The sequence below is a fragment of the Bubalus kerabau genome, chromosome 5 (genome assembly GCF_029407905.1).
Source record: "Bubalus kerabau isolate K-KA32 ecotype Philippines breed swamp buffalo chromosome 5, PCC_UOA_SB_1v2, whole genome shotgun sequence".
Taxonomy (NCBI): Eukaryota; Metazoa; Chordata; class Mammalia; order Artiodactyla; family Bovidae; genus Bubalus; species Bubalus kerabau.
In genome coordinates, this window is record NC_073628.1 from 59,111,783 (window position 1) to 59,183,871 (window position 72,089).

Below are 72,089 nucleotides of genomic sequence, written 5' to 3' on the forward strand. Positions count from 1 at the left end.
GTTTGTAACATTGTACAGGAGGAAGTGATCAAAACCATCCCCAAGAAAAAAAAAATGCAGAAAGGCAAAATGTTTGTCTGAGGAGGCTTTACAAATAGCTGAGAAAAGAAGAGAAGCAAAAGGCAAAGGAGAAAAGGAAAGATATATCCATCTAAATACAGACTGCTAAAGAATAATACGGAAAGATAAGAAAGCTGTCCAAAATCAACAATGAAAAGAAATAGAGACAAATAATAGAATGGGAAAGACTAGAGATTTCTTAAAAAAAAAAACAAAAAACAAAAAACAAAAAACATTAGAGATACCAAGGGAACATTTCATGCAAAGATGGGCTCAATAAAAGACAGAAATGTATGGACCTAACAGAAGCAGAAGATATTTAAAAAGAGGTGGCAAGAACACACAGAAGAGCTATACAAAAAAGATCTTAATGACCCAGATAATGATAATGGTATTATCATGTCCCTAGAGCCAGATGTCTTGCAGTCTGAAGTCAAGTGGGCCTTAGAAAGCATCACTATGAACAAAGCTAGTGGAGATGATGGAATTCCAGTTGAGTTATTTCAAATTCTAAAAGATGGTGCTGTTAAGTGCTGCAGTCAATATGGCATCAAATTTGGAAAACTCAGCGGTGGCTACAGGACTGCCAAAGGTCAGTTTTAAATTCCAATCCCAAAGAAAGGCAATGCCAAAGAATGTTCAAATTTCTGCACAATTGCACTCATTTTACATACTAGCAAAATAATGCTCAAAATTCTCCATGCTAGGCTTCAACAGTACATGAATCCTGAACTTTCAGATGTTCAAGCTGGATAAAGAAAAGGCAGAGGAACCAGAAATCAAATTGCAAAAATCTGTTGGGTCATAGAAAAAAAACAAAAGGATTCCATAAAAACATCTGCTTCACGGACTATGCTAAAGCCTTTGACTTTGTGGATCACAGCACACTGTGGAAAATTCTTAAAGAAATGGGAATACCAGACCACCTGACCTGCCTCCTGAGAAATGTGTATGCAGGTCAAGAAGCAATACTTAGAACTGGACATGGAACAATAGACTGGTTCCAAATTGGCAAAGGAGTATGTCAAGGCTGTATATTGTCACCCTGCTTATTTAACTTCTATGCAGAGTACATCATGAGAAATGCTGGACTGGATGAAGCACAAGCTTGAATCAAGATTGCTGGGAGAAATATCAATAACCTCAGATATTCAGATGACACCACCCTTATGGCAGAAATTGAAGAGAAACTAAAGAGCCTCTTGATGAAAGTGAAAGAGGAGAGTGAAAAAGCTGGCTTCAAGCTCAACATTCAAAAAAACTACGATCATGGCATCTGGTCCCATCATTTCATGGTAAATAGATTGGGGGAAGAAAAGGAAACAATGATAGACTTTATTTTCTTGGTCTCCAAAATCAAAATAGATGGTGACTGCAGTCATAAAATTAAAAGATGCTTGCTCTTTTGAAGAAAAGCTATGATCAACCTAGAGAGAGTATTAAAAAGCAGAGACATTGCTTTGCTGACAAAGGTCCATATAGTCAAAGCTATGATTTTTCCAGTAGACATGTATGGATGTGAGAGTTGGACTATAAAGAAAGCCGATCATCGAAGAATTGATGCTTTTGAACTGTGGTGTTGGCGAAGACTCTTGAGAGTCCCTTGGTTTTCAAGGAGATCTAACCAGTCCATCCTGAAGGAAATCAATCCTGAATATTCATTGGAACGACTGATGCTGAAGTTGAAGATCCAATACTTTGGCCACCTGATGCGAAGATCCGATTCATTAGAAAAGACCCTGATGGTAGAACTATTGAAGGCAGGAGAAGCAAGGAATGACAGAGGATGACATCACTGACTCAGTGATGCCTGGTGTGCTGCAGTCCATGGGGTTGCAAAGAGTCAGGCACGACTGAGTGACTAAACAACAACATGTATATACACAATGACTTTTGATTTATAATGATGAAAATTGAATATTCATGTTTATTTTTACTCTTTCTCAAAATGCCACTAAAGTGACAAGAAAGGAATTTTTTTACAAGTTAGAAAAACACAAAAGATTCACAATGGGTTAGCAGAGGCACACAGGTGTCCCAATAGTAACTGATTTAGCTGAGAGTAGGAACCTAACTCCCTTCTGAGGGAGAAGCCAGTATGTTTACGAAGAACCTTAGAAAAGCTGAGAACTGGAGGCACCAAGAACCTCTCAACTCATGGGAGTGAGTGCTTGGACTGAAAACAGAGAGTATGTTCCAAACATATATGAATTATACATGGATTCTTTTTATATCCAGAGTATACAGGTGACTTATCTTGTCAGTAGGAAGTGGATATTAAGTGGAAAAATTAACTCACAGTAATTTTCTACTTTAAGATACTACAAAGTGAAAGAAGAGGAGTAGGAAAGGCAAATATTAAGATCCCAGGATATTAGTAGCTAGGCTTATGCCTCTCTGTTCCATCCAGGCAAGGCTTTGGAGGATTTCTTTCCAGAGAAACAAATGGACCTGCAAGAAATTATTTTCAGACAATAACATATGAAGCTACTTCCTCCACACAATAACCCTACAGTCAAGCCATCCATTTAGGAAATCAACCAGGACCACAAACACACACACACACACACACACACACACACACACAGAAAATTATACCAACTTTTTGGAGTCTTACTCTTTGATATTAAAGGAAAATTACAAGTTATAAGAGAGTTGAGAAAAGACTCAAGCATAAGAAACAGAGGCCAAAACTAAAAAAGCAGAAAGGAAAAAAAAAAAAAACACACACAAAAAAATAGAACTCAGAAGACACATGCAGACAATGCAAATAGCAGAATACTTACCCACCATCAAACCAAAAGAAAATTTACATAATTAATATATCTATGAAATTAGAAAAGGATGCTGGTAAAGGCAAAAAAATATCCAGAGAATAATTAAGAGATGATGGTAATTGAAAAGCCATAGCAGTAATACAAGTTCAATAGAAGAACTAAATGATATAACTAAGGACATCTTTAAGAAAATATAACAAAAAGAAAAGAGATAAAAGATAAAAAGTTTAGAGAACTAACAGGAATCTCAGGACAAATGATCTAACTAATGGAAGTTCAAGAAAGAGAATACAGAAAAAAAAGTTATCAAAATAATAATGTGAGAATACTTCCCAAAACTGGAGGACATGAGTTTCTAGGTTGACCTGTCCAGCAGAGCGAATGAAAAAGTATAATACGAGGCATATTGAGATAAAATTTCGGAGATCCAAGCTCAAAGAAAAGAAAATATAACTTTATAGAGAATAAAACTGGATCGGACATAAAGAGTTTGGGGTCAGAATGATATCTAAATTCTGGAAGTTAGTAATCCTGAAAATAGAGATGCCTTTCAAAATTCTAAGGGAAAGAAATTTCAATTTAGATTTAAAAAACGTAGACAAACTTTCTGTCAAGCTTGTAGGTAAAACCAAGAACTTCTCAGACATTAAAAAATTAAGAAAAAAACTATGTTCTATCCCCTCCTCCTTGTCCCCCATTTCAGGAAGTTAGCAAAATGAGGAGAAACACAAGACAAGAAGACACAGGTACAGGAAGAAGGAAATCCAATAACAATAATAACATAAGAGACAGAGTTAATTCTCTCTTCTGGCAAAAGGAAGTCTCAAGAGGACAGAAGTACAGATTGGCAGAAAATAATGAAGGACTACAAAAGTTTGTACTCCAAGAGGAAGAAAAAGTGGAACCCATAGTTTTATTTAATGTCTGACCATATTTTAGGGAGTTTTATACTCAGATGCTCAGGCATGTCTGACTCTTTGTAACCCCATGAACTGAAGCCCACCAGGCTCCTCTGTCTATGGGATTGTCTAGAAAAGGATACTGGAATGGGTTTCCATTTCCTTCTCCATGGGACTTTTACGGTACTGTGCAGTTAGTGAAAGGTACATAGGAAAACTGAGCAAACAGCCGAATGAGACAATTACCACCGGAAAGAAATATTTTAAAAATTAATGCATGCAGGGAGCTGCCCGCGAGAACGGGGTCCTTTGTCCGAAGGACACAGCTCTGGGAGCTTCTTCAGTCCTTGAGGGTTTGCTTGCAAACATAGCTCTCTGTCCCGCCACCCCAGAGATTAGGCGCTTATTTACTGCAGGCACCTGGAGTTCTGTGCAAACTTCTCATGCACAGAGAAATGTTATCTGGTGTAAGAAATAATAACAGGGTGCCATTCCCATGCTCTCAAGATTTCTTGTGACTGTTTGTAAGATGTATAGGTCAACCAAGAAAAAATGTTAACTGTCTTGTCTTTCTCACGCTCTTATGTATAAATATAAGATGCTGAATAAAGTTGGGGTCAGACTGCGTCCCTTCGTGGAGACGTGTCTGAACCTCTCGACCCCATCTTTGTTGTAGATTTCTCTTGCTTTAGTTTCCTTTCTCAGCCCCGCCATGCACGTTCTCGGGACCTGATCGACTTTGCCGGCTGGCACCGGCAAATGCAAAAATTAATAATGTACTATATACTAATCTGTTAATGTTATAGTAATAATATATAAATATTGAATATTAATTCAAGTAAAGATGATTATATAACTATATTGAGAGGCTGAGGGAGAGAAAAGAAGTAAGTATGGGAGGTTGGGGTGTAAGAGACTTAAATTCTAATCTTCCATAATAGGAAGTCAACAGATAAGGTCTAAAATTGATAAAGAAATAGTAAGACATGAACAATAGAGTACAGAGGTATATACCAGAAGATATATTAAAGACGTTGAAAATTGTTACCTTTTAGAGGGACAATGGGTCAGGTGACTACTGTTTCATATCCTTAAGAAGTACTGTTTGGATTTTTCAATTGCATGCACACACTCATAACCTAAAACTTGAATAAAAAGTCACATATGAAGCAATGTAGGAGAGAAGATTTATTGTGACTATTTAATAAAATAATGTTATAGCATATATAGACTGTTGATACATATAGATTATTAATAAATTCCTAAGGTTTACTAGTTGCTAATATAAAGATTGTCTCATTATCAGAAAAATCAGCAAATACATGAACATTTTTACTCTTCATTCCCTAGTAAAACATTTTTTACTAAGAGTTGTGGATGATAAGAAATATGAAATATACTCCTTACACTAAACTAACAGCCATGACAGCTAATATTTAATTGGTGTAAAATGTATACCAAGCATTATTCCAAGTACTTTAAATTATCTCACTTAATTCTATGAGATAGATACTATTATTATCTCCATTTTGTAGATGAGGCTCAGTAAAACGAAGTAACTTCTCCAGGCCATAGGCTTGTAAGAGATGGGGTCAGGATTCAAACCCAAGCAGAAGGCTTGAGAGCCAGTGATATTACCCACTGTGTCACGCTGCTGCTTTATAACCTAGTTGAGGAAGAGAGCAAACAGAACTAAACAACCTTATAAGATCTAAAAGAGTTCAACATAATGTTGGAAGAGATGTCTCAAATGCATGCAAGCATACTTTCGGGAAAATAAGTGTATTACTGTAGGATTCAGAAGAGATGGAGAATTCTTCCGGCTGATGGTCAAGGAAGACTTTTCTTGGACCAACCTGGGCAGGGAGGGCATTCTTTGAGAGAAAGTCAGGATGTGGAGGTAGGAACTGGATGCCAGAGGTCAGCAAGGAAAGAAGTTTCACCAGGGCATTGCAAATTTTGTTCATTCATACATGAGACTGATGAGAACAAGGCAAGGAGGACCTAATGTCAAATTACAAAGGGACTTGTTGGTGTCAGGCTAAGAAGACTGGACTTGATCCTCTGCAAATGGGAAGTCATTGTTAAGCAGATGACAGTTTAATCTGGACACGGTACCCATAAGTAATGAAGAGGAGGTGACAAAAACAGGGAAGGGTTTATTGGGACAGTCTGGATGAGAGTTTTCGAGATCAGACAGTTGTTAATGAGAGTGCAAATAAAGGGCTGCATCCTGGATGGGAAGAATTTGACTTGCCAAAAAATGTTGGATTTTGTTTTTTCTACCAAGGAGAAATTTTTTCAAACTAGAAAGGATGCAACTGATATGATGAAAATGGAATTAAATTGCAAGAAGTTCAAGTAGAATGAATTCAAATCACTAGAGTCAAACAAGTTACAACCGAGAGCGATCCAATCAAATACTGAGCAATTATGATCTTGAATCAGATGATAGGATTTCTTTTAAACTAAGAGAAAATTTTATAGAATTAACAGTAATGAATGCTCATAGAGAAAATAAAAACAGAAAGAAGAAAAAATCAGTAAGCTTACTCCACAGGTATATACTTAGATGACATTTGGGTTACTTTTTTCTTTTATTTATAACTTTTTTTCATGTTGATAAATAGTCGAATGGATGATGCTATTATATATAGAACTTATCATTTTTATCTTGCTCGAATAACATTGTAATAAAACATTCCATATTCTGTTACAAATTTATTTGTATATATAATTCTTAATCATTATATAATGTTCAGTAAGGTAGGTATACATACTAAAATATATTTAACCAAATATAGTTGGATATTTAAACACTTTCTAAAAAAATTTCTTTTTATATAAGTGTAGTATCCTTTCACTTAGTCTTTTCTGAATTGTGAACTGTGTCCATAGACTACTATTCCAGATAAAGCTTTTTGGAAAAAACAGGAGAGTATGAAAAGAGCAGCCAGTTTAAACACAATTTCTATATAGTCAGGGATGAAACAGTTAAACTGCAAAACCTTAGCGAGACAACAAAATGACCGTTTGTTTTAACCACACTGCTGCCCCTGAAGGACGACTGATAAAGACACATGGGAAATAGCATGTAGAAAACATCCACGGAGGCACAACTAGGGTTTGATAATTAACTGCAGAAGCACACTCTAGTTAGGTCTATATTTGTGTGTTTTTATATTGCATTTACATTTATTTATATGTATTTGAGGGTTTCTTGGACTGCAAGGAGATCCAATCAGTCCATCCTAAAGGAAATCAGTCCTAGATATTCCTGGGAAGGACTGATGCTGAAGCTGAAACTCCAAAACTTTGGCCGCATGATGAGAAGAACTGACTCACTCGAAAAGACCCTGATGCTGGGAAAGATTGAAAGCAGGAGGAGAAGGGGGCGGCAGAGGATTAGATGATTGGATGGCATCACTGACTTGATGGACATGATTTTGAGCAAGGTCTGGGAGTTGGTGATGGACAGGGAAGCCTGGCATGCTGCAGTCCATGGGGTTGCAAAGAGTCGGACATGAACGACTAAACTGAACTGATATATATTGGTTAAGTTAACTGAGAAGAAGGACATAGTACATTCTTAAGTATGGGTACAGTTATCCCCCAATTCATCCTCAGTTCAGTTCAGTTCAGTCACTCAGTCCTGTATGACTCTTTGCGACCCCATGAATCGCAGTACGCCAGGCCTCCCTGTCCATCACCAACTCCCCGAGTTCACTCAGACTCATGTCCATCACTTGGTGATGCCATCCAGCCATCTCATCCTCTGTTGTCCCCTTCTCCTCCTGCCGCCAATCCCTCCCAGCATCAGAGTCTTTTCCAATGAGTCAACTCTTCGCATGAGGTGGCTAAAGTACTGGAGTTTCAGCTTTAGCATCATTCCTTCCAAAGAACACCCAGGACTGATCTCCTTTAGAATGGACTGGCCAATTCATCCTATTGTTGTTTAAAAACCCCGAGTTCATGGAAATGGTAAAGTTTATGGAAAAGTGATATCTGAGCCAGTTCATAAACGAGTGAAAACAGCGTGTTTAGAGTGAGCAGACCAAATATACAGCACTCTGTGGTGTCTGCAGTTGTTTCATTTTGCAAGACTGTATATTGTGACGTGTGAGTGGTGTGATGGATCATGTGCAAAATCTTTAGTACACTTGATGGATCAAGTGCAAGATCTGGTCATCATTTTTGTATAACTTTGCGCTGGTTAGGTAATCCTTGAAATTCACTTAGGGGAGGATTATAACACTTTTGTCAAGGAGTGGATGGAAGATTAACTGAGATATCGGTGATGAACACCCCAGAGCATCTGAATTACCTCCATATCATGCTAGCACAAGATTTAGTGGGAACTCATAGGATAGGTCATTGGAGGACAGCCAGAAATCCTCCTCACTAACTCTGAGAAAACATTACTAGCTCCTCAGATGGAGCAGTGAGAATAAGTTGGGGTCAAAATTGTATGGATGATGGAATCCCCTAGGTTTTCACTTAATGGGAAGTCACACTTGGAAGTTCCCATAGATGTACTGGTAATAATGAGCCCTCTGATTTGACCATGTGCCTCTCAGAATATAGTAAACAACAAGGGTTATACTGTCCAAATCAAAAGGTTTATCCAACGTGCTTATAAGTGTCTGTCATGTTGTCAGTTTTCTCACATATATAAAACACAGTTTTTTGGAAGTCAGCAAAGGTCACTACTGTTGTTCCTTATAGGCGAAGATTACTGGACAGGCTGAAATTATAGCACAAGTAAGGTTAACACCATTTAATTAAATCTGATCTATTAGATAAGGGGGCAAAAAGGAAAAAGATACTTTTGATTGTAGGACTTCTATGGTGGCTCAGCAGTAAAGAACCTGCCTGCAATACAGGAGACTCAGGTTTGATCCCTGGGTCAGGAAGATCCCCTGGAGAAGAAAATGGCAACCCACTCCAGTATTCTGCCTGGGAAATCCCATGGACAGAAGAGCCTGGCAGGCTACAGTGCATGGAGTCACAAAAGAGCCAGACACACTTTGAGACTAAACAACAACACATTTGATTGTGCTGTTCTTGATATAATGACTTATTTGGTTCTTTGTTGCTAAAGCCCACCAACTCCAGAGCTGAAAACTCTGATCTCATTTTTTATCAACTTTATGGGGGTGCTATTTACATAAGCCAAATGGCATCATTTACAGTATTCAGTGTGATGAATTTTGACAAATGCATACACACAAAACCACCACCCCAATGGATGTTATACAAAGCTTTTTTTGTCGCCCTCAGAATTTCCCTGTCGCCCTTTTGCAATCAGTCCTCTTACCTCTTTGGCGTGCCCACTTTAGATGGTCATTAATTATATTTTTATCATAGTAAATATTTTGCTTGTTCTAGAATCTCACACAAACGAAATCATATAGTATGTACTCTTATGTGTCTAGGTTCCCTTGGCCAAGCATGTTTTTCAGATTCATCCATACTGTTGACGGTAATCACTGCTGTGGTGCTGCTGCTGCTTAAGTCACTTCAGTCGTGTCCGACTCTGTGTGACCCCATAGACGGCAGCCCACCAGGCTCCACCGTCCCTGGGATTGTCCAGGCAAGACACTGGAGTGGGTTGCCATTTCCTTCTCTAGTGTATGAAAATGAAAAGTGAAAGTGAAGTCACTCAGTCGTGTCCGACTCTTTGCGACCCCATGGACTTCAGCCTACCAGGCTCCTCCGTCCATGGGATTTTCCAGGCAAGAGTATTGGACTGGGTTGCCATTGCCTTCTCCCATGGTATCACTAATCTGTTCCTTTTGAATAGTGAGCGCATATGAAAGTACCAGTGTATGCATGCACTATGGTTTTTTTAATCCATTCAGCTGTTGATGGACATTTGAAGTGTTTCCATGTGTGGCTATGATGAATAAAGCTGCTAGGAGCATTTATGTGCAAGTCTTTTGTAGATATGTTTTCCTTTTCCCTGGGTCAATACTTAGAATTGGAATTGTTAGGTCATGGGGTCACAAAGAGTGATTAACATACAAGGTATCCATTTAACTTTTTAAGAAGTGACCAAAGTGTTTCCCAAAGTGGTTGTACTATTATACATTCTCACTAGCAATGTACAAGAATTCCAGGTGTTCTTATTCTCACTAATAAAAGGTCTTTTAAAACTTGAGTCTCTCTAGTGGGGAGTTAGTAGTAACCTACTGCTTTTGATTTTCATTTCCTTGATGAATAATGATGTTGAACTCCACCCCCCCCCCCCACATCATGCTTGTTTTGGCAATTTGAATATTTTTTTTTCCATAAAATGCCTTCAAGTAATAGGAGCAAGAGATGGGGAGGTACCTAGATCTGAATGGATAATGATACCATTCTTTGAATAAAGCAGATTTGAAGTAGAGAGAAGGGTGGCCGAAAGTTAAAAGAAGCTCACTTTCATGTATTTCTCAAATAAATTCAAAATCATCTTATCTTTTACCCTGGAAAATTCTTTACTCTCTTTTCTACCTATTGGGGTTCTAATCAGATACAGAGTCATGGAAGATTTATCTAAATTATGGATTATGAGAGAGAAATGGCCAAAGTTGAAATAATGCTTTCAGTCCTTATCTTAGTAAATCTGCTCTGTTTATTAAACAAGTCAATAAATTCTAGGGTCATAAGGAAGATAGACTGGTAAATATAACAACCATTTACTCAATACTTCCTCTGTGCATGAAATTGCACTAGGGAATAAAAGACAAAATGATAAATTAGATCTTGTAATCACCATAAAGAAGTTCAAACCTTCTTGCAATTTAGAGTTATCCTTCTGTGAGCCCATATGTGGCAGAATGTACTAAAAAAGAATCAGCAAGGAGAGGCAAAGGGCTTTGAAGCACAAGGATTAATATGTAGGAGGAAGAAGAAAGGATACTACAGAAGTCTTAGAGGAGGTGGTAAAAAATGGAGACTTTGAGGAAAGAGCATTTTCACCAGTGATTGCAGTCAATGTTTGTTTGAATCACCTTCTTTATAGCAGACTACTTGGGTTTATATGAAAAAGTATAATTTATTCCAGGGAAATGCTCATCTTTAGGTAATTGGCTTTTATTTGACAACTAAAAGTGAAGTAGTAAGAAAATATTTACCCACTAATGAATCCTTCTGAGAAATATCAAGGAACAGTTATCTTTAATTATGTATCAACAAATATAAAGTAATGTGTAGTGGACAGAGCACAATTTTAAAGCTACTGAGACCTGGATTCAAATCTTGGTTTTGCTATATGTATCTCTTGATCCAATCATTTTCTCCTTTGAGCATTTGTTTTATGTGAAAATGGATGTAGTAGTCGTTTGCTTGTGGCATTGCCATGATGGCTAAGCAGTGAGGTTAGTCCTCAAACTAAGAGTAGCATATGTGATGTGATCCTTAAGCACACATTTCTTTTTTCTCTCCTTACCCTTGTGCAATTCTAATGAGCTCAGATTGTAATTTTGCTTTTTAATTTGCAAGATCATAAATCAAGGCAAACAAAATGCAGATGGGATAACAGGGGAAGTAGGGAGGGGGACAATATTAAACAAATCTGAATCTTTGTAAATGACCTAATTTTGCCAATGGTGAATTTCTACTGGGTAAGGAAAGAATAAGGCAAATAGTGGAATGGTCTCAACACTATTAGCATCTCCTTGATATTTCTGTTATAGATTTTTCAGATTCTTGGTCATGATTTTTTTTTAAATACATTACAGGAAAAGTGGGCATGTCCTGGTATATGAAGTGCTCACTCATGCCTGTCATTGTCATCAATTGTTGGTAATAGTCATTGAGTATTTACTGTGAGTCACACAAAGTGCCAAGTGTTTTACATACATTACCTCACTTATCTTTCACAAAAACCCTATGAGGTAGGCAACATTATCACATCTGAGTTGTAAATAAGTGATTTGTGTCACAGTGGTTGGCTACCATGCCACATAGAAAGTGAGGGAGCAATAGAGTCAGTATGTGAAATTAAGACAATATGACTCCCAAACTTCCCACTCAGCCTTTGTGCTATGTTGCTTACCATCACACACTCACACATATACACTAATACACATATACTCACACACACACATGAACATACATATGCACGCATACACACACATACATGTTCACATACATTCAGAAGCACAGCCACACACACATTAATACACATACACACATGTATATAGACACAGACTCAAACACACAGATACATACACACACATACCACACAACTTTCTGGTTCCTGCCACCACCTCTACTTTGGCAAAAATTCACTGTCGTCTTACAAAATCAGGGCTTGGCTAGAAACATTTGCTCATGTGAGTCAAGCATCATGTTTCCATTTGGCCTCTGAGCCTCTCCTCACACACAAGGAAGCCAGAGGCAGGGCAGGATGCCACCATGCCAAGTGCAAACATCACATGGTATTAAGTCATTTTTATGGGGTACTGCTAAACCTGCCCCTAGTGGAAAAAAAAAAGCTAAATTTGATGTAGTACACTGATACCTTGATTAGTGAATTCCTGAAGAATAAACTCCCCTTAAAAGAAGCAGGAGTCTGCTCTTCAGTTTTCATTTACTTTTTACAAATACGCTTATTCTGTGCAGCACAGCTGCCCTGGTTTGCAACTGTGTGACAAAATATCTCAGAAAAAAGTTTTGATTTTCATTGGCGACTTTAAGATTGATAGGATAATTCTAGGCTGAGTTATGAATGCAAATATGAAATAGACTGATTTAGAATTGAGGAACTGAAAGATACTGAAAGGTGGTGGTCCTTTGGTACTGGGTCTGACTTTGTGAGCAGGGGGTTTTGCAGAGGGGATGATGCTGAGCAGTGTAACAAAGGGGTTAAGGTCCTAAGCCCCAGCTCCACCCTTCACTGCAAAGTGATCTGGAGGCACTTAACCTCTGTAAACACGAACTGCCTCCCTGACAGATAGAGTGATAATATCTGGCTTAAGGTTTTGTGTCTCTAGGCTTTCAGGAAATGGCACTTCTTTTCTTTCCACCGTTCCCTCCTTCCCCTTTATTATTTGTACTGTATTGTGGAGGCAAGGGATTGATGGGGCAAGGCTCACACCTCAGGCCTCTTCGAGTTTCTGTCTACATTCTCTCCCTTGGTTACCATGCCTTCAGCCATATCATCCAAGCTCCAGCTCAGTTCTTATCTACATTTTCATCTTATGCTATAGACCTCCATGTGGACACCCTGCCAAGGCATTTTACTTTCAATAAGTGCACCAAATTTTTATTTCTTCCCTAAATTACCTCTTGACTTTGAAACAGTTCTTTCAAATAGGACCTCTAGGCTCAAACACCAAGGCGCTGAGTCAGCTTTAACACTTCCCCCACCTTGTTTCCTTATCTTTGAGTCACCAAATTGTAAGTTCTTCCATTGAAACATGTTTGGTAAGAGCAATCATAAAAACTCAAATGACTATAATAATCATGTCAAGGGATTTTTAGAGTAACAAGATTGTTTTCTTAACATACATTTATGAATCTAAAATTAAAGACATTTCTGTTCTCCAATCTTAAGTGGCTAAACCATTGCACAGTTAGCTGTAAAATTGAGTCTTTGTTCAGTCACCCCATTGCAACATCCTGCACACAACTGTGAAATTCTCTCAACTTCCTGCTTAAAATCCTCAACAGTCCTCCAGTGCTTCTGAGCAGCACTAAATGTGGAAAAGCCTTGCATTTAAGGTTCCCTCAAATCTACTGCCAGTCTAGGTTTCAACCTTTTATTGCTCCAATTCAGTTCTACAAGCTCTCCTTAAATGAAACTCCTTACTCCTCTTGGAATAAACTGTGCTTTTCCTGACCCCAAATCTCTGCTCATACCATTATCTATTTTCGTATTTTCCCTATTACATTGATATTCATTTGTCATATTTAGTTGAATCACTAGGATGTCAGCCTCCTCTGCGCCCAACAGCCATGTTCCTTTCTGTCTTCTCTGAACCCTCATAGCACATTGATTGTGGCATGCTCATGGCATTTATCACATAAAAACTCTCTCTTAGGTTACAGATTCTGGAACACAAGTATCACCACTTTCTTAGTGTGCTTCTGAGTACTAAGTGGCCCTCAGTGTATTGAAAACCTTTGATGTAGTCATTGGATGGTGCCTGGGACAGTGGTGGAAGCCATGTTTTCTAACCTCTGAGAAAATCGTAGAGCTATTTTCTATTTTGTTAAACATTTTTCAACCTAATTATATAAACATTGCTTTGGAATTGCAAAGCTCTGTAGAGCCTATTTTTGTCCCAAATCTTTCTTGATCAGTGGGTACCTGAGTCCCTGAGAATACACAGGTGGTTTTTATGGATCAAGTATGAAGGCTCAGGTCCGCTGCTGTCATCAGATGCAGCTGGGTCTCTAATCATCTCCCCAAATTGCCTAATTCAGAGTCCTTCACATAGAAGGAAACTTTGCTGATTAATTCCAACAAAAAGAATATAGTGTGGAAGAGTAGGATAGATAAGTAGAGGTTTGGGAATAAGACAAACTGGATTTAGATTCTGGCCTGGTCACTTACTAGCTGCACAGATTTGGGTAAATTGCTTACCTTCTCAGCTTGCTTCCTCATCTATAAAACATGGACAGTTATCTCCACTTTAAGAAGTTGTCATGGCAAAACGGTGTATAATGTCTATAATGGAACACAACAAATTGAGGCCAAAATAATCTTCAGTAAATTACAAATTTGAATATTTAATTTTTCTTAATCATGCATAGATTTTTATCAAAGAGCCTTTTTCTAAGTTGAATAAGTGGAAATTTTTTTTTCAACATTCTGAGGAAATGTTGAAATTTTGGGAGTGCTGTTACTGAAAGTATCACTAGATTCCACTGTTACTTCTCATAAAAGTCCTTTAAAAAAAGATGAATAATCAACTAAGTAGTTTGGAAGGTAAATGCTTAGAGCATTTAGTGTGGTTAAGCTGGGTGATAGACATTTTTTTTTCCTACATTTGCAGACTTCAATGTTTTCTTTGAATAAAAAGTTATTATATTCACTTAAACAGTTCTAACAGGCCTCATAGTTAAGTCTTCTAGCAACTCCGTAACTGGCCTTGATCTCCAACTATTTTTTATGATGTCACCTCGCCTTTCACACCACTTCTATGAGCTCAAGCAGGAATGTACACTACCTGCCTATGATGGTTAGCAAAAGGGAGTGGTAGTTCAAGTCAAGGGAGGCTCTTTGGAAAAATAAATGAAGATCTGGTATAACTTCTAAAACACTCTGAGCCCTTATACACTTTGTGATTTTATGCCAAATATGGAAGTAAAAATAAGGTATTTTGATATCAAGGATGAGTATCACATCACTTGGTTTTAAAAGCACTCTCCTCCCCTTCTAAACTCTAAGGTGTTTTAATACTAATTGGCTTCAATGAAAGCCTATAGGAGTTCCTTTCCTGGAATGGTCCTAGCACTGGGTGACACAGAGTTCTGTTCAGTACAGTAAGCATGAGTCAGAGAAAATACTGTTGTTGAAACTGTTGTTTTCCTCCTTATAAAGCTCACACTAACCAATACAGAGTGATCCGAAAGCATTTAGGAAAGGATAAGAGGCATGGACTCCACAGCTGGTCGGTGGACCAAGGCATAATTTCAAGTTGGGGATTTCATTTAATCAGGTAAAGTGTCTGGGGGGATAGGAAACCCAGGCTAGGACTCTGCTAACCAGCTCAGTTAAACTATTGATGGGAAATGTGCTCTGAGTTGTTCCCAGGAAGATGAATAACTGACCCTTTCGTCAATGTCCTTTGGTGTTTTTGACCAGCACTGTCATAGCTCTGTGGTTCTCAACCTGGCTGCAAAGTAGAATTACGCAGAGCGCTTTAAACAATCCTGATGGCCTCCCGGTCCCATCTCCAGGGATTTTAACTTCAGGTGTAACTTGAACATTTGGATTTTAAAAACATCCCCATGTCATTTTAAGGTGTGGCCACTCTGGCAAACCCCTGGCATATACTTAAGGTTTTTCTAACAAAGTTTCCTCTTAAAATCCACCCTCTTACTATTTAGTTTTCTAGCGCTCCGTTTTTGTTTTTACAACTTTCTCCCAGCCGACACATGCTTACAGCACAGGACGGTGACTTTCTACTTGCAGTCACACTACAGCAGTCCCTAAGTAGAATCCAAGAGGTGTCCTTCGTTTATAAGGAATACCCCTGGCGATGAAAGCGATTCTCATGCAGACAGGCTAAGAACACTGTTCAGTCCCTGCTGTTTCTCGACCTGTTTTCTCGGATGGTTTCCCGTTTGCTGTTTTCAGATTACAGAATGTTCAAGGAGACAGCACGCGGTGGTTCTTCCCTCTCATCTTCTTGTTGCCACTTGACAGACCTCCAAGTTGAAGACGCCAGGTCCCTGGGTGGGTCCTGTTTCTCAGCTCCCGGGGAAAACTCCAAGCCTGCCGCACCTACCGCTCAGCTTTGCAGCACTCAAAGGCGCTTCATTTCCACTTAAACTAATCCAGATTCCGGGAGGAGGAACGCCTACCTACGCCGCTTAACCATTCCTCTGGCCTCCTTTCCCCCCATTGTTTTGTTTACGTAAGAAAGCAGATATTTACATTTCCACTCGGCGGCTCATAGCAGGCCCCACCCTAGCAAAGAGAAAGCAAGGGTCCCAGCGTCCGGCGCCGACGAGCTGCTTTCCCTGCCCGGGGCCCCTCTTTTCCCTCTTTTTCGGATCCCAAGGGCCCGTGAAGATGGGGCTCCCGCCCTTACTCCGCCCAGCACCTGGTGTGAGAAAAGCCCTCGCCCACTCATCGCGTTCTCAGTCCTTTGGTGAGTCAGAGCCCCGGCCCCGCCCAGGGCGCTAATCTAACTGTTATTGCTTAACTTCAGAGCGCTGCCCCGACTTCAGCTCGGGTTTTCAGCCCGCTGTGTCTTCACCGCGGAGGCCCACGCCGGGTCCCCGTCCCCGCGCGCCATGAGTCCCGTGCGCCCGCGCGCCCGCGCGGTGCTGAGCCTCCTGGGCGGGCTGGGCCCGCAGCTCCTGCTGCTACTCCTGCGTCCTCCGGCTGCGTCGGGTGAGTGGGGGTCCGGGGCCGAAGCCCACCCCTGCGGCTCAACCTTCGGGCAGGGTGGAAGGGGTGGAGGTCGTCGGCACGACAGCCGAGGAGTCCGCGGAACGCGGCGGGTGAGCCACGTGGGCATCCCTAATCGTTCCCGGAATCCTCCACCTGTAAGGGTCAGCCCTCCTACTGGCACGATCCCAGGGAACGGAAAGAGGCTCTTCGCTGCTCACCTGCCACTAGGAGGTTTACTATGCTGGACCCCAGCTGGCAGGGTTTTTAGGAGTGAGCCTTCGAGGGGAGAGGGGCCAAACATGGAGAAGCCAAAAAGACAGGCAGAGGTCGAAGAGAGTGAATCCTTCGCGTCTCCTTAAGGTTGGGAAGCCAGATCATTGACCATCACAGGGTCCAGTCGTGCACAGACTTGGCACTACGAGTTTGCACGTCGTCTCCTCCAGGTGTAACGTTCCAAGGGGGCATCTGTCTGTATTGTGTGCCTCGAAACAGTATCTCTGTGAAAGTCTAAAGCTCTCTCTCTATGTATATGATAACGAGGGGCAGGAATTTCTTGTTTGAGTTAATTGACAGACAGGAAGCCTGGCAAGTTCTTGATGTGTCAGCTCAGCACTGGATGGAAATATTATGTAGGCATCAAAAGCCTTTGCCGCCTCCCTTATTTGTCTTGGGAAAAGAATGTTTCTATGAATTGAAAAGTGGTATTTCCTTCAGTTTTGTTTATTCCTTCCTAGGTGACTGCAGCCTTCCCCCAGATGTGCCTAATGCCCAAGCAACTTTGGGAGGTCTTACAAGTTTTCCTGAAAAAAGAACAGTAACCTACAAATGTAACAGAGGCTTTGTAAAAGTTCCTGGCAAGGCAGACTCAGTGGTCTGTCAGAATAATAAATGGTCAGAGCTTGCAGAATTTTGTAATCGTAAGTTCTTCATTTCATTTTAGAAAAGTTATGGGAATGGAATGTTTCTTAAGTTTAATTTTATCCCTCTTTGGAATGACTGGTAATTGATAGTTTTCTAGCATTATTAATCACCTGGGCATACCTGTTGGCAATTCACAATCTAGCTAATTGATGGCATTACTTCCTGGAATAGGTCCTGCTCTTCATTAACAGGTTTATTTTTTTTTCCTAACACTGTAACTCTTGAACTGATTAATAGCGAAAATAAACAATAGGTACTGTTTAGGGAGTAAATTATCTATAACTATGTTTGGTAGTTACCTTGAGACACATAACAGAGTCCTCTGTAGGACTTGCCCAGTACAACTCTGTGGTGATATTTTTAAAAATTCTCAATTTTCATTTCAAAATCTATCTTTATATTCATTGCCCTAGTTTAGCCTTGACATGTACAAGTAAAGATAAAAATTTAATTCCTGCGTTTGAACAACTTGGAGCAGTAGAAGCTACAGTGAACATAGAAACTGCCACAAGTACTTTTTGAAATCAGGTGTGAAATCAGTGTTAACGTTTTGTTTTTATTTATCCATGATCCCAAGGCAGGAGGTTGAAGTACATGTCTCTGCGCATGTATCATGCTTTAGTGTTGATAACTGAAGAGAGTTATTCTGCATAGAGTACTTTGTCTAATTCTTCAAACAACTCCCTGAGGTTAGTTAAGGACTTATCCACACTTTACAGTTGAGAAAGCAGCTCCCAGTTAAACAATTTCCTTGGGATCAGGAGCTCCTTATGCAGAAGAGCCAGCGAGTCTGTTGATCATAGATCTAATGCCCCTTACACTATATGATGCCACTATAAATTTGCATTTGTCTGGATGATTCCAGTTTTTAAATACTTCATGTTCTCCATTGGCTCATCTGATCCTTGCCTCCATAGGTTGTCCTGAGGATTAAATGAGTTTACATGTGTAATACATTTACAAGTACTCAATAAATGTTAGCTATCATTGTTAACTATTATTATTGTCCAGGACACTAGCCCAGGGATCTGGAAATGCTGGTTCTTATCTATCCCTATGATACATGGGACAGGGTAAGGGAATTGGCCTTCATTGAGTCAATGCCAGAATGATGCCAGGCGACTGAAATAAGTTACATTTTCTGAATTGTGGACATAGTGACTTTGGTGTACCAAATCTACTTCACAGGGCTCTAGTAATTAGGGAATGAAAATTTATATGTGAATATGCTGACACACTATCAATGCCATAGTGACATTAATATGAATACTATGTACAAAGAAATACAGATAAAGAGTGATCTAAGGACCAGATAATTAGACATAGATTATAACAGCAATTATATACTCATTTTTTGTTGTTGTTGTTTTGTTAATACTTTTAGGTAGCTGTGATGTTCCAACCAGGCTACTTTTTGCATCTCTCAAAAAGTCTTATAGCCAACAGAATTATTTCCCAGAAGGTACCACTGTGGAATATGAGTGCCGTCAGGGCTACATAAGGGACCCTTCTCTCTCAGGAAACATAACTTGTCTTCAGAATTTTGTGTGGTCCAAACCTGATAGATTTTGTAAAAGTGAGTATAGTTTTAAAGAGTAATCTTAATCATATGGTGTTTGGGGAAAATAACGTTTCTTCCTTCACTCATAGCAGAAGTCTATGTGTACATATTATTATTTAGAATATTTCTTAAATGAACCATTAGAACCAATTTGTTTTAAATTAGGCAAACTAAATACTTGTGAGCTAGAAATATTACTTTGCTCACTGATTTCACATTTAAGGTTTCAGTTCAGTTCAGTTCAGTAGCTCAGTCGTGTCTGACTCTTTGCGACCCTGTGAACTGCAGCACGCCAGGCCTCCCTGTCCATCACCAACTCCCGGAGTCCACCCAAACCCGTGTCCATTGAGTCGGTGATGCCATCCAACCATCTAATCCTCTGTCATTCCCTTCTCCTCCTGCCCTCAATCTTTCCCAGCATCAGGGTCTTTTCCAATGAGTCAGCTCTTCACATCAGGTGGCCAAAGTGTTGGAGTTTCCAACATCAGTCCTTCCAAAGAACACCCAGGACTGATCTCCTTTAGAATGGACTGGTTGGATCTTCTTGCAGTCCAAGGGACTCTCAAGAATCTTCTCCAACACCACAGTTCAAAAGCATCAATTCTTCAGTGCTCAGTTTTCTTTATAGTCCAACTCTCACATCCATACATGACCACTGGAAAAACCTTTAACCTAAGATTAAACTTAATTTAAGGTTACCTAAAAATGCAATATTGGTAAAGAACTCTCCTGCCAATGCAGGAGACTTAAAAGACGTGAGTTCGATCCCTGGGTCGGGAAGATCCCCTGGAGAAGGAAATGGCCCACTCCAGTATTCTTACCTGGAGAATCCCATGGACTGAGGAGCCTGGCAGGCTACAGTCCACAGGGTCACACAGAGTTGGATGTGACTGAAGTGATTTAACATAGTGCAAAATGACTTAAGTGTATATTTTAAAGAAAGTGAAAGTCGCTCAGTTGTGTTTGACTCTTTGTGACCCCATGGACTAATACCTTGCTTTCTTGAAACTGATAAAATGAAGGTACAGTTTAAATAGTTGGATAAGTAATAGCAGTGGTTCAGATGGTGAATTTGCATAGATGTGCCTGATAATTTAATGAAAAAAATAAATTTATATTCTTTCCTAGAAAAATCATGTCCTAAGCCTAGAGAAATAGACAATGGTCATGTCAATATAACAACTGACATACTACTTGGTGCGACCATCTATTTTTCATGTAACGCAGGGTAAGTTTGAGCATATGAAACACTATATTTAACAACTGGAAAAACAAATTAGAATTTAAGATAGAAACTTTTAGATTTGTGACAAGCAATAAAACCACCCTCTGCTCAATGATGAACTCATTGCAGTTAAAGTTAGTAAAATGGGGCAAGAAAGGAATATTTCTTATAATACCACCAAAATTCTCTCAATCGCTAGATTTCATTATAAAGTTTTAACTGTGACTTGTAGAGGAAAAAACTTGTGATACGTTGATGATCCTTGGAGAAATTAAATCTTTTCAGTGTTGAAACCAGTCTTTACCTAAATAATGAGTTTGCATTTGTTTGTTTTCTTTGTATGCGAACAATCTGTTATAAGATATCAAGGGTTAAAAACAATCATTCCTAGTGTAAAAATATCATTCTGACCTAAGATCTTTTGTTAAGTCCTCTATGTATGGGAAAGGAGTATTATCATTGAGGATTATCAGTGTTTCAAGTGCTGCTAAAAGCTTTATATTCATTTTCTCATTTAATATCTGTAAATTGGACTATGATATTTTATTCTGTGTGTGTGTCCCTGTTATTTATAAAGCTACCAGTGTCATTTGTCTCCTGTACTAAACACAGATATTTGGATCATTAATAACAAATCTGGGGATACTTTGAACCCTTTAAATATAAGTACATTCTATTATTCTATGGAATCTGTATTGATCTTTTATAACTCAGAAATAGAAAAGATTTAAGCATCTGTATTCCTTAAAAATGTTTTAAAATATTTTAGTATTTTCTAACATATGCCTTACCCAAATAAAAAATATTTTGCTTATCTTACACTTTTTTATCTTTGATGTCACTCTTTTAGATATAATTTTTTCTTTTCCTTTAAACTGCCAAATGAGCTTTTATCAACTATTGTTTTGTCTCTATCAACTGGTGTAACAAATATTGTAAGGAGATATTCTGAAGGATTTAAGGGAAGTCAAATATGTGCGAGTGGAACTTAATTTTTTTTTCTTCCCTCATTATTGTAGGTACAAATTAGTTGGTGCAGCTTCTAGTTTCTGTGCTCCTGTGGGAAATACTGTTGGGTGGACTGATGAATTTCCAGAATGCCAAGGTAAGACTGAAAAAATCTAAGCACTCTGCTGTGGGACTGAATAATCAATGATAAATTGCTTTTTGCTCGTCAGTATATGTTTGTAGTACCCTCACTTTCCAATGTGTGAATGTTTTGCCTAGTTTATATAACTCTATTAGTAATACGTCTTAATTTATTAACCATGAGGATAAAGGATTAAAAATTAACTAAGGTTTATATTGTGCTTGGTCATTTATTATCTTATCGTTCCTTCTAACAGTCAAATAAAATAGATTTGGGATTTTTTTTCCCTCCTTCATAATTTTTAATTTTTTGGTGGTTAAAATACTATTCATTAAAAGGTCTGTACGACTTGACCCTATATGCCAAATAAGTGGCCAAAGTAGGCACTTAACCCAGACCTCTTGATTTCAAGCCCATCATTCTTCTAAGACCTAGTGTTACCTTACACTAGATTCCTTTAAGGATCGTTAACTGAGCTAATTATGTTGAAATGTTTTAAACCATGATATACTTTTATCTTTAGAGAAATAAGCATATATTGTAATGAAGAAATATCTGCACTTGAAAATTCTGTCTTCTCAAGAGGGAAGAGGGCACAGAGGCTAGTTTCCTAAAAGGGTATATCAAGTTAAATATATGTGCATTAGAGACATATGTCTCCTGAAAACAGAGAAGTATATATGTGCAGTGTTTTAAAATGTAGCTTTATTTCTCTCATCCTCATTGAAATTATTGTTCATTTCAAGTTTTGGTGTTATTAAGAGCAGGAAACTTGAGTAGATGTAGTGTAATTTAACAAGCATCATGCTCTCTGGTAGGGAATGTGTGGGGTCAACTGATAAGAAGACAAATGAAATGAAGCCTTGCCAACCAGGAGTTTGCTCTTGCCACACCCACCTTGGGCCCCACCTCCTATATCTACTATTTCTTCCTTTTTTTCATTATTATTTTCAAATATCCATCCTTACTACCTACCATCACCTTTCCTATGTTATCCAGTTAGGAATGCTGTAACTGATACTGAAGCAAATATGGAAAGCAAGCAGGAGCTAGACCGTATCTTTTTTTTCTGACAGAGGCAACAACTTGTCACAAAGTCTGGGCAAGCAGTCTCCCAGTTGAGGCCAACATATTTACAAGCAACTGCTGTCATGAATTTCACAGAAATGTGTACACCAAGCATGCATTCCAGCACAGAAGAGCTTTTGTGCTGCAAACCCAGTTTCTTTTTGTGTTTGCTTACAGCTAGTCCAGGTCCTGCTCTCTGTCTAATATCTTCAATTCTGTGGTAAAACTCCTTATGTTCATATTTTTCACTCTGACTCTCTTACCTGGCTCTGCAACTCTGCAATCACTGACATCTGTATTCTGTGGGAAAGAGCCCTTTTCATTCAACAACCCCATGTCTTCAACTATCCCTATTAAAGCCCTACTTCTCCTAATGTAGACTTTCCACCAAAGACTTCAAGTAGAAAGTATACATTCTTAAGCAATGAGGTTTTTGACCTCAACTGAGCACACAGCATATCTCAAGTATGCACTCTGGGCTTTTATCAGCACATGAGGCAGCATTGATGTCCCTTTGTGAATGTGGATATGGAGGTGTGGATCTAAAGAAGGAAGAAACAATGGACATATTCAGAACTTTTCCTTGGTCATATGCCAGTCAGAGGTGATGATACTTGTTCACCTCTGAAGAAAGCCTCAATGTCAGAAACACCTGTTTTCCTATCTCTCTGCCAATATTTGCTTTTCAAAAATAATTTTAGTTGACTGCTAGTACACACTAGCCTAGAATCAGTTGCTGCTCTATAATATCTGTCATTCCAGGCCCCTCTCTTTATCTTAACCTCTCACTTATAATCACCAAATATTTTTTCCTTTATCTCCTTAATATATTTCTCAAACCTGTATTATCTTCTATATATAACACTTTTAATATGGTTTACTAGCTTTCATTTAGACTTTGCAATAAGGGCTATTCCTAGCATTTTCAGGGCATAGGACAAGAGTATAAATGGAGGTCCCTAATCTAAGATTCATCCTTTCTCAAGTTGGTGCCCCCTTCTTGCACTGTGAGGGGTCTCTGATGCCTGTAAATGGATAGCTCAATCTACACACCCAAATCATATCCCCTATAACCCTTAGCCTCCACTCCATTGAATTCTGGCCTAAAGGTGGACACATCAGCAGTATAGACTGTTGTCAAGAATATGGATGAGGAGAAGCCCTGAAAGGAGTGTTGGCCCAGGGAGTTCTGGGCACCAGTTGCTGGAGTGTGATTTAGAATGGGGTGGGGAGGAGCTCTCATTGAGCATACTATCTCAGCCCTGCAGATTCCCCATCTAGTAGAGAGAGGCACATCCAGAGGAGGGCAAGAGCATGGCCTTTCCATGTGGGAGCTAGGCAGGAGTTCCACTTGCTCAAGTGGTGCTGACTGCAGTGGCCTCCAGCCTCCATTCTCACACACCTTTAGTGTGTTATCCAGCCTCTACCCAGTCATCCATCTGAAACACAAATGCGACTGGCCTCTTCCCTTCTTGAAAGAGACTTGATAGTATCTCCTCATCACGTCCAGTGTACCAGGTCTAAACCCCTTCATATAGTGCACAAGTCTAGCCATGGTCTATCCAATTCTCCACACTTTATGTCTCACCCTCCTCCTTCACAAACTGCTGAGGTTGTCTGCATACCTCAGATTTCTTCATGTCCCCACATCATTTCTTGTGATACTGCCTTTGTCAGGAAATCCCTTCAGCACCCCCTACCCCTTTTATTTTATTTTTTAAGAGTTTGCTTGCGAATTTCTCCTCGAAGCTTTCCCTGACTGTAACTGTTTGTTCTTTCCACACCACTGTGCATGCTTCTGTGATAATCCTCACCATTTTGTATGGAAATGATCTCTTTGAATGTCTCTTTCCACTATAGTTTAAGACAGAGGAACTGTATCTTACTTGGTTATACTTTTATTTATAGAACAATGCCCAGTATGTATTAGATGCTCAGAAACTGCTGGGACTGAACTGCTGGTAATGTGTGTTGTCAATACCCACTCAGCCCAGTGTAAATCAGATTAGCTTGTTTTTGTTCCCTGCTTTGATCAGTGGCCTAAAAGTAATTCATAAATAGCTAGTATTGTCTGGGTACTTAAGAGGATTTGATGTAATGTAATTTGACGTCCCCATGTGATCACATTGCCTTCTTGCTTAAAAAAAAAAAAGACAAGAAAAACAGGTTCATGTCTCTAGAGAATGTGGAACCACTGAATCAGGGGAGCTGCCAGGGAGAGGCCTCTTTTTATAATATAACAATCAATACTTTGCTTGTATTTGTTTTACAAATTCAGCTGCTCAGTAAGATTTACTTCAAATAAAAGGCCAAGAGTCAACACATGCTTTAAAAATTTTATCCTGAAAATCAAAGTCTAATTTTGACTTTTAAAATCTTTTGCTCTATCCAAAATTTCTGTTTCCCATGCATGCCACTTACATTCCCAGCTCCTTTCATTTGGTATTGTTTCTCCCTGGAATCAAAAGCAGAGCCCTCTTCTCTGGTCTAAGGAGGGTGCATCTTAGGTTTAAACTCAAGTCCTTTTACTCCTTAAATGGAAGTCTCTGCCTTGCTTTCTCTGAGATGCAATGTTTAATTTAAAAGAATGGTATATTTTTATTTTTTTAAATAAAATATTTAACTTATTTTAATCTTGTTTATGAAATTATCTTGGGGATTTAATTAATTTAACATATGTTATGATGTTTTAAAAGAAATTTTATGTCCAGAACCACCAAAAGTTGACTATGGAATGATTCAAGAGAAACAAAACAGTTATGCATACGGACAATCTGTAACATATAAATGTATGGAAGGCTTCACCCTACATGGAGAGAGCTCTATCTATTGTACTGTAAAAGATGGCCAAGGAGAGTGGAGTGGCCCCCTACCTCAGTGTAGAGGTAATTCGTTTGCAAAGTTACAATTCTGTTTGTTCTTACCCTTGGGTCTGTATATGGGCTTCAGAGAGTATACTGACTCCCTGAGAAATGAATGTAAAGCATTGTACTTAAGCATATTTGCATTTTTCTGGGGAATAGACTCTACGAGGGGGTCTATGACTTCCAAAAAGGAAGAAGCACTGATGTGGAGAACATATGTTATTGCCGTTGTTGTTTAGTTGCTTAGCTGTGTCTTACTCTTTGCAACCCCATGGACTGTAGCCTGCCAGACTCCTCTGTCTATGGGATTCCCCAGGCAAGGATACTGGAATGGGTTGCCATTTGCCTCTCCAGGGGATCTTCCCAACTCAGGAATCAAACTAGAGTTTCCACTTCTCCTGCATTACAGGCAGATTCTTTTACTGCTGAGCCACCATATGGTAAAATACAAATAATACACACATGACCTCTGTGAATATATGTATATATATAATAGTGCAAGTATGTGCGTACTCAGTCATGTCTGACTCTTTGCGATCCTATGGATTACAGCCCACCAGGCTCCTCTGTTCATGGTATTTTCTAGGCAAGGAAGTGGGTTGCCATTTCCTTGGGATCGTCCTCACCCAAGGATCAAACCCATGTCTCCTGTGTCTCCTGCATTGCAGATGGATTCTTTACGGCTTGAACTGCAGAGTAGGATGGAGATGTACAATTTTATATATATACATATATATATATATATGCACACATATATGATATATATATATGCACACATATATGTCTCATGTTTTTAGTGAATTAGCTTATATTTGCTGTTTCTTACCATGTTACTTTCAATAAGTTAATATAGATATATTCTTGTTTATAAAAAAAAGTGTATAAAGTGGTTTATTTAATTGAGAGGAAATCTTAGATTGAACTGAGAGATCTAAATAAAGATGTTATATGTTGTGACAACAAAGAGAAACTCTTGCCCACCTGTTGACTTCATTGAATTGTATTGTTTTCTGCCTCCAGAATTTCTCTCTTATTGACAATGCTCTCTTGTTTACATTTCTAGAACTTTCCTAGGAGGTGGCATTTATTTAAGCAGTATCATATTCAAATGCCAGTATAACTCAAACAAATAGCTACTTTTATAATTATACTTGAATTTTATTAGCATGGTTTTTAAATAGCATTGCTTATTAATAGTAGTTTTTTCATATAAATGGTATACATGAATATTATGAAGTAATGTTAAAACTAGGCTTCCCAGGTGGCTCAGTTGGTGAAGAATCCACCTGCAATGCAGAAGATCTCAGTTTGATTCTTGGGTCAGGAAGTTCCCCTGGAGAAGCGATGGGCTACCCACTCCAGTATTCTTGGGCTTCCTTGGTAGCTCAGACAGCAAGGAATCCACCTGCAATGCAGAAGACCTGGGTTTGATCCATGGATTGGGAAGCTCCCGTGGAGGAGGGCATAGCAACCCACTCCAGTATTCTTGTCTGGTGAATCCCCATGGACAGAGGATCTTGGCGGGCTACAGTCCATGGGGTCACAGAGAGTTGGACACGACTGAGTTACTAAGCACAGCACAATGTTAAAACCATGTTGATGATTATATAAAATGAAAAGCAAAATTCTCTTCTAGTCCTACCCTCAGAAGTAGCCACTGTTTACAAATTTTTGTATTTTATTCTAGGAAATAAATATACATACACATATTTCTTTTAAAAATCATATTAATGATATGGATATATTATTTACTTAACCAGTCTCCTATTGAAGGGAATTTAGTATCTGTTATAGTTTTTAAAAAAAATATTTTAAAAAAGGTTCTACAGTAAATATTATTGTGTTCCTTGTATCTGTGCAAATACATTATTTGCCATAAATTCCTTGCAGTGTAATTACAATATCAAAGATATATGCATTTAAACTTTTGATAGATGTTACCAATATTGTTTCAAAAGAAACTGTACCAATTTACTGTCCCAGTAATATTGCATATTTGTTCTCTGTACCATTAATGATAATGGTTATTATGATGTGAAGATGTGATAGTTAAAAGGTGTAAATTTCATTTAATGGTTTGAATTCATTTAAAGTGAGTAAATTTTGATATTTTAGATTTTAGCCATATGATCCACTTCATATTTATTTCCCCTATTTTATTAAATAATCAGCTATCTAGAATTTACAACTCTATGGTAATGCTCAAGGATGTCATGGCAGGCCAATGCTGGCATGACAATAACTACAAAACCTGGGTAGATTTTTTTTAAACCATATTTTAAAGGCAAAAATTGTTGCCTCAGGGGAATAACTAGGGCTGAATGAACTAAAATTCTGAATGAAGGCAAATGATTCTGATGTGCACCTAGGCTGAGGATCCATCTTGAACCAGATAAAAGACCATTGCTCTCAGTAGTTATGGTTAGCTAGGATAACACACTGGAAACTGGAGATCCTCAAATGCTGACCCAGTTTTTCCTAAGAGCCATTTGTGGATTTCTAGGAATGCAGGTGAGACTGGGGAGCTAGACCCCAAGCTGCCAAAGTACAAAATGAGATCTTCCTGAAGCTTATGGTATTTGGACAACAAATCCATCACAAAAACAGGCTTGTATCAAGCATACAGTTAGCGTCCTTCTTACAACATTTAAGCTCATTTTGAAGCTTTGTGGAGAGAGAGGCTGTGTTGCTAGAGAGGGCACTGCTGAAGAATAGACTTGGATCTCCCACAGTCTCTCAGGGCTGAGGAAAAAAGATGCACTTCCAAGCAGCAAAAGTAGGTTGAGTCATATGGAAACTGTAACCCCCCTCAGTCCTCATAGGCTGAGGATGTGATCAGAGCAAACCAATCTGCCTATCAGAAAAGGATACCCTCCCTTTGGAAGATCATATCATCTGAATTTTATACAATGTATTGCATACAATAAAAAAATTATTAAGATATGGAGAGACGCAAGAAATTATAACCAAATTAGGAGAAATGAAAAGCAAATAATAAAAATCTAGGTAATTGAGTTAGCAGACAAGGACTTTAAGTGATTAATATATTCAAGATACTAATGGAAAAGATAGAGAACTTCAACAGAGATTTGGAGTCTGTAAAATGGAGTAAAATAGACATTCTTCAATGGGAAAATATAGTATCTGAGCAGCACAGTAGGCAGGTTTAACAGCAATTTGGACATAGCAGGAGACGTTACTGGGAACTGGAAGAAAAGTTAATTAAAACTGAAGAACAAGGAGAAAAATGAAAGTAAAATACAGACCAAATTTAAGAGACATTTGAGATATGACTGTTCTAATTATGATTAAAAAAATAGAGGCGAGAAAGAGAGGGAGAGAAGCATAAGTAATACACTAAGAGATAATGACCGAAAAATTTCCCAAAGTGATGAAATATATCAACCAAGAGATTCCAAAAACTTTCAGGACTCTAAGCAGAATAAAAATAAAACCATCTCCAGGCACCTCATTAGTAAAACTTTTTGGAAATTCATTCATTTTACAGATGAGAAAACTGAAGCTTAGAGAAGTGGACAGCAGTCTTTAATATCTGGTCAAACAGGCTTACACACTGCTCAGTACTTTATGAGGGAGATTGGATCAGCAACCCAAAGTCAAACAGACCTAAAATTTTAATGTTAGATTGGTGACTCTCAGAATAATCTGCACTTCAGATATTTGTTATCTCACCTAAAATCCAAAGAGGAACTAAACTTTTTTCTGTGTAAGGTTGGTAACCAACACAAGAGGAGAAAAGGGATTTACTGTAGCCTGATTGAATTTATTGCTTTAAAAGAGAAGTGAAACAAAACAAGTTCCCAAGGTCACTAACATGTCCTGACCACTTTGAAAAAAGTGACTCTGTTGTGCTTATCTTTGTTGCTTCAAGGTTGCATCCTGTTCTTCTTTGGTCTTGGCATGAGGGAAAGAGGACAATTTATGAGAAAAACTCTTTATTTGAGGGGTATTAAGAATGAGATCACTGCCAGTTCTGACTTTGATTTCCTTTTTCAAATAGAAAACAGTTTTAGGAATCTCAATATTACTTTGGTTGCCTATAGGTGCAACTTATTTCAAAGCAAAGATAATATATAGCATTTCAGTTCCTTGGGAAAGACATGAGAATACTTGGTTTCCTAAAAGTCATAGTTAGATTTTTGTAGGGAAAGAGAAGAGTCAGAGCAAACAATTGGTTCCTAAATCTTAACTTGGACAGCATTATTTACCTAATTTTATTATAACATTTTTCTTCTACAGAAACTGATGTCATACCAACAGTTCCGAAATCCACTGAAGTAAATGTTCCAGGTACCAAAGTCCTATCAACTCCTCAGAAACCCACCACAGTGAATGTTTCAGCTACAGAAACCCCACCAACTCCTCAGAAACCCACCACTGTAAATGTTTCAGCTACAGAAACCCCACCAACTCCTCAGAAACCCACCACAGTGAATGTTTCAGCTACAGAAACCCCACCAACTCCTCAGAAACCCACCACTGTAAATGTTTCAGCTACAGAAACCCCACCAACTCCTCAGAAACCCACCACAGTGAATGTTTCAGCTACAGAAACCCCACCAACTCCTCAGAAACCCACCACTGTAAATGTTCCAACTACAGAAACCCCACCAACTCCTGAGAAATTCATCACAATAAATTCTTCAGCTACAAAGGCCCCACTAGTTTCTCAGACATACACCACTGTAAATGTTCCAGCTACAAAGGTCCCATCACCTCCTCAGAAACCTTCCACAGCAAATGGTTCTGCTACAACAGCCTGGAATTCCCCAATATCAAACACTGTCTCTACAGCAGCTCAGAATCTCCTCATGGCAAATGCTTCTGAAACCACACCAACAACCCAAAGATTCACCCCAGCAAAATCTTTACTTACACAGAATCTTAAAACTACACAAAAGTCCACTTCTGTACATACGACTAAGGGTCTCCGTATAACACAAAGATTGACCTCTGCTCGTGTTACAGCAGCAAAAAGTACAGCTGTTCCCAGGACAACCCCGCGTTTTCATGCAACAGGCACACCTAAAGGAAGAGGAAGCGCTCCTTCAGGTCAGTTGACTCAGTCCAGGTTTCCACATATGGATTTTATGTGCCATGGTAGAAATTTCAAATTCATCAGGGTTAAAAAATTAAGTAGTCTCTGGTTTATTGTAGGCAGAGTTTCTTCATAGCAATGTTCTGACTTTAAACTTTGGATTGTGCTAGAGCATACCTTTAAGAAAGAAATATTTTTGCAATGATATAGAAAAAGGTTGTGGTGTCATAAAAGCAATTCTAAATTACCATCAGTAAAAAAATGCTGCTTTTCATGTTAGCTTTAGGGAGCCACTGAATTCCTCATGATCCCTCAAAGAACCAAGTGTGTATAATCCTTTAGGTTGATTTCTAGGTCTGATTCAATGACAGAGACTCATCCATCAAGCATGCTAAAGGAACTCTCCAGATTCCCTAGAGTTGCTGATTTGGTTAAGTACCTTAATAGTATCTTCTAAGTAATTAAAAACACAGAGTTCTTTGATAGCTTTCAGGTTAACTCTTTAAATGACAGTTTTTATGAAAGCAGAGTAACATATGCTTTAGATTTCAAGAAAACCTACTGAGTGAATGAAACCCATCTAATTAATGCTTTTTCAGACTACCAGGATGTCTTCTTATTTTACAACTTGCTTAATGAATAGTCATTTTTATAGACACTCTTGTTCCTTAATAGAGATATGTGGATTTTTGGTTGTTTTTATCCGTTTGTTTTTATCTTTTTTTTTAAATCTCAATACGACTGAGCCAAGAGGTAATTTTTAGAATTATTTTAACTTTTCATTGACATCAACACACAGAAAATTGTACAAAATATACATATAAGGCTTAATAACTTTCCTAAAGCAAATATCAGTGTAACTACCACATATGTCAAGAAATAGAGCAGCATCAGCCCCTCACCTTCCAGATGCTCTGTGATTCTGAACTCCGTTCCCTGACTTCTCCAGCCAGTGAAACTGTGGCTTTCTGCTTTCTGTGCCAAGTGGCCTAGGGATTTCTCCCTGCTGCGTGCAGGCAAATCCCACTCCCTGCAGCTCATCTGCTGCCTGAGCTCTCTCAGCTTTGATTTATTTCTGCCTGAGTTAGTTTGTTCTTCATGTCTTCAAATAGCTATCATTGTTGTTTTTTCAGTACATTGTCCAAATTTCATAAATTTCCATGCTCAAGCTCATTTGGCCATTACCCAGAATCTTTAAGAACTTAAAACATTACAGATATTATTGTGGAGATTTCCTTTGTATGTTTCTTTATTCCTTTGGGTAAAAGGTCAAATACATAAAATCTCATATATGTATGAGTTCATATTAGTTCCCTTTTTAAAAAAGGGAACCTCAATTCCTGCCTGTTTTTTTTTCCTGCTTCTTTAAAAAATTTTTTATCAAAGTATTGTTGATTTACAATGTTGTGTTCATTTCTTCCATACAGCAAAGTGACTCAGCTTATATATATAAATCCCAACCTTCTAATTTATCTCTCCCTCCAACCTTTTCCCGTTGGTAACCATAAGTTTTGTGTTCTAAGTCTGTGATTCTGTTTCTGTTTTGTAAATAAATTCATTTGTATCATTTTTTTCTTTTTAGATTTCATAATATGTGATATCACATGATGTTTGTCTTTGTCTGACTTCACTCAGTGTGACAATCTAAAGGTCCATCCATGTTGCCGCACATGGCATTGTTTCATTCTTTTTATGGCTGAGTGATACTCCATTGTATATATGTACTGCATCTTCCTTACGCTTTCCTCTGTTGATGGACATTTAGGCTGCCTCTGTGTCTTGTCTATTGTGAACAGTGCTGCAGTGAACATTGGGGTGCATATATCTTTTCATATTAGAATTTTTATCTTTTCTGGATCTATATTCAAGAGTATTGGGGATCATGTGGCAACTGGACTATCTTAGTAGCTCAGCTGGTAAAGAATCCGCCTGCAATGCAGGAGACCCTGGTTTGATTCCTGGGTCGGGAAGATCCCCTGGAGAAGGGCTAGTCTACCTACTCCAGTATTCTTGGGCTTCCCTGGTGGCTCAGGTGGTAAAGAATCTGCCTACAGTGCAGGGGACCTGGGTTCGATCCCTGGGTTGGGAAGATTACTTGGAGAAGGGCATGGCAACCTGCTCCAGTAATCTTGTCTGGAGAGTCCCCATGGACAGAGCAGCCTGGTGGAAGTCCATGGGTTCGCAAAGAGTGGGGCACGACTGACGGACTAAGCACACACACACAGCAACACTAAGTTTTTTAAGGACTCTCCATACTGTTCTCCATAGTGGGTGTACCAATTTACATTCCCACCAACAGTGTAGAATGGTTCCCTTTTCTCTACATCCTTTCCAGCATTTATTGTTTGTAAACTTTTTGATCTTGGCCATTCTGACGGATGTGAGATGGTACCTCATTGCACAAGCTCCCTCTCTGTGTTTTTATTCTTATGCTACATGTATGTCACTATAAGTAGTACATATTATAGCTTTGCATGTTTTTTTTATAATTTGCGTAAACAGTATGTCATATGTTTCATTACCAAACTTGACTTTTTGCACTCAACATTGCTTTTGTGGCTTATATTGATCCAATTAGATTCAGTTCATTAATTTTAACATTTATATGTGGTTACTGACTTCTTAAAATTTTACAACATCTCTGGCCCTAAAAATTTTAGGTTGAATATATAGGTTTAATAGGGCAAGGTAAAGAGAAACAAGTTCACTTAGTATAAATTTGTTATAGCGCTAACTGTGTTGAAATACTTTTTTCTGCATGAATATGATAATTTAACAAATTTAACAAACTTTTCAATTATTTTAAATGATTATGATAAAAATACAGTGAATATTTGGGATCAAATTTCTCTCATATACAATTAATTTACCCTTTAAATATTGTATGCCTTTTCTGCTTTTATTGAAAAAATAGTAGTAGCTACTACTGAGTGTAATCCATAGTGCATGTACCATGCACCTTCCATTTGTCAGTGTTGGTCCTTGCCATCAAGTCATATAACCAAATTTACATAGTGTTTGTTTCAGTATTCAATAACTCTTTAATCACATTTTATGTTTCTATTGTTGACTGACTTTGTTTAATAGAAAAGAAAGAAAGTGAAGTCACACAGTCATGTCCAACTCTTTGTGACACCATGGACTGTAGCCTACCAGGATCCTCAGTCCATGGGATTTTCCAGGCAAGAGTACTGGAGGGGGTTGCCATTTCCTTCTCCAGGGGATCTTCCCAACCCAGGGATTGAACCTGGGTCTCCTGCATTGTAGGCAGACACTTTACCATCTGAGCTACCAGGGAAGCCCTTGTTTAATAGAGAGAGATACTAATGTGTGTTACTTGATTGTTAGTAATATGATTGCTTTCATTAATTTATTTATAATTGTTTCTTTTTAAATACAGTTGATTGATAAATATATATTTATTGAATTGCTAGCAAATCAATGACTTTAAAACAGTTTTACTTTTGTAATTCTTTCCTTTTTTCCTTCTTTAGTTGCTAGCACCGTTGCATCGGGTAAGTGTGACTCTCTGAGAGTTCGCAGAATTTGTCATCGCTTTCGGATATATAATTCCTGGAAAAGAATATTGTTTTTTTACTGTCTTTGTTGTTGCTGTTCAGTCACTAAGTCGTGACCAACTCTTTGTGATCCCATGGACTGTAGCATGTCAAGCTCCTCTGTCCTCCACTATCTCCCAGAGTTTGGTCAAATTCATGTCCATTGAGTTGTTGATACTGTCTTAGGGATACTATCAGAATACAGTATGTGTGGGTGCCAAAGAGAAAACAGGTAAAGACATCTTATCGACATGTTTGTGGGCACCGTTAGGTACTCAGTATGTTAGAGTACTCACTATGTTAAGAACATTTCCCACCATGTTCTTGTTCCAGGGTAATTTTAGGAGAACTTCAAATCATTTGGCCAATCAGTCAAGTATTATTGCATGCCTAGTGGCTCACTGCATCTCATTTTAGTGCCTAAGAATCACAAGAGGAGAGAGTTATCAATACAGTTTCTATCTTCAAGTGTTTTATAATTAATTGTAAACTACTCATTGACTATTTCTAGATTTGTCCTGTCCCAAGTAAAACAAAGAATGTTACTTTTGGCTATATCTTCTTCCTTTTCCCTTCCCTGTCAGTGGTTTAAAGTAAAGTTTCTCCAGAAAATGCTCTGTTGCTGTAGGCATGAGACCAAAAACATACCTGTTGTTGCAGTTTCTTCTATCATTTGGTCCAGTCCATTTTTGTTCGTAAATATATCATCTGATGTTATGTATTAACAAGATTAATAAGATGGTAAGAGAAATGTCTGTTTAGAAGCTATACAGCTAAATTGGCATATTGATAAGTAATGTCTAATGGAAAATACACATAAAAATTTGTAAAAAACACTTTGATTTATGTGTTTATAAGCTGAAAGCTCATCTTATGCATGCATGAATTAGCCATGTGACTATGAAACTGAAAGTAATACTTGCTTTTATTATTTTCATTGTTACTTATTATAGTTTTTATGTTTTAGGCAAAACTTTTTTAAGCTAAAAGATTTATTTTGAAAGATTCCAACAGTTGCAATTCATTTTGTCCATTCTATATTTTAAATAAAAATAAATGTATTCTAAGTGAAAAATCTCATGATCTAATGGCTTAATGACATTTTTAATAGATGAAGTTAAAATTTAATAGATGCACTTTTTCTTACCAGCTCAATGGCATTCAGTGAAGATTTGAGGGTGCTTATTATTTTCCCTGAAATTCTTTAAGTATATATTGTGTGATTTTTCCAGAAACTTTCTCTTAGGGTTAGTTGTAATTCCAACCTGTGCTCAAAAATAAAGAGGAATTCCTTCCCTCTTATATCAGACATATGGTAATATTTTTCTTTGGGATCTTACACTTATAAAACATAAACCTGAAAATTATCTTTACTTCTTAAATGTATTGTGAATGAGGTCACTTTTCTCATTTTAAAGATAAACTTGACAACAAGGAAATTGCTTTTATTGATTCCACTGCAATGCACAGGAGTGACACAAATGATATTAGAACTTTGCATTTGAATGCAAAAACTTTGAATTTTTTCCTGTTTAATTTTGCCAAGAAATAGAGACTGACTGCTCATCTCAGAACTTTATCTGCTGTTTAAGTGAAGCCTGCCTTGTGATTTTCTTTAAAAAATTTTATTTATTTATTTTTGACTGTCTTGGGTCTCAGTTGCCACATGTGAGATCTTCGTGGTGCAAGGGCTTTATAATTTGCTGTCCATGGGCTGTCTGATTGAGGCCTAGTTGCTCCAAAGCATGTGGGATGTTTAGTTCCCTGTCTAGGGATCAAATCTGCATCCCCTGCATTGGAAGGCATATTCTTAACCACTGGACCTCCAGTGATAACCCTGCAAGGTGATTTTTAAAGTTATTCTCTGCTGTGTATTAGTGTATTTTCCAAAAACAATGTTTTTTTTTTTTTATTACCCTCTCCCCCTCAAGGATCTTGTAAGTCATTTTTTCCTAATCATCCCTATAAAATATTAATACTATAGATATAATATAAATCTATTTATGTACTGTATGCACATCTGTACTTTATATGTAAAAAGTAAAAAAAAACAAAATCAAACTTTTTCCCCTTTAGGGATGATACCAACCCCACTGAGAATACATGCTGTATATAGTTGTGGGGTTTTCTGTTTGTTTTTGTTGACAGTATTTTACAGAAGGATGACTTGTGCTTTGGAGTCAGTCAGATCTTGGTTTCAATCTTGTTTTGGACTTTTTTTTTTTTTTCCATTTAATAATTACTCAACCCAAGTGATTTACTTAATCTCTCTGAGTCTCAATTTTTTCATTTATGAGATGGTGATCATGATTCTTATTTAAAGTCTTGGAAGCTTAATGAAATATGGGTTGTGAAAACTACTGGCATAGTGCTAAAAATTGGGTAAATCTCAGCTTTAATAATTCTTTATTATTTTTCACTATTATCTTTCTGAGATGGATTTCTGACAATTTTATCGTTCCCTCTGGCCACAGCAGAGAATCAGATAGCCCTTTATTAGAGTGACATGTGCATCTTGGGTCGGTGGTAAGGACTGCACTGAAACATCCGTGTATTATTTCATTTACTTCTCACAGCAGTCCTGTAATGTGGCTGCGTCCCACCTTGTAGCTGAGAGGAACTGTGGCTGTGCAAGATTCTTAACTTGCCCAAGGTCACACAGCTATTAGGCACTTGAATAGAGGGAGATGATTAGTTTCCTTAGCACTCAGTGCTTGAAAGGGTAGAAAAATTCTTTTCCTAGATCTATACAACTCAAATTTAACAATTAAGATAGTCCTGATTCTTTATAAGTGTTGCTTTTTTCCCCTTCATTGCTGAAATCCTATGTTGTTACACTCATAAGCTGCTTGTAGGAATTAGTAATAGTAAAGAAAAAAAAAATTAAGAGTGCTCAGTGAAGTATCTAAAGTACTTTTTCTTTTAAATATCACATGCTTATTTACTTATGCTTTTATTTTAAATAGGATTATAAGGAAGAACAAAACCTATTCACAGCTTTCTTAGTTTTTCATAGTACAGAGAGTGCATTTCCACTTTATGGCATGTGTGTAAGTGAGACCTTTTGAAATGACTGGATGAATCCACATTTCTTCAGGAAAGGAGGCAGCCTCATTCTGATTTGAGTTGTTCAGGAATGGAGATAATACTCTGTATATTAATGTAATACCCATCTAATACAAATTTAGTTTGAGTAATCTCAGGTATTTTTATCGAGAAGATTATGAACAGTTAAAATCATGGATCTTTACTATTTACAAGTACCATGCCAGTTATTGGAGATAATGTGCTAATATGTGACAAACTGCTCTGCACTGTTTTAAGTACTAGGTAAATATATTTCTACATAATGGGGAACATTACTAAAATACTCCTTTTACTTAGAGAAAAACATTTCTAAAATTCTGTGCTTTTCCTACCCAAATGCTCCTTAATGACACTGGAATCATAATCTTAATTTCATTTATAATATTATAGTTTCATTTATCCCAGGTTGTTGTTGTTGTTCAGTCGCTCCTACTCTTTGCTACTCCAGGGACTGTAGCACACCAGGCTTCCCTGTCCTCCACTATCTCCTGAAGTTTGGTTTGCTCAAGTTCACCTTTATTTAGTCAGTGATGCTGTCTAACCAAGTTGGCCTAAATTGTTTTAGTCTTAAATTAGTACTTATTCACCTTTGGGTGAATTTTAGATCATAAACTATTGCTTTTATAAAGTTTTCTTTGTTTTAATTTGCAAAATAGTATTCTCATTAATTATTAATTGAGGAATTATTTATTTAGAATTATACTTCTCATATTTCTGTAGTTTGCATTGGTTTTCTGTTAAAACATAAACATTTACACTTTCTTTTAGAATCACATATATGTGCTGACCAGTGTTCTAAGAATATTCCCACTTTTGTCATCCAAACATTTGGGATCACTTTAAAATTTTTCGATCTTCATTTATCATTCAAATTGAAAATGGGATTTTTCTGCAACATTTGAAAATGGTGGGATTAATGGGAAGTGGTAAAACAAAAAGAAACCCCAAATTTTGAAGGAGCCATGACTTATTTTATTAGTGTAATCTTTTAAATTAATGCTATGGTGCTAAGGAATCAATTAAAGAAATTGGGTAAAATACTGTAAATTCTGTGGTAGAAACAGCTGTTTTTAAAATTATGTATCCACATGGCAGCTCAATTATGCGACATTTATTGTATTTTGCTGATTTGAAACTGGACACACTTGTTAGTCACATTAGCTTCAGTTGCTTTTCTAGTATCATTTATACTTTGTAGTACAGATCAAAAAAATAGAGTTCAAGGATTTGGGAGGGTGTAGACTTAGCAGCAGCAGCAGCAGCAGTGAGGAGGAAAAGGGATACTCAGGTGGTGAGGAGAAAAGGCAGTGACTGGTTTTAAGAAGAAAATTTATGTGTAAAAATCAAGGTATAAAAAATTTTTTTTTACTGTTGATCAAATTATTTCATCAATTATTTGTTGTTGTTCCACTCAAAATAGTGCATTTAATATTGAAAGTAAATACCAGTTTCCCTAAATGAAATTTTATCTGCAATAGACTAAACACTGGAAAGCATTTCTGTAGTTTTACTCTCTGTGCCCAGATACTGATGCCTTTCCTATGATGGAGAAAGGCCTACATCTCTGTTACCTTTACTATGAACTGAGTAAATGGCCTTGCCATTAACCGCATGTGGAAGCTTCACCTTTCTCAGACTCAATTTAATTATCTACAAAATAAATGTGAACTCCAAGACATCTTCTAGTGCTGAAATTGTACATAGTACAATGTTTAAATAATCAGTGATCAAATAATTTAAAATTAAGCATGGTGGGGTTGAAACATTTTAGAATCCTCTCAAATCTGTCAGATTTTATTTGAGCATTGTGATACTTCATTTTAAATATTTCATTTTCCCTTGAAAGAAAACAGGATAAAGAACATGTAGATCTTACTGTCAAACTTGTGACATAAGCAAGCAAGCAAAATATAATTCAAGTCTCCTGTTTTTTCTTGAACTTACCTGATAATCAGTATGTTTGTCATTGTGAATTACACTGTATATGTAATTGCTCATTTCTATATTGGTTAACTTACCATTTTTTCCCCCTCAAGGATGTGTTGCTGTTACTGTAATAATTGGTATCATAATTCTAGTCAAAATTTTCTGGGACAGTGGAAAATCAGGGTGAGCAAAAATTCTGATGATTTTTAAAAATTTGTTCTTACCTTTTTTCCAGTAAAACTTGACACTATAACAGTAGATAACTTTCTAAGCTTAATTGTATTTTTTGACATGCTATATCTTTATTCCTTTTGTCTGTATTTACTATTTTGGATGAATGGCCTGTCTTTTTAAAAAAATTTAGATATCTCAGTATATACAAGAACATTAAGTGATTTGAAAGCCAAAGTCTCATCACAACCTATTGATCAACTCATCTTTTTTCTCTACATAGTAAAATTTATGAGTATCTGTATGTTGTACAGAAGTGAAAATGTCTAGAAAAAGAAACTCTAATGTATTGCTAAATTGCATGTGATCAGGCCTATGAATAAATCGGATTTATTAATAGATGTCAGTCTAGCCAAAGTCAGCCCAGTGGTTAAGAGGGCAGGTTCTAGACCCTAGCTGCTTGATTCCAATTCAGAGTCTACTGTTTACATGCCGTTTGACTGTGAGGAGCTTCACCTCTCTATGCCTCAGTTTTCCCATTCATAAAATGGGGGAAATAATAGTACCCACTTCATGAGATTGTAGTATCTTTTTTGTGGGATCAAATGAATCACCACCTGTAAAGGGGTTAGGATCTTACTTGGCACACAGTAAGCACTCAGGTGATAAAACAACGCAGAAAGAAAAAAAAAATCAGTACTTGAAATGTCTGATCTGCATTGAATATGCATGTGTTAAATATCAAGTCACGGTTGGCTCTGATATATCCTGTAGACAGAGTACTATTTAAATTGACCTTCTGTTTCGTAGATTTTATCATTCAGAAAACTAACTGCGGAGTTCACAGAGACTGAATTCTTTCTGAAGTGCCCTAAAGCCTGTCTATTTTTTCATTGCTTAAGAACAATTATATTTTAATGCTGTTACTCAATTGCCTTTTCAATTCTTTGGATGATGTATCTCCTTTTTAGCCTTCATGGCTCTTTCCCTTGTCTTTAAGTGAACCATATTATTTAAGCCTATTATAAGCTAAAGTATGAAAACATTCTTTAAATCATTAAGCAGTTCAGTCTTTTGCTAAAAGCATTTGGCCACTAGGTCCTATTTTTTTTGGCAGGTTTTATAGATATTTGCTTACTGTCGATAAAATACTCTAGATGTTTTAAGAGCAAATGTAGTAAAATATGACTTCAGATTTTTCTGAAACTTTTAAAGAATGTGCTTTATAGCTCAGTATAAATAATAGAATTCTAAGTCATATAAAGTGAGTTAGGTTGATACAGATGCCTCCTCAAGACTATTTTGGAAAAAAGAATAAAGCATGTTTTTCTGTACTTCCTTACATTTAGTCCAGTTCTGCTTTTGAATTGGAGCATTATCAGTATAATTCTCAAGCCAATATTCCAGGGCTTGTTAGGTTGAGGGGGAAGGAATGGAATGAGTTTGCTGGGGGCTTTCTCTTGGCTATCATCAGTTTCTTCAGATATTTTGGTAAAATAATTGACCATGATATTTTTAATAGAATGAAAAGTGCTGAAATGTAGGAGGGAATATTTATGTTTTATTGGGATTTTGCTGTAAACCTAATTTTTCTATTTCTGAATCAGAGAAAATTCATGCAAAGCCCTAAGAAAGAATTTGCCTTTTTTTTTTTTTAATGTCCACTTAAAAACACTCCACTTGCCTTATTTTGAAAGTATAAGCTGTTGAGAGTAAGAGCTAACTTTATACAGTCTTTGTTATTCTCACAATTTTATGCTGATTTAATAAAATTTAATTTCCAATGAGACAGGGGAAAGAGCAAGTACGTGTGAAGGTGTCTCATACCTTACCTGTTGATCTTTTGTGTTTGCCTGTCCAGGGATTTATTTACATCTTTTAGAAGTGTTGGTATATATGATACATTTTAGCTTATAAAAAGAATGTGAATATAAACAAAATCTCATGTTGCTTTTTGATTGATTGTAAACAAATGCTCATGTTACTTTTTATTGAGCTTTAAACTTTCATAATCCAATCACTATTTTCCTTCTCTACTATTCAGCTCTTACCACACACATGAGAACACCAAAGCACTTAAGTTTCATGATTCACTGTAACTGGTGATGCTGCAGAAGTAAGACCTCTGGTAATTTACAAAAGGTATATGGTTCAGTAAAATTACATTTCTGTGTCTTGGAAAATGTCCATTAACACAATTGGCTTGGTATCTATCTGTGACTATTAAAGGACAATAGAGGTTTAAACCTCTATTATTGTTAGAATTGTTTTTCTTTGTTGAATGATTGACTAACACATTGATCTTTGTTAATGTGACATGTCTTCAGCCTTCCATTCTTCAGCAATATACCTATTATCTCATTCTGTGTTTTTTACTCAGTTGATTGAAATGTTTGGATGTTCACAATCCTGCAAATAATCTGGAAAAAGCAGAAGATTGATACATTAGGGCTTACAAATAGGAATGTTTTCATTGTGACTACTTGCATCATGAGATGGTTGGCTCATACTGTATTTGTTTCTCCCATTTGTAATATTTAAGAAATATAAAATCTATTTTAAAGAGTCTTGTTTATAAGTCATGTTTACAGATCTTATCTCTATTATGTTGTGAGTCAAAATTATCAAACAAAACTGACTTAATATGTATGTATGTGTGAAACTTTCTAGGTATCTTCTTTTGATTAAACTTTCTTCTATTCCAGGGAGTTTTCATTGATTTTTAATCTGAAAGTATCTTAGTTGAATCTAACTTGGCAATTAATCAAAAGAAACTAAAAACTCAAGTGTCATATTTTAGTTGGTGTTGCTTAAAGAATCCACCTGCAATACAGGAGACCTGGGTTTGATCCCTGAGTTGGGAAGAACCCCTGGAGAAGGGAATGGCTACCCACTCCAGTATTCTTGCCTGGAAAATTACATGGACAGAGAAGTCTGGCAGACTATAGTCCATGGGGTCACAAAGAGATGGATATGACTGAGTGACTAACACATTTTCATATCTGCTGCTGCTGCTGCTGCCTAGTCACTTCAGTCGTGTCCAACTCTGCAATCCTATGGACTGTAGCCCACCAGGCTCCTCTGCCCATGGAATTCTCCAGGCAAGAATACTGGAGTGGGTTGCCATGCCCTTCTCCAGGGGATCTTTCCAACCCAGGGATCGAATCCAGGTCTCCTGTACTGCAGGCAGATTCTTTACCACTGAGCCACCAGGGAACTATACTGGGTGGGATTGTCTATGCTCTATAACTACTAACTTTGCATTTATTTTTTGTACCCCAAATTAACTAACTATTCTAGTTCATGATTTATCACATAGTAATTAAAAAATGAATATATATAACCAGTAAGTAATTTTGGTTTTAACTTTTTTTTTCTTACTTTCAGGACATATGTGTATAACATTGACAATTTTGCTTATGATGCTAGAAACCGTGGCTAACTGAGCCAAAGAAGTTGAGAAGAAAGTGTTTTGCATGTTATCTTGTTTTTAAGATGCATAGGAATGTCCACGAAGCAAGGAAAGATGACTCTGTCCTGGAATCACATTCTCAACACTCCTAAGACCCTTGAAAATAGAACAATTCATAAGATTAAGAGTGATTACTTTCATAAAAGTGTGGGAAAGTGGAGAGATTTGTTCATGTTTAGAATGTGAGAAAGAAGGAAAAAAAGAATTTTTTTTCACCAAATATGTAATGTTATTTTTATTTATAAAAGACAAAAAATTAAAACAATTGGATATTGAAAACAATTGAACCAGTCTCTTATAAGGAAAATTGTCAAAAAGATAAAACACATTATACAATAATTTTCCTTGACTAAAGGGCATTTTCTACTTTTCTTATTCTATTAAAATGAGCCTGAATTAGTTGGCAGATTTTTTTAAAGGAAAAACATGCTGATGATCCAAGAGTGTTGAGTTTCTTGGGTTAGTTGGTGACAAAGGAAGAATACATAATGAAGGAATAAGTCTTCCTTTTTCATTAATTGCAGATAGTGAATTAGCCCCTTATTTGTAGATAGATCAGCTATAATTTTGTTAGAACAATTTTTTCTATTTGAAAAAATGCCCCCATGAAAGAGTGAAAGTTGTCTTAGATTGACTTAATGTCTTTAAAACTCTGTAGAGATATTGTAATATTAGTATAAGAAAAGATGATATATTTCTGAAGTGAGATATTCATATTCAAATTGTAAATCTTATTCTTTTGTAATATTGTTTAATTTATATTTATTTATGTTTTACATGTATATCAGAAAAAGTTCAAGGAGATATGTAAAGCAAAATTTATTTTCCCTAAGTAGAAATAACCACATTTTTGTCTCATGTAGTATTTGACATTTATTTTCTTGTGTAAATTATTTATAAATAAGGGAGCCCCTTCCTGCCTTTCATAGGAGTTTAGAATGCTGCCCTTTGGCCTAGTGAGAATCACTTTTAATGTGTTACTTGTTGTTGATTTAACTAAAGGCAATCACATCAGTTTCCAGATTCTTAATATGTTCTTGTCATCTTGCCACTTACATGTTAAGTGTTGGAATAGACTAGAATATATACATAAATAAATTTCACAATAATTATATTGTCACATTGCTTCATTGACTTTGTTGTTCAGTTCAGTTCTGTCGCTCAGTTGTGTCCGACTCTTTGCGACCCCATGAACCGCAGCACGCCAAGCCTCCATGTTCATCATTATCTCCTGGAGTTCACCCAAATCCATGTCCACTGAGTTGGTGATGCCATCCAACCATCTCATCCTCTGTTGTCCCCTTCTCCTCCTGCCCTCAATCTTTCCCAGCATTAGGGTCTTTTCAAATGAGTCAGCTCTTTGCATGAGGTTGCCACAGTATTGGAGTTTCAGCTTCAACATCAGTCCTTTCAATGAAAACCCAGGACTGATCTCCTTTCGGATGGACTGGTTGGATCTCCTACAGTCCAAGGGACTCTTAAGAGTCTTCTCCAACACCACAATTCAAAAGCATCAATTCTTCTGTGCTCAGCTTTCTTTATAGTCTTAACTCTCACATCCATACATGACCACTGGAAAAACCATAGCCTTGACTAGATGGTCCTTTGTTGACAAAGTAATGTCTCTACTTTTTAATACACTGTCTAGGCTGGTCATAACTTTCCTTCCAAGGAATAAGCGTCTTTTAATTTCATGGCTGCAATCACCTTCTGCAGTGATTTTGGAGCCCAGAAAATAAAGTTTGTTACTGTTTTCATTGTTTCCCCATCTATTTGTTGTTAAAGTGTTTTAAAATAAATTCCATAAGCATCATGACATTTCACTATAAATATTTAAATATGTATTTCCAACAATGAAGACTTTTCCCCTAACTAGCCACATCATCACAACTAACAAGATTAATGGTAATTTCCTAATAGTTTCTAATATTAGGAAATTCTTTTAACTTCCTTAAAAGTTCTGCAAATAGGCCAATGTCTATCTACTAATTCATTCATTTGTTAAACAGGAGGACCTACTCTATCTGCTGTGACAGTCTGTGCTTCCTGGGGTAGTAGCAAGGATAATGCTGATTTAGTTACTCAGAAAAATACCTAAGAGCCTACTCCATGCAGGTTATCACGTGCTAGGTGCTGCAGCTACCAAATGACTGTGCGGTATCTACCGACTTATCTACTTAGAAGAAGACCAAAACCATACATTTATTGAGAGAAAGAATGTAAAGTTATAAGTGTTACACTTGTACAGAATATAAGGAGTGCCTAAGCTATTTTTGCTAGGTGGTGGGCTGGGATCATTCAAGACTGTGCAAACTGAGAAAGGACAAATAGATGAGATTCACATGGCAGGATTGGGGACTGCAAATAGTGTGGCAAGCTCAAAGTAGGAAAGGCTTAGAGAGAGGACTATGGTGTGTCATATGTTTAGTGTAAAATAATAAATTCTGGATAGTTTATTTTGATGTGATTAAAAGTTGGAATCAATGGTCACAATGGTCTTGTAGCAAGAGTTTTAGATACTGGGAAACATTAAACTTTGACAATAAATTATACTGAGTTAGTCTTTACATCTTATTACTTAGATAAGGGTATAAGCTGAAAAATATCTAACAACAAGTTACACGAAGAAAATAATAATAGAAATAAGTATGTTAAGTATAATGGGATTTTCCTGTATGACTTATAATTTGTATCCTGTAATCATGAAGGTAAATAGTTTTATATTTTCCCAAGGTAAGCTCTTCTATAATATTATACTTTAATTGCCAAGATTGTATTATTGCTTTTACTCTTGAGACTGGTGCTTATTTGTTGTAGGAAATTATACTTGCTCACCACAGAAAGTTGTGTTTTATAGTATTTAACCCACAATTGCTATCAAATTTCTTGGAACATTTGAACATTAATTATTTTTGTCTTATCACACCTTGGCACTGTTTTTTAATCAATGCCCAAAGTAGATATGCCTTATTTTCCACACACCTACTTTGAGTGTTCTCTTCACCCCCTTGCCTAAGTTAAAAACTGCCTCTTCCCTAAGGTTGGTGAGTCCTTTGCAGCCCACTGCAATGGTGGCTGGTTTATTTTCAGACTGCAGATGCTTCAGTGTTCAGAGGTGGTGGTGTTTTCCTTGCTTCCCCTTGCCACTACTTCCATCTAAGGTCTCCCATATATTCTTTAAAAAATAATTATTCTTTTTACTCTGGTTTGTTAATTTTTTTACCTGTAGTTTTTCCTCTCCCAATTTCAAACAGCTAGCCAAATTTCAATTTTCCTTGCCACATGGAACAACATGGAAGCAGAAAATGTAAAGAAGCTTAAAGACAGTTCTCTTCCTTGTTCTGTTTTTTCTCTGAAATTCTGTGTTCTCATCATAGACTAAGTTGTGTGAAGGAAGGTAGAATCAGAACCAGGAAGAGAGAAGATCCTTGTAAACAACAAATAAAACACATGATGCTCACAATCTAGAAGTTTCCAATCCAAGCATCCTGACGGTTTCTGGGGTGGGGAGGTAAGGGGCAGGAAGTGAACCTTTTGAAGTTGGATATTTTGAAGTTAAGGTTAGCAGAATTTCTTAAAGGATTAGGTGAGCAGTTGAAAAAAAAAAAAAGGAGTCAAGGATGACACCAAGATTTTTAACCTGAGCAACAGAAGGGAAGAGGTTGCCACTTAGCAAGGAGAGACTTTTGTAACAGATCAGCAGTTTGCTTTTATACATGGTAAGTTTGAGATGCCTTTCAGACATCAAAGTGGACATGTATGAATAGTCCAGTTCAGTCACTCAGTCGTGTCCGACTCTTTGCGACCCCATGAATCGCAGCATGCCGGGCCTCCCTGTCCATCACCAACTCCTGGAGTTCACTCAGACTCACGTCCATCGAGTCAGTGATGCCATCCAGCCATCTCATCCTCTGTAGTCCCCTTCTCCTCCTGCCCCCAATCCCTCCCAGCATCAGAGTCTTTTCCAATGAGTCAACTCTTCGCATGAAGTGGCCAAGTGCTGGAGTTTCAGCTTTAGCATCATTCCTTCCAAAGAAATCCCAGGGCTGATCTCCTTCAGAATGGACTGGTTGGATCTCCTTGCAGTCCAAGGGACTCTCAAGAGTCTTCTCCAACACCACAGTTCAGAAGCATCAATTCTTCGGTGCTCAGCCTTCTTAAGTCCAACTCTCATATCCATACATGACCACAGGAAAAACCATAGCCTTGACTAGACGGATCTTTGTTGTCTCTGCTTTTGAATATGCTGTCTAGGTTGGACATAACTTTCCTTCCAAGGAGTAAGCGTCTTTTAATTTCATGGCTGCAGTCACCATCTGCAGTGATTTTTGAGCCCCCCAAAATAAAGTCTGACACTGTTTCTACTGTTTCCCCATCTATTTGTCATGAAGTGATGGGACCAGATGCCATGATCTTAGTTTTCTGAATGTTGAGCTTTAAGCCAAGTTTTTCACTCTCCACTTTCACTTTCATCAAGAGGCTTTGTAGTTCCTCTTCACTTTCTGCCATAAGGGTGGTGTCATCTGCATATCTGAGGTTATTGATATTTCTCCCGGCAATCTTGATTCCAGCTCGTGTTTCTTCCAGTCCAGCATTTCTCATGATGTACTCTGCATATAAGTTAAATAAGCAGGGTGACAATATACAGCCTTGACATACTCCTTTTCCTATTTGGAACCAGTCTGTTGTTCCATGTCCAGTTCTAACTGTTGCTTCCTGACCTGCATACAGATTTCTCAAGAGGCAGGTCAGGTGGTCTGGTATGCCCATCTCTTTCAGAATTTTCCACAGTTTATTGTGATCCACACAAAGGCTTTGGCATTGTCAATAAAGCAGAAATAGATGTTTTTCTGGAACTCTCTTGCTTTTTCCATGATCCAGCAGATGTTGGCAATGTGATCTCTGGTTCCTCTGCCTTTTCTAAAACCAGCTTGTACATCAGGAAGTTCACAGTTCACATATTGCTGATGCCTGGCTTGGAGAATTTTGAACAATACTTTACTAGCATATGAGATGAGTGCAATTGTGCAGTAGTTTGAGCAATCTTTGGCATTGCCTTTCTTTGGGATCAGAATGAAAAGTGACCTTTTCCAGTCCCGTGGCCACTGCTGAGCTTTCCAAATTTGCTGGCATATTGAGTGCAGCACTTTTACAGCATCATCTTTCAGGATTTGAAATAGCTCAACTGGAATTCCATCACCTCCACTAGCTTTGTTCGTAGTGATGCTTGCTTGCTTGCTTTTTTTTTTTTTTTTCCCCCCATAGTGATGCTTTCTAAGGCCCACTTGACTTCAATCAGGATGTCTGGCTCTAGGTCAGTGATCACACCATCGTGATTATCTGGGTCGTGAAGATCTTTTTTGTATAGTTCTTCTGTGTATTCTTGCCACCTCTTCTTGATATCTTCTGCTTCTGTTAGGTCCATACCATTTCTGTCCTTTATTGAGCCCATCTTTGCATGAAATATTTCCTTGGTATCTCTAATTTTCTTGAAGAGATCTCTAGTCTTTCCCATTCTGTTGTTTTCCTCTATTAATCACCGAGAGAGTCTTTGCATTTCTTTCTTATCTCTTCTTGCTATTCTTTGGAACTGTGCATTCAGATGCTTATATCTTTCCTTTTCTCCTTTGCTTTTCACTTCTCTTCTTTTCACAGCTATTTGTAAGGCATCCCCAGACAGCCATTTTGCTTTTTTGCATTTCTTTTCCATGGGGATGATCTTGTACCCTGTCTCCTGTACAATGTCACAAACCTCATTCCATAGCTCATCAGGCACTCTATCTATCAGATCTAGGCCCTTAAATCTATTTCTCACTTCCACTGTATAATCATAAGGGATTTGATTTAGGTCATACCTGAATGGTCTAGTGGTTTGTCCTACTTTCTTCAATTTCAGTCTGAATTTGGCAATAAGAAGTTCATGATCTGAGCCACAGTCAGCTCCTGGTCTTGTTTTTGTTGACTGTATAGAGCTTCTCCATCTTTGGCTGCAAAGAATATAATCAATCTGATTTTGGTGTTGACCATCTGGTGATGTCCATGTGTAGAGTCTTCTCTTGTGTTGTTGGAAGAGGGTGTTTGCTATGACCAGTGCATTTTCTTGGCAAAACTCTATTAGTCTTTGCCCTGCTTCATTCCGTATTCCAAGGACAAATTTGCCTGTTATTCCAGGTGTTTCTTGACTTCCTACTTTTGCATTCCAGTCCCCTATAATGAAAAGGACATCTTTTTGGGGCGTTAGTTCTAAAAGGTCTTGTAGGTCTTCATAGAACCGTTCAACTTCAGCTTCTTCAGTGTTACTGGTTGGGGCATAGACTTGGATTACTGTGATATTGAATGGTTTGCCTTAGAAATGAACAGAGATCATTCTGTCGTTTTTGAGATTGCATTCAAGTACTGCATTTTGGACTCTTTTGTTGACCATGATGGCCACTCCATTTCTTCTGAGGGATTCTTGCCTGCAGTAGTAGATATAATGGTAATCTGAGTTAAATTCACACATGCCAGTCCATCTTAGTTCGCTGATCCTAGACTGTCGACATTCACTCTTGCTATCTCTTGTTTGACCACTTCCAATTTGCCTTGATTCATGGACCTGACATTCCAGGTTCCTATGCAATATTGCTCTTTACAGCATAGGACCTTGCTTCTATCACCAGTCACATCCACAGCTGGGTATTGTTTTTGCTTTGGCTCCATCCCTTCATTCTTTCTGGAGTATGAGTAGTAAAAAATACAAATCTGGAGCTTGGAGGAAGTGTTCAAGCTCGATATGTTTGGGAGTCATTAATTGGAGAACATACGTCAGGGAACTGAAGAAAGCAAAAGAAAGACTAATAGTCAACTTTTGGGTTTACAATACACAGGCTATTGGTGGTCTTGTCCAAAAATTATTCCAGGACAGTTATGGATAAAAGCCTGGATTGAAAGAGAAACCTGACAGACACCACATTAATCAACTGATCAAAGGTAACATTACCAATAATGGGACAAGTAACATGAAGTTGCTCCTGACAGATCACCTTGAGAAGAGCTCAGTATCATTTGCATGATAGTCCTTTTAAAAATGCTTTTAAATCCTTTTAAAAATCTAGATCAATTTATGAGAAAGCATCAGAGAAAAGCAGTTCAAGGAACATTATACAAAATAGCCTGTACTCTTTCCAGAGTGTCTAGGTCATGAAAATCAAATACTGCTCCCTGCCCCCTGCAAATAATAAAGTGCAAAAATCTTTGAGATAGAATAGCAAAAAGTAATAGGGAAAAAACAATGAAATCAAAAGTTAAATCTTAAGCAATACAACTGAGAAAATTCCATTTTGACTGATAAAGAATAAAAGGAGAAGACAAGAATTACCAGTATCATAGTATCAGAATGTATCACTCACTATAGAGCCTGCTCATTAAAAGAAAAATAAGATAATACTAATTTCATGCCAATAAATTCAACATTATACCAATAAGTTCAACAAAAAAATTAGGTAAAATGAATAAATTAGTGAAAACACAAATTATATAAAGTCTGACCCAATAAGAATACACAACTTGAATAGCCCTATGTTTAAAAAAAAATTCAATTAGAAATCTTTCCAAAAAAGAAAACTCTAGGCCCAGATGGTTTCACTGGTAAATTCTAACATTTAAGGAAGAAATTAGACCAATGTTACACAAATTATTTTAGAAAACAGAGAAAGAGAGACTATTCCTAAACTCATTTTATGAGGCCAAAGACATCAGAAAAGAAAATTATGAACCAAGATCCCTCATGAAAATAGACACAAATAGCCTTAACAAAATTTTAACAAAACATACCTAACAATACATAAAGAATATGGTGCATCTTAATCAAATCAGCTTTATCCCAGTAGTAAAATGTTGATTTAATATCCAAAAATCAATCTGTATAATTCACCATATTAATAAAAAAAAAAAAAAAAGATCAGTTCAATGGATGCAGAAGAAATTTGAAAAAGTCCAACATCCATTCATGATAAAATCTCTCAGAATACTAAGAAAAGGGAAATTTGTTAACCTAATTAAGAGCATCTTTAACAAACCTACTTTCTGCTTTCTACCTAAGGAAAGGAAGAAAGCATGGATATCTACTACTTCTATTCAATATTTTATATGAAGTTTTAACCAGTGCCATAAGGCAAGAAAAAGAAGTGAAAGTCAATGAATTGGAAAGGTAGAAGCAAAGTTGTCTTCATCAGCAAATGGTATGATTATGTATATAGAAAAGAGTCTACTAGAATAAATGAATTTAGTAAGGTCACAGGATACAATGTTAATATATAGACAATTATAATTTTATAATTCATATACCAGTAATGAATAATCAGAAAAAGAAAATTTAAAAACAATCCCATTTTCAGTAGCATCCAAAACATGAAGTATTGAGAGATACATTTTGCAAAAATGTGAAAGAACTCTATGAAGAAAACTATAAAACTTTGCTGAAAGAAATTATACATCTAAACAAATGATATATCATTTTCATGAGTCGGAACAGTTAGGGGGATTAAAATGGAGGGAACCTTGTTCAGGTTTCATAAGCAGGAGAACAGGCCTCTGATCTTGCTTCTGACCTACCTGGACACTGCAGATTCAGTGCCTGTTCACTAGGGCAGATAGCCAGGCAACACTTTAGATAAGAAAGGCAGTGGGTCTTGGAATTCTTGAGCCCCTGGAGGTCTGGCCAACTGCACCCAGGGTTTAGTGAAATCCTATGACTCACAAGATAAACCAAATTTTACATCATTGTAAAAATGTTAAAGTAAAACCAGAGCTGCATTTTTGCATGCAAACCGATGATGATATCTGTTTGCAGCCTGGAATTGTAAGTGGGAATCCCTGAAACTGCAATTTGAAGTCTCACTCATGAAGTAGACACATCACCTTGGACCTTTTCCAAACTCAAACTCCAGATTACTGTTAACAAGGGACTTCCCAGTGTGTTGTTTAAGTCTGGATATTAGTCAGCCCAATTTGATGATGTTTGTTTTGTTACTCCTTTTTTATTGTTTCTATTTTTCTTTTCTTTTAATATTTGTATATTGAAATTAAGTTAAAGAACCCTCTATTAAATATTGAATTTATTTATTTTGTTTGTGATTTTTTTTTTTGGTTAATAAATTCTTCAAATCTAAAATGAAAGTAAAAACTTCAAAAAAACATAAATTGGTGCTATGAGCAGGATTTGTGAATAAAATGCCACTCTGTAAAAAGAAAGAAGTTAAGACTAACCAAGGTTTTATTCCTGGATGAGAAGGTTTGCCTTACTGCTCGTTAGCTACTGAAAGGGACATATCACAGGATTGTGTGAGAACTGGGACCCCAAATTAAAGTGGGCCAAACCTTTACAAGTTATATGGAATGGTTGTGGCTCATGCCAATTCAGAAAGGACAAGACTATAGCTTGCTGGGTCCAAGAGGCTGGATACTCTTCTCTGCCTAATGTAAGATATATGAAACCAAATTAAAATTGGTTGAAGAGAAATTAAAATTAGAGGAAGAGTTATGTGACTTGCAAGGATGATTGTCCATGTTACAAAGTCAAAATTGCATTTTAGCTGACTGAGTCTCCATCAGTCAGTAGCCGAAAAGGCCTCTCTGTAAAGATTGCACGAGTTAAATATGGAAAGTAGTTTGGCAAGATTAGCAAAAAGAAAAAAAAAAAAACAAAACTGAAAGAAAAATCATCGGCAATAGCTAAAGCAGAGGTAGATCGGAACCCCAACTCTTGGGATGGGAGATCAATCTCTCCAAAATCCAGAGACCTGCCCAAACTGTAAAGCGTTGGGGAATAAAATGGGCTAAAGGACATAGAGAGATTTTACCTAAGGCTAAACAAAAGATAATGAAATTTACAACTTACCAGGCAAGAAGGGAGGCTCAAAAATTTCTAGGGCTATTTGGTTTCTGGAAACAGCATATTCCACATTTGAGCCAGGTATTGAGTCCACTTTAGAAAGTAACTCAATATTATCTTTTAAGGAAAGAAAATGTAAGTAAGAGCTTTTCAGTTCAGTTCAGTCACTCAGTCGTGTCCAACTCTTTGCGACCCCATGGACTGCAGCACACCAGGCCTCCCTGTCCATCACCATCTCCCAGAGCTTGCTCAGACTCATGCCCTCTCAGTTGGTAATGCCATCCAATCATCTTGTTCTCTGTTGTCACCTTCTCCTCCTGCCTTCAATCTTTGCTGGCATTGGGGCTTTTCCAGTGAGTGTGTTCTTTGCATCAGGTTGCCAAAGTATTGGAGTTTCAGCTTCAGTATCAGTCCTTCCAATGAATATTCATGACTGATTTCCTTTAAGATTGACTGTTTGATCTCCTTGCAACCCAAGGGACTCTCAAGCGTCTTCTTTAACACCACAGTTCAAAAGCATCAATTCTTCTAAACATCCAAGCATCTAAGAGCTTTGAGATATCTATTAAGAATAATTATGCTTTAGGAATGTCTGCCTAAAATGGTTTCTGCAAACGTTGGTAACTTAAATTGCTAGGGCTGTGCTAAATTAAGTGATGGAAGTTTATTAAATAGCTAAGCCACTCCCATATAAGATACTGAAGCTAATTGCTGAACACTGGCTTCCTCTTACATTAAACCTGTCAGTGAATGTTTGGTACCATCCTGAGATGTTCTCTATAAGAAAGCAAACATTGTAAAAATCATCACAGGTATTTATGTTCACCAATCTACAGAATGCTAATATAAAGGACAGTTCATTGTTGCTTAAGGGAAGTAGGAATACTTAAGAAAGTATGAGGAATAAAATTGCATTTAGTTAAGAGAAAAGGAAGTAGGTCTTACTTATAAGTGTCTGTTTCTGAATGGGAACATAAAATAATTAATATAAAAAGTGATAAAGTTTTATGAAAAGTGGACTCTGAGAAAAGAGTTTTATGCATCATACAAGTTTTTCTTGGGATGTTGTACAGTCTTTGATAACACATTTTAAGTTTCTTTACCTCTTAAAAGGGGCCTTCGTGGTGACTCAGCGGTGAAGAAAACACCTGCCAATGCAGGAGACAAGGGTTCAATCCCTGGGTTGGGAAGGTCCCCTGGAGAAGGAAATGGCAACCCACTCCAGTATGCTTGCCTGGGAAATCCCATTGACAGAGGAACCTTGCAGGCTACTGTTCTTGGGGTCAGACATGACTTAGTGACTAAACCAACAACTAACAACGTCTTAAGTGACCTATATTTGCTTTTGAAATCTGTTATTATTACTTTGGCTGAGCGAATAACTATTGTTTCATAGTGACCTATGATCTTATCTGACTGAGTTTTCTAAAGCCTTTAATATTTTTGACCAACTTCCTAAAATCAAATTCGAATGAAATTCTTTTGACCTCTAGCTATCTTTGAGATGCTTCAGAGGGCTCCTGAGGCGTCCCAAAGAAAGAAATGAAGCTAATTAGGTTCATGTGGTAGGTTAAAGGTACATGGGAAGTATTGTTAATAAGTAATAAATCTTCTCAGGTTGCATTGTATGGTACATGGTACTAATATGGATATTCTGGAAATTATATAGAATTCATGAAGATCTGACATGTCTTGGTAAAATATTATCAGTCATAATTCCAGTTACTCTCTTAAAGTGTTACATGTCACAGCGGTAACCAAGTTACTTTGTCAATTGCATTGTCATCAGACTTTAAACGTGCCTTCTTAAACCTTTCTGTCATTATAGAGAGCTATGGTTTCATTCTAATGCCTTAACAAAAAAAACCTGCCTCTTCAAGATTTATAGAAAAGACTTTTTAAGATTAAATTAAAATTTAACTAGATAAATAAAATTCTGTTATCAACAGTAAGGTGGCATTAGACTGGAATTTGGCTTTCTCTCTTTGTTAAGAGAACAAAGTTTTCTTGGAATGTGGCTTTTGATAACAGACTATGCATATTTCTCCACCTTTAAGTAATTTACATTTGTTTTTAGAATCTTTTGTTACTTTGGTAAAGTAAATATTATTTCACAATGATCTATGAAGATTGTGGCACACACAGATAAAGCTCGTCCTGCTTCCACAAAAAATTAACCACTCATTGTCAGACTTCCTGATGTCCATAAGATATGGCAACAGTCTACTCCTAAATCAAGGAATTTAAAATGAGTAAGTAATAGCTGTAAATCACACAGCTAGGGTTATGGGAAGTCCAAGATGGCTGCCTGGCTTTTCCCAGATCTCTGACAAACCTCATTAAAATTTTTTTAATATAAATTTATTTATTTTAATTGGAGGCTAATTACTTTACAATATTGTATTGGTTTTGCTGTACATCAACATGAATCCGCCACGGGTGTTCACGTGTTCCCCATCCTGAACCCCTCCTCCCTCCTCCCACCCTGTACCATCCCTCTGCATCATCCTAGTGCACCAGCCCCAAGCAACCAGTATCATGCATCAAACCTGGACTGGCGATTCATTTCATATATGATATTATACATGTTTCAATGCCATTCTCCCAAATCATCCCCCCTCTCCCTCTCCCACAGAGTCCAAAAGACTGTTCTATACATCTGTGTCTCTTTTGCTGTCTCGCATACAGGGTTATCATTACCATCTTTCTAAATTCCATATATATGCGTTAGTATACTGTATTGGTGTTTTTCTTTCTGGCTTACTTCACTCTGTATAATAGGCTCCAGTTTCATCCACCTCATTGGAACTGATTCAAATGTATTCTTTTTAATGGCTGCATAATACTCCACTGTGCATATGTACCACAGCTTTCTCATCCATTCATCTGCCAATGGACATCTAGGTTGCTTCCATGTCCTGGCTATTATAAACAGTGCTGTGATGAACATTGGGGTACACATGTCTCTTTCAATTCTGGGTTCCTCGGTGTGTATGCCCAGTAGTGGGATTGCTGGGTCATATGAAAGTTCTATTTCCAGTTTTTTAAGGAATCTCCACACTCTTCTCCATAGTGGCTGTACTAGTTTGCATTCCCACCAACAGTGTAAAAGGGTTCCCTTTTCTCCACACCCTCTCCAGCATTTATTGCTTGTAGACTTTTGGATAGAAGCTGCTATCCAAACCTCATTTTTTAAGTTGAAGAGATAAAATCTTCCCTGGCAGCAAGGATAACACCCTCACAAAACATTTTTTATGTTTCACTGAATAAAAATTCTAGTTTTGTTAATTGAGATCTATGTTGACTAGGATTCACTACCCAGATAGCTTCTCTCTCTTTGGATAGAAATTAGTTACCCCATGATCTACAACCAAGGAACATACAATTATATATGTTAATTGGCAAAATTATATATGTTTATGGCAAAATCAGCAAGGCAAAAGAATACCTTTGGGCTTCTGGAGTAGGGAAATTTCCAGAGGCCAGAAGAAATTACACTACCTTTGAAAAACAGTTATTGGCTTATTATTGGGCTTTGATTGATATGGAACAATTTACTATAGATCATACTGTAATATTAAGGCCTCAAGTGCCAAAATCATGCAATGGGTACAAATTTTCCCAGCATCTACAGGATTGGGCAAGCCTAGGAGTCCAGCATAATAAAATTGAAATGGTATATTCAGAACTAAGCCAAACCATGGCCATATGAGTTCATTGCCTTATATGAAAAGATTTCTGAAATTTCAACTGAAGGACTCAAGCAAGAGGTTATAATTAAACTAGTGATAACTGTGTCCCTTGTAAAATGGGGAAAGTGCTTTGACACTTGAACTACACAACAAAAATTGTATGCATTGTTCACTGATGGATCAGCTAGATATATAGGATCCACTCACTATTGGAAAGTGGTGGCATATAATTCAGTGACTACTAAATTGCTAACAACTACTGGGGGAGGTATATGCAAAAAGGTTGCCTGAGGAGGCCTTACAAATAGCCGAGAAAAGAAGAGACACTAAAGGCAAAGAAGAAAAGGAAAGATATACCCGTCGGAATGCAGAATTCCAAAGAATAGCAAGGAGAGATGAGAAAGCCTTCCTCAGTGGTCAATGCAAATAAATAGAGGAAAATAACAGAATGGGAAAGACTAGAGGTCTCTTCAAGAAAATTAGAGATACCAACAGAACACTTCATGCAAAGTGGGCACAATAAAGGACAGAAATGGTATGGACCTAACAGAAGCAGAAGATATTAAGAAGAGGCAGCAAGAATACACAGAAGAACTGTACAAAAAAGATCTTCATGACCTTGATAACAAATGAAGGTGTGATCACTCACCTAGAGACAGACATCCTGGAATGTGAAGTCAAGTGGGCCTTAGGAAGCCTCACTACAAACAAAGCTAGTGGAGGTGGTGGAATTCCAGTAGAGCTATTTCAGATCCTAAAAGATGATGCTGTGAAAGTGCTGCACTCAATATGCCAGCAAATTTGGGAAACTCAGCAGTGGCCACAGGACTGGAAAAGGTCAGTTTTCATTCCAATCCCAAAGAGAGGCAATGCCAAAGAATGTTCAAACTACCACATACTGGGGTCCAGCCCCAGTGGATCCAGGGAATTCAAAGGGGAGACAGCTTTGGCGATCAGGATACGATAGAATTAAAGATATAAAGAGTGGTTAAATAGGGATAGCTCAGTGAAGAAATTTAGTGAAGAAAAGAGGCTGAATAACTTGGTTTACATGGAAAGCTAATAAAATTCCAATACAAGGAATTTGCATCACCTATGTAGGCCACAGGCGTCCTCCCATTCTCCCGAAGGAGAGGAGACACTAAGGCCTCCCTGGTCAGATCTTAGAAGCCCAGGCATAATTAGTAGGCTTGACGAGCCTCCAGGCTCCAGATGGGAATTCAGCCAGAAGGTGAGAGAAAGAACGACATGGGGAGACCAAGCTTCGGTGAACAAGGCCTGCACTTTATTTTCCAAAGTAGTTTTTATACCTTAAGTTATGCACAGAGGACAATGGGGGAAGGGGGTAGAGTCATGCAGTAAACCAGGCTTTCTTCCTGCAAACTTATCATATGCAAAAGTTTAGGTGATTTACATAATCTTCTGGCCAGGAGGCCTGTTAACATTTTATGACCCTTTCTTCAGAAAACTTATTTTTCTCTAAAGGTGATTATTCTAAAGTCAGGTGCCACCCTCCGAAAGCATTAGATAAAGTTGCATTCCTATAGGGCAAAGGTGTGGTGGGCTATAACAAGAAAAGAATTAACTCAAGGGTCCAAGGTTACAAACATTAAAGCTACTACTTACATTCCTATACACCAATTATATTAATCAATACACTGCCAGGGACACAGTAGGTAAGGGGTATGGAAACTTAGCAGCAAACATTGGCCCAACAAGTGAAAAACCCTTCACCAATACAATTTCTAATCAATCTTTTAACTGCTCAAAGGAATCTGTATTTAGAAGTTTAGAACATCTCATGCCTCTCATGGTTGGGAGGCTGTGAACAATCACATGTGGCCAGAAGAACCTGTTCAGGCAGGCTAGAGGACTTCCAAAGGAGTTTGTAGGTTGAAACACTCTTGTCATGCCCAGGAACTTTATTAACTGGAGCTGTAAGTTAACTCTTATTCAGAGAGAGGTGGTGGGGGACAGCCCCCCATAAAGTCAGAGGTGTAGGTGAGAGCACAAAGCAGTAAAGTAGGCAGACTCTCGTTTTGGGGGTAGATGCTCGAGAATTTCCAGGGGGGTTCCTGAGGCTCGATCCCGCCTTTGCGTATGCCGAGCCTCCTTCCTCATGACCTTTGCCACAGGCGGAGTTCCTCACGCTGGCTCCCGGCAACCACACAACTGCACTCATCTCACGTGCTAGCAAAGTAATCCTCAAAATTCTCCAAGCCAGGTTTCAACAGTACATGAACCATGAACTTCCAGATGTTCAAGCTGGATTTAGAAAATACAGAAGAAGCAGAGATCAAATTGCTAACATCCATTGCATCATAAAAAAAGCAAGAGAGGTCCAGAAAAACATTTACTTCTGTTTTATTGACTATGCCAAAGCCTTTGACTGTGTGGATCACAATAAACTGTGGAAAATTTTTCAAGAGATGGGAATACCAGACCACCTGACTTGCCTCCTGAGAAATCTGTATGCAGGTCAAGAAGCAACAGCTAGAACTGCACATAGAACAGCAGACTGGTTCCAAATCGGGAAAGGAGTACATCAAGGCTGTATATTGTCCCCCTGCTTATTTAACTTCTATGCAGAGTACATCATGTGAAATGCTGGGCTGGATGAAGCACAAGCTGGAATCAAAATTGCCAGGAAAAATATCAATAACCTCAGATATGCAGATGACACCACCCTTACAGCAGGAAGCAAAGAAGAACTAAAGAGCCTCTTGATGAATGTGAAAGAGGAGAGTGAAAAAGTTGGCTTAAAACTCAACATTCAGAAAACTGAGATCATGGCCCCTGGTCCCATCACTTCATGGCAAATAGATGGAAACGATGGAAACAGTGAGAGACTTTTGTCTTGAGCTCCAAAATCACTTCAGATGGTGATTGCAGCCATGAAATTAAAAGACCTTTGTTCCTTGGAGGAAAAGCTATGACCAACCTAGATAGCATATTAAAAAGCAGAGACATTACTTTGCCAACAAAGGTCCATCTAGTCAAAGCTATGGTTTTTCCAGTAGTCATATATGGATGTGAGAGTTGGACTAGAAAGAAAACCTCACATTGAAGAATTTATGCTTTTGAACTGTCATGTTGGAGAAGACTCTTTAGAGTCCCTTAGACTGCAAGGAGATCTAGCCAGTCCATCCTAAGGAAATCAATCCTGAATATTCTTTGGAAGGACTGACGCTGAAGCTGATACTCCAATACTTTGGCCACCTTATGCGAAGAACTGACTCATTGGAAAAGACCCTGATGCTGGGAAAGATTGAAAGCAGGAGGAGAAAGGGACGACGGAGGATGAGATGGTTGGATGGCATCACTGACTCTACGGACATGAGTTTGAGTAAGCTCCGGGAGTTGGTGATAGACAGGGAAGCCTGGCGTGCTGCGGTCCATGGGGTCGCAAAGAGTCAGACAAGACAGAGTGACTGAACTGAACTGGGGAAGTTAAAAGTAGCTGATTTTCCAAGATGATAATCCCATGGATTGAGGAGCCTGGCAAGTGACTGTCCATAGGGTCACACAGAGTGGGATGCGACTGAAGCAACTTAGCACACATGCACAGCTATTTATCAGGTATTAAAGCAAGAGAATTTATCTGAATGACATCTATTCACAGATTCTTGATTGGAAGCCAATGATTTGGACCTGGTTTCCCCTATGGCTAAAGAATAACTGACAAATTCACTCCAAGGAGCTATGTAGAAATAAGTTATGGTCTGACCTTTGGGAAATTGTTCAAACTATTAAAGTTTTGGTCTTCTTGTAGATGCTCACAGTGTTCCAAATTCTACAAAATAATGGCATAACTCTATTACAGGTAAACAAACATTATCCAAGCAGTAGAAGTCAATCCAGACTCCAGTGACTTAAAAGGCTTGACTTTTGGGGCACACCAAAAATGTGGCCATCTGAGAGAAAAAGCAACATATGGGTGGGCTCAGAATCAAGGTATTTCTTTAACTATGGATTTCATTAAATCTGTTATTTCACAATGTCCAATTTTTTAACATATTAAACAGAAGCTTGCCACAATTAGTCAAAGGACAATTGACATGTGACAAGCTGCCTGGGCACATATGGCAAATTAATTATATTGGTTCATTGATTTGAGATAAAATATGCCAATATGTATGTACTGCTGTGGACACCTATTCTGGATATTTAGTGGCCATGTCTTTTGGGAAAGTTAATCAGACTAATATAATTAATTTATATTATGGTGTTCTACTTCAAAGTCAATGTAGCAGTGGATCACATTTTAAAGGTAAATTAATACAAGAATTTGCTCAGAAACATAATATACAATGGATTTTTCATATTTCTTATTATTATCAAGCTGCTGGCTTGATTGAAAGAATTAGTAGTTTGCATAAACAGAAGTTAATTAAACTTGGAGAGGGCTCTTACAAAAATTGGAAGACTAACTTTATTATTGCCCTCACATTTTAAATAATAGATCTATAGGAGAATCAGAAACTCCTTTGAGAATGACTATTCCAAACTTACAAATTCATGAAACAGACTTCCAACCTGAAACAGCTGAGTATTGGGAAATCAGTCTAGGAGCAGCAACTCCTTTCTGAGCTACTCCTGAGGCTTCTGAACTGGATTTGTACTCTATATCTGAATATAGACTTACTAAAAGATTGATATGTATTATTTCAAGTATTGGAATTAAGATGTCTCCTGAACACCCTGGATTAATTAGAGAACATTCCAGTTTAGCTTTAAAAGGGGTCTATGTCTATTGGGGAGTTATAGACCCAGACTGCCAAGGAGAAATATGAGTAATTTTACAAAAGGAAAAAAAGGATGATCTTTTTATTAATAGACATGATTTGTTGTTGTTCAGTCACTAAGTTGTGTCCAATTCTTTGCAACTCCATGTTCTGTAACCTGTGAGGATCCTCTGTCCATGGGATTTCCCAGGTAAGAATATTAGAGTGGGTTGCCATTTTCTTCTCCAGTGGATCTTCCTGACCGTGGGATCGAACCCACATCTCCTGCACTGGCAAGCAGATTCTTTACTGCTGAGCAACAAAGGAAGCTTCAGTAAACAGGATGGAATTGCTGAATTGCTGATTCTTCCATATGTAATTGGCAAAGCATGAAAAAGAATATCTCCCATCTTACTATCAGTGAAGAGTGATGGCCAGTTTGGGTCCATAAGTGAAATGCTTGCAATTGGAGCTAAAGTCTGGGTGAAGCAACCTAACAGCCCTCCCATGCCTGCTGATATGATTATGCAGGGGAAAGATAATAGCATGTTAGTGATAATCCCCTGACAGGAAAAAATGGAAATACTTATCATTAAGCCAGTGTTATTTTCATGAATAGATTATTCTTGAAAGCCTGACTGTAATGTGGATTGTCATTCATACCTTGACATTCATGAATATGCCAATTAAAAGAAAAATATGAAGAAAGGAATTAAGGAATTTTCAGCTGGAGAAACATGTACCAGACCCAGACTCAGGATAACTTCACCTGCCCTGCAAACCAGGCCTGTATTTTCAGACCTTTGCCCTTCTACAGACAAAAATTTATCTGTCTGCTAGATTTCACAGCACTGGTAAAGATATAGCTCAAGCCTTGAACACAAGTATTACATGCCAATTTTGTGTGTTAATTTAATAATCATACTCACTTACTGATAGACTGTGACAAAGCTATCAAGGGACTGCTATATGGATCAACTTCTTTCATTTGGGAGCCCTACTTATTGGAGAACTCCATGAATATCTCCTCTTAATCCTTTAATGTGTTTTTTTTTGAAATTGCTCCTCAATTTGTGTGGATGTTAACCCATGGTTGTAGAAACTACTACATATTAGTTAGGAATCCCTTTTTCCAGAAGCCTAACACATTTTATAATTTATATTGGAAAGGGACCACATATTACTTCCCTCCCATGAGAACTCAGGTATCGTGACCCAAATGTCATTCCCTACTCTTTCTGTTCCAAATTTTAGCTTCCCCTGAGAACCCTTAGTAAAATTTGGCAAAAAAAAAAAACAGAGTTATAAATTTTCATCAGTTCAGTTCAGTTACTCAGTCATGTCCGACTCTTTGTGACCCTATGGACTGCAGCACGCCAGGCTTCTTTGACCATCACCAACTCCTAGAGCTTGCTCAAACTCATGTCCATTGAGTCAGTGATGCCATCCAACCATCTCATCCTCTGTCATGCCTTTCTCCTCCTGCCTTCAATCCTTCCCAGCATCAGGGTCTTTTCCAATGAGTTAGTTTTTCACATCAGGTGGCCAAAGTATTGGAGCTTCAGCTTCAGCACCAGTCCTTCCAATGAATATTCAGCTTTTTTATATGCTGTCTAGGTTTGTCATAGCTTTTTCCCCAAGGAGCAAGTGTCTTTTAATTTCATGGCTGCAGTCACCATCGGCAGTGATTTTGGAGCCCAAGAAAATAAAGTCTTTCACTGTTTCCATTGTTTCCCCAATTATTTGCCATGAACTGATAGGACTGGATGCCATAATCTTAGTTTTCTGAATGTTGAGTTTTAGTCAGCTTTTTTGCTCTTCTCTTTCACTTTCATCAAGAGGCTCTTTAGTTCTTCTTCACTTTCTGCCATAAGGGTGGTGTCATCTGCATATCTGAGGTTATTGATATTTCTCCCGGCAATTGTGATTCCAGCTTGTGTGCCACATTTCACATAATGTACTCTGCATGGAAGGTGAAAAAGCAGGTGATAATACACAGCCTTGACATACTCCGTTCCCAATCTTGAACCAGCCTTTTGTTCCATGTCCAGTTCTAACTGTTGTTTCTTGATCTGCATATAGATTTATCAGGAGGCAGGTCAGGTGGTCTGGTATTCCCATTTCTTTCAGACTTTTCCAGAGTTTGTCGTGATCCACACAGTCAAAGGCTTTGGCATAATCAATAAAGCAGAAGTAGATGTTTTTCTGAAACTCTCTTGCTTTTTCAATGATCCAACAGATGTTGGCAATTTGATCTGTGGTTCCTCTGCCTTTTCTAAATCCAACATGAACACCTGGAAGTTCTCAGTTCACATACTGTTGAAGCCTGGCTTGGAGAATTTTGTATGTTACTTTGCTAGCATGTGAGAAGAGTGCAGCTATGCAATAGCTCAAATATTCTTTGGCATTGCCTTTCTTTGGAATTAAAACTGACCTTTTCCAGTCCTGTGGCCACTGCTGAGTTTTCCAAATTTGCTGGCATATTGAGTGCAGCCCTTTCACAGCATCATCTTTTAGGATTTGAAATAGCTCAACTGGAATTCCATCACCTCCACTAGCTTTGTTTGTAGTGATGCTTCCTAAGGCCTACTTGACTTAACATTCCAGGATGTCTGTCTCTAGGTGAGTGATCACACCTTCGAGGTTATCAGGGTCATTCAGATCTTTTTGTACAGTTCTTCTGTGTATTCTTGCTAGCTCTTCTTAATATCTTCTGCTTCTGTTAGGTCCATACCATTTCCGTCCTTTATTGTGCCCATCTTTGCATGAAATATTCCCTTGGTATCACTAATTTCTTTGAAACTCATAGATAAATGTAACTGTATCCTGATAGGTTTTCAGGCTACAGTCCATAGGGTTGCAAAGAGTCATATAGGACTTAGTAATTGAGCACATACCTTGATAGAATATTCTATTGTTACTACTATTGCTGCCAATGAGTTATTGGATATAGGAGCAGATGTACAAAAACATACTTCTCATTCATGGTAGGACTTTTTCTTTACTAAATCCCTTACTGTCGAAAAATCGTTTCCTTCATTGCTTAACCCATTACTCATTTCTTTGATCACTTTATTTATATTGATGATCTACAATTTTTATTTGGCATATACAGTTAAGAAGGCTGCTTATGTTATCTTGCCTTATTCCTATGCTCTTCAGCCTAAACAGTCCTGAGGCTGTTGAGGGAAATTACAATGGAGGAAGTCTTGTTCAGGCTTCACAAGTTGGGAGAGCAGGTATCTGATCTTACTTCTGACCTGCTTGTACACTGCCCAGATTGCATTCCTACCTGCAAGCACATTTAGTCAGGCAGCACTTTAGATAAGACAGGGAGTGGGTTTTGGAATTCTTGAGCCCCTAGGGGTCTGGCCAATTGCAACCAGAGTTTAGTGAAATCCCATGACTCATAAGACAAAACAAAGAGCATTGTAAAAATGTTAAAGTAAAGCCAGAGCTGCATTTTTGCATCCAAACTGATGACAATATCAGTTTGCAGCCTGTGATTATAAGTAGGAGCCCCAGCACTGCAATCTGAAGTTTCAAACAAAAGTGAAACTTTTGGCAAAACAGGAACACAACATTAAGAAATCAGTTTTCCACACATCGTTCTATAATCCCAGCAGTGATTTTAAGAACTTGATCCTAAATCTAGATAAAAGTATATATGTTTTTCTCAATCCTCCTTTCACAGTGTCATTTTTTAAAAGGGTCAGAAAATGAAGACTGGATACACTAGAGGTAATAGAATTAATTGAGATTGAAATTTGAAATGATTCCATTGTCCATTTCCAAGATAAGTTGTTTTATATCTGACAGTCTATATTTCATATCTGCCTTTATTAGTTTAATTATTAATGAATGTTTATCCTTCATTAACTTCTCAAAACACTTATTTTGGTGTTTCTATCATAGTTTTTTATTAAAAAAAATTTCACCCATAGCGAATTCCTGTTAAAATGTTGATTTTTATTGGCTGTTTCCTACATTTTTTTCACATATTTTATACTTTTGATTTGCAATTTAAGATAGCCTCCCTTGATCTAACAGCAAGAAGGGATTTCTCCCTCTTAATTTCTAAGCACTCTTTTTATGGAAAGCTAAAATGCATTGTTAAAGTGCTTCCCTCAGTATGTTAACATATTTGGAAAACTCAGCAGTGGCTACAAGACTGGAAAAGGTGTTTTCATTCCAGTCCCAAAGAAGGGTGCCAAAGAATGTTTAAACTATTGTACAACTATGCTCACTTCACATGTTAGCAAGTTTGTGTTCAAAATCCTTCACACTAAGTTTTAGCAGTACATAAACCAAGAGCTTCCAGTTTTACTAGAACAGAAGAACCAGAGATCAAATTGCTGTTTGTTGGATTATGGAAGAAGCAAGGGATTTCCAGCAAAACATCTACTTCTGTCTCATTGATTACCCTAAAGCCTTTGACTGTGTGGATCAAAACAAATTGTGGAAAATTCTTAGGGATGGGGTCTCCTGAGAAACCTATATGAAGGTCAAAAAGCAACAGTTAGAACCAGACATGCAACAACTGATTGGTTCCAAATTGGTAAAGGAGTATGACAAAGCCGTATATTGTCACCCTGTTTATTTAACTTCAATTTGCCTGGAGAATCCCATAGACACAGGAGCCTGGTGGGCTGCCGTCTATGGGGTCATACAGAGTTGGACACGACTGAAGCGACTTAGCAGCAGCATGCAGAGTACATGGTGCAAAATGATGGATTGGATGAATCATGAAGGTTGCCAGGAGACATATCAACAACCTCAGATATGCAGATGATACCACTGTCATGGCAGAAAGTGAAGAGGTACTAAAGAGCCTCTAGATGAGAGTGAAAGAGAAGAGTGAAAAAGCTGGCTTGAAACTTGACCTTCGGAAAACCAAGATCATGACATTTGGTCCCATCACTTCATGGCAAATAGAAGAGGGTAAAAGTGTAAGCAATGACAGGTTTTAATTTCCTGGGTTCTAAAATGACTGCAGATGGTGATTGTAGCCATGAAATTAAAAGACACTTGTTTCTTGGAAGAAAACCTATGACAAACCTAGACAGTGTATTAAAAAGAAGAGACATAAATTTGCTGACAAAGGTCTGTTTGGTCAAAGCTATGGTTTTTCCAGTACTCATGTATGGATTGAGAGTTTTACCATAAGAAGGCTGAGCACTAAAGAATTGATGCTTTTGAACTGTGGTGCTGGAGAAGACTCTTGAGAGTCCCTTGGACAGCAAGGAGATCAAACCAGAAAATCTTAAAGTCAAACCTGATTATTCCTTGGAAGGCTGATGCTGAAGCTTCAAAACTTTGACCACCTGATGGGAAGAGCTGACTCACTGGAAAAAAACCCTGATTCTGGGAATGATTGAAGGCTAAAGGAGAAGGGAGCAGCAGAGGATGAAATGGTTAGATAGCATCACTGACTCAATGGCTTGAATTGAGTAAACTCTGGGAGACAGTGGAGGACAAAGGAGCCTGGAGTGCTACAGTCCATGGGGTCATGAAGAGTCAGATAGGACTTATCAACTGAACAACAGTGACATTTGCTTTTATTATTTCTTTTACTTTTTTGTTGACGTTCACAGCATGTATAACACATTTAAATACAATTTATAAAAGTTGCTTTGTTTTTGTTGTTCAGTCACTCAGTCGTGTCTGACTCTTTGAGACGCCAAGGACAGCAGCATGCCAGGCTTCCCTGTCCTTCACTATCACCCAGAATTTGCTCAAACTCGTGTCCATTAAGTCAATTATGTCATCCAACCATCTCATTCCTTTGTCTCACCCTTCTCCTCCTAGGAAATAATTTTTCAAGTAATCATTTAGATATTTTATTTATAAACTCATGGGTATTTTTCTCGTCAAAATGTGTTACCAACATTTTTGTTATACCATTAACCAAAAGGTTTAAAACTCAATTGAATAATATCTTTTTATTATTAATACCATTTTAAAAATAAATTTGAAATGTGTTATTTCTAAGGAAAAAACAACTTTGAGGTAAAATTCTCTGACTATTAAATTCATTAACCTATTTCATATATGAATATTACAGTTACCAGGTGACTGTAGAAACTTCACTATTCCCTGACTACATGAATTTTTTAAAAATAGGAATATCACATAGAAAGAACTGGAAAAAAATTGTCCACTTTCTTATTTTTTCAATTTTTATGGTTATTTCATATTTAGATAACTACTTAGTGACTTTTAATATTAATTAAAATAGAGATTCTGTTGTTTGAAATTATTTTGCCTCTAAATTACAAAATTATCTAAAAGCAAATAAAGCAGTCTATACAAAATAAAATCTTCCAATCAAAGCTTACAAATTGGAATTATTTCATTCTTTGAGAAGTGTAGACAGCCATAGCACTTCATCATAAGAGGCAGAAATCTATTTTGGGAGTTCTGGGAATCTCCCATTCCTCAGGGTGAATTTACATTTTGTTGAGACTAGAAAATTTACAACTGTGGGAAGGAGTGATGTTTTTTAAGAAAATAAATACAAAATGATGAATTCAAATGTAGTTACTAATACTACCACCTTGGAAGAGACCATGCAAAAGAACACCCCTGAGCACTGGATTCATTGATGAAAATAATCAATAAATAATCTATCAGTTCAGTTTAGTTCAGTCACTCAGTCGTGTCTCACTCTTTGCAACCCCATGAATCACAGCATGCCAGGCCTCCGTGTCCATCACCAACTCCCGGAGTTCACTCAGACTCACGTCCATCGAGTCAGTGATGCCATCCAACCATCTCATCCTCCGTCGTCCCTTTCTCCTCCTGCCCCCAATCCCTCCCAGCATCAGAGTCTTTTCCAATGAGTCAACTCTTTGCATGAGGTGGCCAAAGTACTGGAGTTTCAGCTTTAGCATCATTCCCTCCAAAGAAATCCCAGGGCTGATCTCCTTCAGAATGGACTGGTTGGATGTCCTTGCAGTCCAAGGGACTCTCAAGAGTCTTCTCCAACACCACAGTTCAAAAGCATCAATTCTTCGGCACTCAGTTTTCTTCAGAGTCCAACTCTCACATCCATACATGACCACAGGAAAAACCATAGCCTTGACTAGACAGACCTTTGTTGGCAAAGTAATGTCTCTGCTTTTCAATATGCTATCTAGGTTGGTCATAACTTTTCTTCCAAGGAGTAAGCATAAATAATATAATATTATATAATTATAATATATAATAATATAATGAAATATAATAAGTAAATAATCTATAATAGAAACCTAAAATAGAAGTAGAAAAGAGTTTTATTTGAGCCGAACTGAGGACTGTAGCCTGAAAGACAGCCTCTCATATAACTCTGAGGAGCTGCTGTGGAGAAGTCTGGGTTTCAGAACAGTTTTGTATCTTGTCAGAACAAAGAACATTAAACAAGTCAGGGATATATTCCTTTAAGATTTCAAAAATAAAAAAACAAAAGCCCACAACAGATTAGCAGGTACACGTAAGTAGTCAGCACAGCCTTGCACCTGGGGAGGGAGTTTTATTATTGAAGGAGTACTTGCCTTTGTGTCCCAGAAAAAAAAGTAATTTAATCTTTGTTTTTTAACATGAACATTCTTTACTTCTGATCAATGTGCCTTTTTCCTAATAAAGTAGATGTATAATATACGTTTGATGGGCCACACACTGGCTGTTTCAGTTAGCATAAAATTGAAGTTAACTCATATAGAATCTAAAATTAAAATAGAAGGGAAGGGAGCAGGGCACAACCTTTCAAAGAATGACATAACCTGAGGACACAACATAAACCGATTAGAACCAAATAGGTCCAAGATGGTAGAAGAGTTGACTTCCACTAGGACTTGAGCCTCAGTATACGCTCAATGTACTACATCAGCAAGCTAAATGATTCACCTATAGGTGCAGGTCCAAGGCGACAATAAAGTCAAAAATTGGGTGATGGCCCAATTCCTGAAAATCCACACCCCTTTCCCCAAATAACTGGAATAATCCTTCCACTCATTAGCCTATGAAATTACCCAACTCTTTAAGAAGTGACAACCCCATACCCTGGGGCTGTTCTCACCTTCTGAGATGGCCCACAGTCTGCCTGTGAAGTGCATTTCTCTCTAAATAAATCTACTTCTTACCTGTCACTTTGTCTCTCACTGAATTCTTCCTGTGATGAGCCATCAAGAGCCTGAGCTTCATTAAGTCCTGAGACCAGGTGTGTGATCTCAGTTAAAAGAACATGGCAGGACATGGAAGCAACCTAGATGTCCATCAGCAGATGAACAGATAAGAAAGCCGTGGTACATATACACAATAGAGTATTACTCAGCCATTAAAAATAATACATTTGAATCAGTTCTAATGTGGTAGATGAAACTGGAGCCTATTATACAGAGTGAAGTAAGCCAGAAAGAAAAACACCAATACAGTATACTAATGCATATATATGGAATTTAGAAAGATGGTAGCAATAACCCTGTATACGAGACAGCAAAAGAGACACTGATGTATAGAACAGTCTTTTGGACTCTGTGGGAGAGGGAGAGGGTGGGATGATTTGGGAGAATGGCATTGAAACATGTATAATATCATATATGAAACGAGTCGCCAGTCCAGGTTCGATGCACGATACTGGATGCTTGGGGCTGGTGCACTGGGACGACCCAGAGGGATGATACGGGGAGGGAGGAGGGAGGAGAGTTCAGGAGGGGGAACACATGTATACCTGTGGCAGATTCATGTTGATATATGACAAAACCAATACAATATTGTAAAGTTAAAAAATAAAAAAAAATTCTACCCCCCCCCCCCCCAAAAAAAAGAACATGGGTTCAAGTTCCAATCTGAATTGCATGGTTTTGGAATTATTTCTCCAGACCTCAATATGTGAAAATATCTGTTATCAACTTTGGACACAGTCCATGTCAGTTCATGTTGGCTTTCACCAAGGGTAGGGAGAAAATGACCCTCAAATTGTGACTACAATTTTCTTCCGCAGGAACAAAAAAGAATCTGTATATATTCTGAACACGTTTAGGTAGGCAGATAAAAGATCATCTTTCCATTTGCCTGATTTGACATAGATTTAAGAATGAAGCAAATATTTAGAAGTAAAAATACAAACACATAACTTTCCTTTCACTCAGCTGCCCTGGGCTTCCATTTCTGCTAAACCAAATCTTCACCTGCCTTGCATTCTCATCCATCTAATGGTGGCAGTTTCTTGTCATGAGGAACAGTCTTCTACTAAAGATAGCAGTTCACCAGGGCTTCAGTTCTGTACTCTGATCTTACCTGTTGTTGTTCAGTTCCTAAATCATGTCCACTCTTTGTGACCCCATGGACTGCTGCATGCCAGGGTTCCCTGTCCACCATCAACTCCCAGAGCTTGATCAAACTCATGTCCATTGAATCGGTGATGCCATCCAACCATCTCATCCTCTGTCACCCACTTCTCCTCCTGCCTTCAATCTTTCTCAACATCAGCATTTTTTCCAATAAGTCAGCTCTTTGCATCAGGTGGCCAAAGTATTGAAGTTTCAGCTTCACTACCAGTCTTTTCAATTAATATTCAGGGTTGATTTCCTTTAGGATTTACTGGTTTAATCTCCTTGCAGTCCAAGGGACTCTTAAGAGTCGTCTCCAACACCACAGTTCGAAAGCTTTAACAGAACTATTTGTTAAACAAAAACCAACAGGATTATACTATTTCATTGTAACTTCCATGTTGAACAGGGGACTTAAAATGGTATTGTGTGCTTGTTCTCAAATCACCAGTTTATCAGAACTGATTTCTCTTCATTTCTTTATCTTTCTGGGACTTATTTCACTGACAAAATTTTAAAATTAAAGAGTATTAATATTTTAAACATTTTCTTTACCAAGTCTTAATATGTATTATATCTTCCTACAGAAATTTTAAAATTGCATGCTTTTGTCCACTACACCATCCACTTGCCCCTGAAAAAATAGATATGTATGTCTATTAAGAAGCAATAAGATTAGCTCATACTGTTTAAGGATATATGGCAATTATTTATTTCAATAATTGCCTTCACTTTTCACAATTTAATATATTTTATGTGTGTATTTCTATTGAATTAATCTTTCATTTTAATAACTATATTTCTCATAAGGAGAATTCTTAACACTGCTTTTATTTATTTTAGCTAAGCCTCTTAAGAATTCATTTCCACATGTTTATTCTCACTGCAAATTTGTATTAAAGTTAATAGATAAACCTTCTATGACTTTTGAACTGCCTTTGCATCTCTAGCCTTAATTACAGCCTGCCCACCAATGTCTGAATCACTGAATTTTTATTATTATATATTCCCATCAATTTGTTATTTTTTTAAATCTAATGTCTATTTTATGTGTAGAAGTGAATATAAGCTTATTGAAAAATGATTTGAAGTTATTTGCTTGATGTAAATCTTGTATTAGATCATTGCAAGACAATTGAAGTTATTATCTTTTAGTGCCAAATTAAAACATCTGGAAATTTTCTAAAATGTTGGCTAAAGTTATGGACATTTTTCTTAGCATTACTATGGTATTACTTGTTCAGATTTTAGTGAAGTTTTAAAATAAATGTTTTTAATGGAAACCATTTTTATCAATAAATAAATATAAAATTTTATGTTTGCTTAGATGTTATGCTAATTCTAGCTGTACCAAAATTATTAAATTATAGTTTTACATTTTAAGTAATTAGATAAAATACAAATTATACTTATGTCAAATAATATTTAAGAATAGACACAGTTCTATGAGGGATCTTAATATATGACTTAGGTATCATATATTATTGTGTGGAAATTGTAGTTTATTAAGCTAATAGTGCTGTACCAATAGTCAATTGATTGAAACAATAGTGTTTACTTTGTAATTTTTCCTAAGAGTTATCTTTTCATTTTAGTAGAATATGTGGTGTGATAAGTGGTCCATAGCACTGGGTAGCAATCATAAGATCAATATTATTTTTTTGAGAGTGTATTAAATATTTTACCTGAAAATGCTTCAT

The 72,089-nt window shown here is 37.5% G+C and overlaps 1 protein-coding gene, 1 long non-coding RNA gene and 1 other non-coding gene across 15 annotated transcripts; 1 reads left to right on the forward strand and 2 right to left on the reverse strand.

Moving 5' to 3' along the window:
* Positions 1-2,101: 2,101 nt before the first annotated feature.
* On the reverse strand, positions 2,102-14,396 carry LOC129652804 (uncharacterized). The gene is made up of 3 exons (XR_008714742.1): positions 14,313-14,396; positions 4,785-4,881; positions 2,102-2,511 (listed from the first exon to the last, which is right to left on the reverse strand). It is a non-coding gene; the product is annotated as an uncharacterized LOC129652804 (long non-coding RNA).
* A 1,941-nt stretch (positions 14,397-16,337) lies between these two features.
* On the forward strand, positions 16,338-43,914 carry CD55 (CD55 molecule (Cromer blood group)). Of its 13 annotated transcripts, none has more exons than XM_055581805.1 (12): positions 16,338-16,548; positions 17,528-17,710; positions 19,099-19,290; positions 20,404-20,503; positions 21,520-21,605; positions 25,355-25,543; positions 29,783-29,833; positions 30,512-30,595; positions 34,076-34,096; positions 39,262-39,334; positions 41,367-41,464; positions 42,710-43,914. In XM_055581805.1, exons 1-11 carry the CDS (start codon positions 16,470-16,472, stop codon positions 41,419-41,421), a joined length of 1,113 nt encoding a protein of 370 aa, XP_055437780.1. In that variant the 5' UTR covers positions 16,338-16,469; the 3' UTR covers positions 41,422-41,464; positions 42,710-43,914. The 13 variants fall into 13 exon arrangements, with proteins under 13 accessions (XP_055437780.1, XP_055437781.1, XP_055437778.1 ...); XM_055581803.1 differs by lacking the exon at positions 16,338-16,548 and adding an exon at positions 16,565-16,793; XM_055581802.1 differs by lacking the exon at positions 16,338-16,548 and adding an exon at positions 17,180-17,422 and having other exon boundaries at positions 30,515-30,595.
* TRNAC-ACA (transfer RNA cysteine (anticodon ACA)) lies at positions 33,808-33,879 on the reverse strand. The gene has a single exon. It is a non-coding gene; the product is annotated as a tRNA-Cys (tRNA).
* Positions 43,915-72,089: the final 28,175 nt, after the last annotated feature.

What these genes read in the sequence shown, in the direction of transcription:
- CD55 (XM_055581801.1), top strand. Translation starts at nt 17,317, where the DNA reads ATGTATATGATAACGAGGGGCAGGAATTTCTTGTTTGAGTTAATTGAC. An exon ending in CCCCCTACCTCAGTGTAGAG is followed by an intron (nt 25,544 to 29,782) that starts GTAATTCGTTTG and finishes TTTCTTCTACAG; the next exon opens with AAACTGATGTCATACCAACA. An exon ending in TGGGACAGTGGAAAATCAGG is followed by an intron (nt 39,335 to 41,366) that starts GTGAGCAAAAAT and finishes TCTACTATTCAG; the next exon opens with CTCTTACCACACACATGAGA.